General features: G+C 42.8%; 1 protein-coding gene and 1 pseudogene across 1 annotated transcript; both read left to right on the top strand.

Moving 5' to 3' along the window:
* Positions 1 to 51,647: 51,647 nt before the first annotated feature.
* On the top strand, positions 51,648 to 52,365 carry LOC146238093 (uncharacterized; annotated as a pseudogene).
* On the top strand, positions 52,336 to 56,481 carry LOC146238092 (uncharacterized). The gene is made up of 5 exons (XM_084685655.1): positions 52,336 to 53,379; positions 53,890 to 54,471; positions 54,568 to 54,711; positions 54,973 to 55,228; positions 55,512 to 56,481. The coding sequence occupies exons 1-5, from the start codon at positions 52,672 to 52,674 to the stop codon at positions 56,174 to 56,176; spliced, it is 2,355 nt and encodes a 784-aa protein (XP_084541781.1). The 5' UTR covers positions 52,336 to 52,671; the 3' UTR covers positions 56,177 to 56,481.
* Positions 56,482 to 72,089: the final 15,608 nt, after the last annotated feature.

Raw genomic sequence — 72,089 nt, 5'->3', positions numbered from 1 at the left:
CCATACACAGGCTACATTCACCCCTCAAACTCACTCCAGCCTGTTAGCTGATGCTAACCTCTTGATCCGGCTCACGGCACCAGTGTAACAGACGTGGTCTTCCGTCAGAGGTATACGGGCCACTGTCCGCTCATCACAACGTAAATGGTGCTTGCATGACGTCAGTTGTTGTTGGCTCGAGTCATTGGTCGGCTCCAGTCAATGCTCAAACATCATGGCAGCTGCAGCAGAGTCCGACTTGGTTCCGAAACCCGAGTCCCCAAATACCTGAAGGTATTGGAATATGGGAGTATGGGAATACTTTGACTTAATGCTATCACCAAACAATAAGGTGGTTTGTACTTTGTGCAAAGTTGCGCTATGAACGAGCACCTGAAAAGAAAACATAGAGGCACTGTACAGTATAGCTGCTATTTAGCTAACTTGTTAACCGTAACCATGACGCGTTGCTTGGACAACGGAGGCGTATGAAGTGATTTAAAGACGATAGCCCTACTGTACTCCGGCTCTAGTCTGTGGTAAATGTAGACTACCTGGTTCTTAGATAATTGGAGAGTATCGCTAGAATCATTACCAAACTGGCATAAGCACTAGCCCAGAACCAGCAACTTGGAATTTTTAGTTTAAAAGGGGTGTGTGTTCGTGTATGTTGGGATGTGTTATGTACCTTATCTAAATATTTTAATTAATTTTATTAACGTTGGAGTTGATAGTTTAAACCTACAGTTTAGCATTTTAATTTGTAAGCCTTTGTTTGTCAATGACATAGAAAGTCTTCAAAATAAAATGAACTGAAATGGTCAATTTTATTTTTTGGGGAGGAAAATTAATCGTTTCGATTAATCGACTAATCAATAAAATAGTCTACAGATTAATTGATAGAAAAATAGTAGTTAGTGGCAGCCCTACTGCGAAGTCAAACAGGGAGTGTTTGAGACACCACTGCAGTTCTGGAGATCTAGAGAAGCTGTGTATCCAAAACTTGGGCCGAATCCCAATACTCCCCCTTCCCCTTAGTTTTGCACGTTCCCGTGAGAGCTAGTGGTGTCCCAATACTCTTTTTGAGCTAGGGGAAGGGCTAACACCTAGGGTACACCCCCTAAAACCAAGTGAGGTCGGGAGCTTACTTGAAACCTAGGGCTATGTGAAAACTGCGCGACCGTCAACAATGGCTGCCAGATCATCCAGAGAGTCTGCTAAATATATTTTCGGCTTAATTAATTAATAAAAAAATTATGACAGTCTTGTTTTGTGTTATATACAGTCATGAACATACATTTGCAACCATTTTCCTAATTGAAACGTTTCTAAAAATCGCTAGTTTGGTACGCTAATATTACAGTGCTGAATTGCACAACAGTCCCACATTTCTTTGACTAGCATACCTACAGTTGAAAGTAAACTCCATTAGCAGCAAATTTTGTTTAATATCAGTGCATAACACTACTTGCTTTTGAGATATTGATACGTGCTAGATGACGTACTTGTAACCAAGTGGTGTCCCATTTCTTAGGGCTATGCAGCCCTTACCCCTTAGTTTCGAGGGCCAAGGGCTAGGGGGTAAATTAGGGGTAAGGGGGAGTATTGGGATTCGGCCTTGCCCCTGTGGCTTTGGATCTCTTTAGTGACCCTGCCTCACAAGCCTTTGTGGAGCGCATCTTTTCTTTGTGTGGACTGCTGTCACCTGGCCTGAGAAACAGAACCACCAAATCTCTGGAGCAACGAGTTTTCCTCAAGATAAAGAACTTGCTCGACTGAAGTACAGCCATCTCCCTCTTTCTCACCTGTTCATGTATGTCTTCTTTAGTCTGTTGACTATTTAGTTTTTTTCCTGGCACACGTCACTTACACATTTTGCACTTACGGCAGCATCTAGTGACTATTTACATATTTGTGCCTTTATGTACATAGTATGTACTTGTGTTGTTGAATACATATTTCTAAAATTGTATGATATTTTTGTTTAGTTGTTATTACACATTACTTTTTCTGACCTTGATAAATAACCCATATTACAAAGACAAACTAACACTAAAACAAAAAAAACTAAACTGAAAACTACACATTTTCAAAAGATAGAAACTAAACTGTCGTCTGTTGTATCCTTCAGCCTGTTGTCTCTTAAGCTCCTGGGGCCTCATGTATAAAGAACTGCCAGCAAAACTCAAAGTACCTACGCACAGAAATATTCACATGTATAAAACCGGTCGTACGCCAAGTCCGCAAGTCCTTGAGATTGACCGCACGTGAACGAGCCACTGACCCCGCCTTACCTCCTCCCATAAATGAATATGCAGATGGACTATAAATGCGCTTCTGAGGTCATTTCTTTGTCCGAATTACTGAATTATTCTCACTAATACCTGATGACAGGCCATTAAACAGGACTCATTTTCTCTTCTCCACCTCTGCTGTCAGAACCTTGATCTCGCAGTCACCGTATTTTTTCAAATAAACGCCGCCCTCGAATAAACACCGCACCAAAAATGAAGGTTAAACGCCCCAGCGTTTATTCAAAGAAATACGGTGACTGAGATCGAGTTTCTGACTACAGAGGTGGAGGCGAGAACATTTGTACTGTTTGGTGGCCTGTCATCAGGAATTAGCGACAAAAGAAAGTCGACAGAGTGGAAAACTGTCACTAGTTGCGCCCTTTCTTGTTTTTAACCTGTAGCACTTTGAGATTTAGCTAAATGTAAAGTGCATTACAAATAAAATTATTATTATTATAATAACCCATTATTATTATAACCCATCAATCCTGTGGGTTCAGAGAAACGGACCATGGCAGAAATTAAGAAGAAATGGTCCGATATAAAACTTTAAATGAAGAAACGAGTGGTGGCGCATCGTAACAGCATGGCAGCTATAGGGTTAGCGCGACATGCATTTCCTGAGTGATTTTGTTGTTCGTTTGACACCCTCAAGTTTAACAGAAGTTATTAAGTGGTGGCGGATTAAACAGAAGGCTATATGGCATTTCCCGTTTTGGGTTTTGGCATTTTGATGTGATCATCCACATTAATGATCAAACCTTTATTTTTAAACTTTTTGAATAGTCAACGTCATAAACGTAGTAGTGGAAACTTTATTTTGTAATGTTTGGTGAGTTTCGGCACCTTTCAGTTAGAATTCGCCATGTTACAGAGCCAGACAAGACTTTGCGGACAGTCCGCACATTCTCACGTCTGCTCAAAAGTTTCCGTGACGGCCCGCGCATTCTCACGTCAAGTAAATCTTTATACGTCACAAAGTGTGCATGAAAACCAGCGTACGCAAGCTTTTTGTGCATACGCAACGTTTATAAGAGGCCCCTGGTCTTTCAACTCAAAAGCTCTCAAGTCTGGTTTGAAAGTGCTTGGCCAGACCGGAAGGGGTGTTTGGATGTTGCAGCCCATCAGGAGCTGCGCTGGTGACACTCCATGGGCAAGAGGAGTTCTGTACGCCATAAGCGCTTTGTGAGTGTCTTTACTGCACGTTCAGCTACCCCATTGCTTTGCGGGTAACGGGGGCCACTGGTAACATGTTGAAAGTTCCTTATCAAAATCAGCAAATTCTGCGGCAGCAAACTGTGGTTCGTTATGTATCTGGCACCCCATGGTGGCTAAAGATGGCTTTTATTTTATTAATCACAGCTGTTGCTGAAGCGCTTATGAGATTGGCAACCTCAATGTAACGTACGTAGTAATCAATGGCTACTGATGATGATATGATACTTACAGGGTTGCCACTCTTCTGTAATGATACATTTCAAGCACTTTTCAAGCACTTTACAAAGATAAATTATTTCAAAATGAAGGGCCAATAATTCACATAGATGTTCACAAATACCAGTCTAACCCAGCAGAGTACTATCAAAAAGACTTAAATGGTTTACCTTAAATAGACGGCAATAGCACCACCCGGGAACAAGTAAAGGAAAACCTTTTATCCGATCAGGATGAAACCTTGCCAGATTGATATAGACCTAAATACTTTTTTATTTTTTTTATCATTAAATTATGCAAATTAGAAAATTTCTAATTAAATGTGCATCATCAACCTGCCTTGCTTTAGAGACTGGCATATATTTTTTGAGGAAAAAGATAACAAAAAAAAATCTAAATGTCAACTTTACTTAGTATTTTTTGAAAATGAGAATATCCCGCTTTCATGAATGTCAAGATCCCCTTCAGACATATTTTAAAGGTCACATGAAATGCTGTTTTTGGATGCTTTTATATAGGCTTTAGTGGTTCCCTAATACTGTATCTGAAGCATAGCTTTCCTCAAAACTCACTGTTTCTGTGTCTGTAGCTTTAAATGCTAATGAGGAGGAGAGGTGGGTAACATGTGCTAATGTTTACAACGGATGTATCGCACTGGCGCGTTGTAGTATAGCTCCCGTTGCTGCAAGATGCCTCGAATTTAGCCATTCTCATCTGATCACCCTGGTTTGCAGAGGTGCACACCTCACCTTACATTAGCAACAGTAACTCAGCTGTTAGCGGCAGAGCTAATGTTACAGCCACATTCTAAGGGTAGCAAGCTAGGTAACCATATACAGTAAAGCAACAAAATGATACAGCTTTCGCGGGGGTCAGATGGCTGAGTGGTTAGGGAGTCAGGCCAGTTTAATTCTCGGCTGTGCCAAATGACGTTGTGTCCTTGGGCAAGGCACTTCACCCTACTTGCCTCGGGGGTAATGTCCCTGTACTTACTGTAAGTCGCTCTGGATAAGAGCGTCTGCTAAATGACTAAATGTTGGTTAACTTACTTGTCCAAGGTTTGTAGCTTGACCAAGGAGATTTAGTAATGATCCAGAATTTAATTTCAGCAAGGCCAGCTTTGTGTTGGCTCAAGTTGAGGAAACAGTTGTTGCTGAAATGTTTGGCAAGTTGTGTCGGCGCATTTCCAGCGAAAATACATTTAAGATACTGGTTGTGCAGAGGCTCGGTGGAACAAACAAAAAAAAGATTTGTGCTTGCATTTGTACATCCAAGCACTGAGCAACTGTTATGCTTTGTTTGTTTGCTTGCCATGATGTCTCTCCAGGAAAAAATGACATTACACTCGCCCTTGCACGGTGGTAGCTCAGTTTCTAATGGGCAGGCCAGATGATCTGGGTGGGCAGAACAGAGAGAGGGGAGATAACCTTGCTCCCACCTATGTCACTAGGAGGAGATTTTCAAACAGAGCAATTGAGCCTTCATTTTGTCAAAGGCAGAGAAGAACACCCAGGGCTTGGTTTACACCTATCAAAATTCTAGCCACTGGGGGACCAAAGGCAGGCTAGGGGAACTCGTTAATGTTAAATAACCTCCTAAAATAAAGTTTTCATGTCATGTGACCTTTAACAAATTTGGGTTTACAGTAATCCCTCGTTTATCGCGGGGGTTACGTTCCGAAAATGACCCGCGATAAGTGAAATCCGCGAAATAGAAAACTTTTTTTTTAAACAATTAGCAACTATTACATGTATACAAATACAGTGACTCACGTGTAGGCCGTTTCGTCGACATTATGGGTTTAGGAGATGTTCGAAATTACAAGATAATTTGGCCAATTTAATGTAAATTTGCCAAGCTGTTTTATGTACGTACACATAACTGCACGAGACGACAAAAGGATAGCACAATTCGTAGCATGTTTTGATACAAGAAGCGGGAGTGAGTTTTTAGCGAATCAGAATGCAGAGCACAATGCACCCAAAAAATAAATAATGCATTATGAAAATCCGCGAAATAGCGAATCCGCGATAAGTGAACCGCGAAGTGGCGAGGGATCACTGTATAGGAGTCTTACAAGGAAAATTGTTATGTGACTTTGATACAATATTTGTTATAGATTTTTTAAGGGAAGCGCAGGCTTCTTAGAGAGGAAGAGATGCCATTTAGGAATTTATGACTGACAGAAAATGACTATTAGGGTTTTATGACTTGAGCAGTTTGACTTTATGGTAGGACTGTGAGAGTTTGATGTAATACTGCTGAGTTGAAAATGTTGAACTGTATTTAACCCAGAGTGAGAATTTTGTTTTTGTTTGAGTATATTTTGCAAGAATTACAGAATGCAGCAGACATATGGAGAAAGGGTCAGTGTACGTGAGTTTAATTCCTTATATCATTATAACGGGACACGCATGAATACGAAAAACATTCGTTTTTTTGCAAACAGAGAAAAGTACACCATGTGTGTGCTAGTTAGTTGTGCAACCACTCACTAACGGCAGCTAAGGTTGTGTGGAGTGAAACCTATACACAAAGGGAGCTCTCCTGCAACAGGATTGGTGACCACTAGTCTAAGGAATAAAAAGGTCAATATCCTTGAGTGACCCAGTGAGAGCCCCAACCTATATCCAATGAAAGATGTGTGGCATGTCTTGAAGATTGCTCTCCATCAAAACTACCCATGCAACTTGACACAGCTTTTGTATTATTAATAGTGCAACTTATTTTTGACACTTAAAAGTAACCATTCAATTAGTGGAGTATGGTGTGTAGATGACTGGGGGGAAATTTGAATGCATGAAACTGTGTCAGTGACAGACTACAGGGAGGTCAAGTTCAAGTCTTTTATTTGTCAGGTACACAGAACAACACAAGGTTAGACTGGGCACTGAAATTCTTAAGACAAGACAACGCAAGCACCTGGCATAACATAACATATAAGTAGTACACGTAACATCATTTACATCCATGCTGAGCTTAAATAAGTGAAACTTCCTAAATATACAGATACCAATAAATAATCAACTATATTTAACTAACCCTAATACTAAAACTTCCTAAATTACAGATTTACATTTAGTCATTTAGCAGACGCTCTTATCCAGAGTTATCCGACTTACAGTAAGTACAGGGACATTCCCCCCGAGGCAAGTAGGGTGAAGTGCCTTGCCCAAAGACACAACGTCATTTGGCATGGCCGGGAATCGATCTGGCAACCTTGTCCGTATCAGTGTCCATTCAGAAGCCTGATGGCCCTTGGGTAGACACTGTTGTCCAGTCTGCGTGTGTGCGTCCGGATGCTGCGGTAACGCCTGCCAGAAGGCAACAGGGTAAAGAGACTGAAGGATGGGTGGGAACAGTCTCTTAGAATCCTGCCGGCTTTCCTTAGGCAACGTTTGTGGTAGGTGTCCTGTAGGGCTGGGAGCTTCCTGCCGATGATGAACTCAGCAGAACGGACCACACTTTGTAGGGCCTTGCGGTCCCTGTCTGTGCGGCTCCCATACCACACTGTAATACAACCAGTCAGAATGCTCTCGATAGCGCATCTGTAAAAGTTAGTGAGGAGTCCATACCAAACTTCTATAGTCTCCTCAGGAAGAAGAGGCGCTTACGGGCCGCTTTGACCACCTTGTCCGTGTGAACAGACCAGGTGAGGTCGTTGCTGATATTCACCCTGAGGAACTTGAAGCAGCTGACCTTCTCCGTCTCCGTTTCCGGTCAAGTGCCTAGTGGCATGCATAAACTGTGTCTGAGCAGGGTACACAGGATCATCAGTGCATAAGAACCTCTCATGCTGCTATCCCTTAGCCTGACGTTGTCATACTCATAATTCTAGTCAGAATATGAGTCTGAGAACTCTCTGTAGGAGCCATCTGTACCTTTTGACTGAAGGTTAAGCCTATGACCCTGCTGGTAGAACTGTGTATTGACACCTGCAAGATTGATTGGTTTCACCTCACCTGTGTTAATCAGGAGGTGACTACTAGACAAAAGCATTGGTCATTGCGTTTGGTAGAGAGCCTGTCGTATGGAACGTTGGAACTAACTTTAGAGACGCTAGCAGGCATGTGGTTTTTCAATTGCGTTTGTTTGTTTTGTTTGCATCTACAGTAATCCCTCGTTTATCGCGGGGGTTACGTTCCGAAAATGACCCGCGATAAGTGAAATCCGCGAAATAGAAAACTTTTTTTTAAAAACAATTAGCAACTATTACATGTATACAAATACAGTGACTCACGTGTAGGCCGTTTCGTCGACATTATGGGTTTAGGAGATGTTCGAAATTACAAGATAATTTGGCCAATTTAATGTAAATTTGCCACGCTGTTTTATGTACGTACACATAACTGCACGAGACGACAAAATGATAGCACAATTCGTAGCATGTTTTGATACAAGAAGCGGGAGTGAGTTTTTAGCGAATCAGAATGCAGAGCACAATGCACAAAAAAAAAAAATGCATTATGAAAATCCGCGAAATAGCGAATCCGCGATAAGTGAACCGCGAAGTGGCGAGGGATCACTGTATCCGTTTTATTTAATCGCATCAAGTTGTACCATTTTATCATTTTATTTATAATTTGTGACAACACCTAAGTTTAATAAACAACTGAACTATTGGAAACTCCTACGGCGTCATATGGAAGTGACTTATTAGAGGACACTACACTCTCCGTTGGGCTTTGACTACGGGGCGTGCCTCAAACGAGCCTGGAAAACAAATGCCTCTTCGTTAAATTGGATAGACCTACAAACAATCAGAGCAACGTAATATGTTGTTTGTTCAAAACGAATTCAACTTAAGCGCTCTTTTGTGACGTGGGTGATTACGTTACTGTTGATCATCTGTCCATCATCGTATAAAGCCCGCCCTGGGCTTAATTTCATTGGTACGCCCAGATTCTGGATTAGGGTTAGGGTTTTCTGTAATTATTTCCCAATACGAGACCCTCCAGACCCAACTTCCCGACCAAATGTTTTCGTGGGCGTGGAGAAGTTGGGCCTGCAGCCAGGCTAGTTATCCCTGCATTTCAGTTGCACATTCCATTTTCCTCTGCACATTTAGAATTGCCATGATGTATATATTTTTACAGTTGTGTGAAAGAAGTTCAATGGAATGTTGAATCTATAAGCACTATCAGTTAGCTAACACTTTACAGCAACACCACCACACTAAGGGGCCAATAAAATTGATTGATGTGATCTTATAATATTAATAATACAACTATAAATGGAAAACCACAACAAAGCCTACAGCATTTTGACATTAGTTTATTTAGCCTGTAGATATCAGTAGGCCCTAAAAAATTAGATGCATTGAATGAAGTTGGTAGGGCGAACTCCCAAGTCAATAAAGATTAATTGGCAAGTTTATAAACATGAATACCCAAAAATGTAAAGGATAGATAACCCATATTAGGCTAATCGAGTTCGATGGGGGAAATTTTTACTTTGAAGGAACCGAGTGCTGACAACACATTCGGCCAATGACAGGCAGTACACGCTTACCTCCACCCACGTGAGAAAAATACAAATATAAAGTTGTTTTATGGTTTGTGTTTAAAAAACGAGAAAACAAAATAACGTCAAAATCCGTTTATGCAAAAAAAACGGACTTAAACGTTTTTCGTATTCATGTGTGTTCCGTTATAATGATATAAGGAATTAAACTCACGTACACGGACCAGAAAGGAATGATGGAATGGAGATTTGAATTTGAGCTAAACCACAAGAAAATGCGTTATGGAAAAAGGAAGGATATGAGAATGAAAACGGAGGTTGTATGGTCTGCATAAAACATTTATCTTGAGATTTTGCACAGTTATGTGAAAGAAAATTATAGCTGGACTGTGTAGATTTGAATAGTCGAAGATGGCGGTTTCAATAAAATTTATTTAGACTATACAATTACATATGATTAAACAAAGCTTTGCTGATCAGTCATTACGAAGGGTGCGCTAGTCACAAATCGTTCGCAAGAGTGATAGAGAACTATCACACGCGCACTGCCTTATATAAACTTTAGATCAAATGGCATTCTATAAGGTCAATCAATGTAGCAAACTCTGTGATTGGCTAACTCAACTTAGTGACAGTTTGAAACAATACATCTCCGTACCAATTGTCTCACAGTTCTTTGATGTGGCATCTCTCTCCAGGGCAGTAGATAATAAAACCATAGGGGTTGGCCAGCCAAATGGTCAACTGTCCTTGGTGTGGTCATCTTCAAACAATATTTTTAATTAACACAAACAATGAAAAAGGACACAGTCCTTCTAGCCAAAGTTCAGAGCAACTGCCTCTATAGCCTCTTACACTGACCAGAGGACAGAAGGCCATATAAGATGCTTCACCCATCCCCCAGGGCAAGCTGCCCACAGCGCCATCAGCACCTCACATTCCTTTGAACTCAAATAGATCATCTTCCCTTCCTGTCTCTTACCAATGAACATACAAGATTATAGATTTCATACACATGGTAAGATCATTGTCAAGTTGTCTGAGTTTTTTGGTTGTGCTATTCCCCAACTTGAAAAAGGGACTGAGCTGTCTACATGGACGTGTGGGTAACTGGATTCCACTCGAGTTGCTGAATGACTGAGTCCCAGGCAGTAGCTATGTTTACACTTTTCCTTTTTATTTCCATTAGTCACTCAGCCATTGGGCATTTAGCAGATAGGTAAAATACCTTCAAAAACAAACATAGAACACACAAGTTTTCAGCAAAATGCACAAAAGTACACAAACACCACCATGCGCAAAATACTGATTTCAACGACTAAAAACACAAACCAACAATGCAGGAGGAAGTAAGATTTAAAGTTCATTCTCTCACCGGCTGCCTCTCCAAACTTTGTAGACTCAGATCTCGCACAACACTCCACAAACAGCAGCACGGTTTGCTGCCGTTTCAATTACTCTCTCGTACCTGCTTGGAGCCCAATTAGGCACCTAATATCCTCCTCTGCGTCGCGCTGATGTGACCTTGATTGACTTCAGCTGGTTAATCTGCTGCTCCCGATTTAAAATGAAAGCGTCACCACCCTTTTTTCCCCAGTTTTTCCCCGTGTATACACAATTCTCTTAAAATGCCACAAGTTAAATTCTAAAACCACAGTTTGACTCGACAATCATGCCTCTTAAGTTTGTGTGATATCGAGTATGCATATTCATTTTGTCAGAGTCAAAGGTGGAACAAGTAATATGGGAAAAGGAATTTAAACACGTTAAACTTCATAGTTAAAGTTAGAGAAACCATTTGAGTATTAATAGAAGGATTTTTTAGAGTTACATTTTGGAGAAGTGCTACTGTTTTAATGATTGTTGAAGGCTGTCACATGGGAAGAAGTTTTAGACTTCTCAGGCAGATTTGGGCTCAGTGGTCAAGCTTTTGTGAATTTAGATTATTCTTTGATTAGATTTTTCTTTGACGATATATAATGATAATAGGTCACACTTTGTTAAGGAAGTTATTTTGCTGTTGATAGGAGTCAACATTGTGTTAATTACTTCAGTTGAATGAGAGAACGGGATCTTGAGGAGGAAGTCAGACAACAAGAAGTCAGTTACCTATAAACTGACCTCTGTGAGAATGTGCTTGTTTATCACTGTGCAACCTTTTGGAGTCTACTTAACCTAAATGACTAAATGTACTATGTGTGAGATTCACAGGCAGGTGAAGAAGGCTATTCCTGATTTGATAACTGGACCACTGCATAATTTGATCCCAGGGGACTGGATCGTGGTGAAGGACCTGAAACCCAAGTCCTGGGGCCATACCATTCTCCTTACGACTAATTCGGTGGTTAAGATCGAGGGGAGAGCAACGTGGATACACGCAAGCCATTGTAAGCGTGCGCCTTGCCTGGAGACTGAAGGAGAGGATACGCGTTCTGCGTAGTATCAAGGAAAACTCAGTCTGTGCGTATAGTGCAGTTCTTTGAAAATTGCTGTAAGCAATTTGATTGTCATTTGCAGTGGCGTTTTTATATGTAAAATATTGGTGGGGCACAAACCATTTCGAAATATAGGATACATACCATTAAAGCTACAAAACTCCCTCTTGCTACTAATGTGTTTATTTAACACATCAACAAACAGCGAGGATCATCCACAAAACACTTAACGACAGAGCGGCTTGCTTCTACCAGGTGTTGTAGCTTACACATAGGCCTACTGGAGAGACCTTCTTGTGTAATTGCTCTCCTTCTCTCACAAACACGTAAAATGACCATTGTCACGTTAACAAACTTAAATTAGGAATGCAACCAAGCTCAGAACCAATTTGCCTACAGGGCCGTACCCAAACAGCAATGAGCTCAACACCACTGACGGCCCCAACAAAGTGGAAATACTGTAACGACTGTTTCACTTAACACAATAGAATGAAACACACTGACACATGAGCTATATTTCAGAGGTAAAAAATAGTTTTTATGATATTTGTTTTCTCTATTACCTCGGTTTTATTTTTCTTAATTTGTGTTCTTTGTCACACAAATATGACAATACACAATTCAAGTAGAAAATCTAATCTAGAAACCCTCACTCTAACCTTATCAATTAGATAATTATACAAAACAGCACTTGCAATAACCAATTTTGTGATATATAACGTCCCAAAACAAAATCTGAAGCATTTGTTATTTGCAAAACAATAAATCTTCTCTCAATCAATTTACAACTACTGCATTTATTTTAAGGTTAGTAAATCATTATTTCTTCTTTCTTTCTTCTCAGTAGGCTGTAATCTTCTATTTCATCCGTTTGCTTCCGCATGTCCTGGACATTCTCCTTGAAACGGGTGAGCGCACTCCCAATCCCAGATGCATCGTTTTTGCAGAGTGTTGTATAAAACATCAACTTCTGGCATAAGGAAGGAAAAAAAGGCTCGGTCCCGGAAGTGTTTTGACTGGCCGTATGCCTCACTTATGGTGGCCTCATCCCATCCTGGTTGTGTGCGTATTTTCTCCATACACAGGAGCAGCGCAGCGCGGTTTTCCCAAACTGCATTGACTGTTCTGCTTTTAAAGTTCCATCGTACAGCTGGTGGCCTTGGGATGCGTCTCTGTGTTGCTTCAGCAAGTGCCGCAACACCTTTTGGTGCGCCAGAGAAAAAGGTGGCAAAAGCTGTTAAATCGGCAAAAAACACCTTCAGGATGCTCATCCTTGCTGCAAGTTGCTGCAAGGTCAGGTTCAGCTGGTGAGCATAGCAGTGAACAAACTGGGCATGTGGGTATGTCTCTCTCATTAGCGTCTGTACTCCTCGGACGTTTCCACTCATTACAGCCGCACCATCATAGGTCTGAGTGATCAGCTTTTCTCCCAGCTTCAGTGGTTCCAGCACACCCTTGATGCTATTAGAGAGGCCGAGTCCAGTTTTGTCCTTGACTTCCACAAACTCCAAAAACCTCTCTGTCACTGTAGTCAGGCAACATGTATCGCAACACAACCACCATTTGGGATTTACAGGAGACATCAGTTGTCTCATCTGCCTGTACTGCAACAAATGATGTCTCGTCCAATTGCTTGGCTATCTCCTCCTTTTACACTGCATACATGATGTCTAATAGTTCGTTTTGTACAGTGCTAGATGTCCCTTTGAAGATGGGCACAGCGTCATAGTGCCTCTGAAGTCTGGAATCACCCTCACACATAGTCTCGAATATACATTTGAAAATACCAGGATTCAGGGAGTCCGCCGACTCGTCGTGGCCCCGCAGTGCTGTTTCACATTTTCCACACAGTTGAATACAGGTTATGATCCGACTAAGAACGTACCTGTTCTCTTCAACCTGTTTGTTATGCTGCTCAATGGAGCGTCTGTATGCGCTGTCAACTTGGGCTGCGACATTTACCCTTCCAAGTAAGCCCAATTTTACAGCATTGTCCAGATGACTCCCACTGCTCTCGTATTTGGCAATTTGCTCTGATAGATGTTTTAAATCTTTGTACCCCGTCCTCAACCAAGTACCATCTCCACCAAATAGCAGACATGGAAAGCAGAAAAGTGCGGCATTCTTTTGAATGCTAACCGTTAGCCACTTTTTCTTTACAAACCACTCCACATGAAACCCACGGTTAACTTTACCAGCAGCTTGAGTAATTGCAATATCCCGTGGCTGATGGGCACCAAGTCGCTTGATTTCAAGCTTCTCCTCCAATTTGAGGGTTTCAAACCGGTGCTCAAGTAGGAAATCAACCCTTGCAGGAGTCAAGCTCAAGAGCATGCAAGTTCCCACATTATTTTACATTATTTATTTGCTGTTTTTATGTGTTAGACAGGGTCCGTCAAGCTTAGCCTTACGGCCCCGTAACGCATAATAGATAGGAAAAAAAATAAAAAATCCACTTGTAAAGTAAAGAAAATTATATTTTTGTCTGATTAGCGTAGTTGCTAGCTCAGCTAGTTGACCACATGGTGAGCTGCAGCCATTTTAAGGTGAAATTTACCACCCCGTAACATACCACCCCATAACATTTTATATTGTTATGGGGTGGTAAAGGGAGTGGTAGAGTGGTTCTTGTTGCCATTTAAATGTTAAAATTCATTGTTTATATAATTTATATCATATATATATATATTGTTATAGTATATTATAAAGAATAATGACATTCAATAATTTGCAGATTATCATGGCTCCATTAAGTAATGCAGAAAGACAAAGACGATTCCGTGCCCGCCGGGACGCAGACCAAGAGAGGAGGCAGATGTACCTAGAGAGTGAGCAGCAGAGATGGAGACGAGATGTAGAAGGAGGGGGGAAGAAGTTAATTAAAGACTTAAATGAATAGTCTTAAAATGGCCGCTACACACCTTTCGATTGACACCTTGTTTGACCCAATAGGAGCTTCCATGCCCCAATGACAGCCCTCTAAGGCCAACTCTGTGCGTCCTGCCCCCCCCCCCGTCCCCGTCCCCGTCCTGTGGAGCCTTCAAACTAAAAGTCTATTGTGCGATAATAGTCTATTGCGCAATATTCTTTGTGCGCCAATCCTGGGAATCAGATAAAGCACTACAATGTGTTCATGCTTCAGTTTTTGTGTTTCAGTCATACTAATGAGGGATTTAGCTATTATTTATGATAGTTCTAAGTACCACCTTTCATTAAAAATAACAATTATACCTTTTTATCCTAAGAATTTGACCTTGGTTACAAAGGGTAATTCTGGAGTCTCCAAAAGGCCCTTTTAGAAAACGCCTGGACGTACTCTTATAAAAACATGTCTCAAATATAAATATATTGTGGTATTATGTTTGACTTTTGATTTGAATTGGGTAAGGCTTCAACCTGTGGTCCAATTCTGTCTTTGCGTCAGCTTTCAAAAGAGACCATTTACATGCATGTACTCCAAATGGTTCAAGAACAGCTGTCAATTTACTTTGGGTATGCTGTTTAGGCGTTTTTAGACACATTTAACAGGATTCTTTAAGTCATTCCATGTTCACATGTATACTCAAAATTAATAATGTTTTGGTAAAAACACAATAAATGAAATAGGAATAGTCAAAGTCAACCACCCCGTAACATGACTTACCACCCTGTAACATGACTTACCACCCCATAACAAATGTCTTTTTTATTAAAAAAACATTGAAAGGCAATGAAATGCCTTATAAATTAATGTGGTATAATGATGTCCTTATGTGGATCAATTAATACATGCTATTTTATTTGACTATGGGAAGTAAAATAGCATATATTGTTCAAAAATTGGACCCATTGATAGGCGAAAATAATCTAAATCATGAAAAACTACAAGAAGACAACAAGCCTTTAACTTTCAGTATCAAATAAAGGACATTTTTCTGATAGGAATATATGAAATTGTTTCATGAATTATGTTTTAAATGGTGTGTATCTTGTCCGTTACGGGGTGGTAAAAAAACAACTGCCGGATCGTAATAAAATAGATTACATTTTTAGGGATTTAATACCTGAGGTGGGAAAACATGTTTTTTTGGAGGTCTACTATGTCTTTCATAATGTGAATGTCTTAAAAAACAGTTTTTCCTTGGAAAAATTTTTTGGATTTCAAAGTGGAAAAGGCACCCATCTCGTAGAATGACCCGCCAGACAGACAGATAGCCAATCAGGTCTGAAATACGAAATGACGCTGTGGTGGGGCAACCGGCTCTCAGCCCCACTTGGCATCAAATTTGTGTGATCCACATTACATTACATTCTGAGCATGCGTATTAATACTTTTCCCCGTCCAATGTACGTTGCATTGTGAGAGAGGGGCTAGCCCCACCAGAGCCCCACCTTTACGATTAGCCTATGCTAACTCGAATCGGCAGAACGCAGTCTGAAGCAGCAAGGCAGGGACCAATGAACATGAAATAAAATCCTAACACAAACGAATGAAACGAAACAATTTAGGAAGATGCTATATTCATAGATAATAAATGATTTGAAGTAAAAAAACATTAAAAAAAAGAGAAATATTTTTTTTTGTTGCAGTTCCTTCTTCTGATAACAGGTGGGGCACTGCCCCCTAATGACCAGTCGCCACTGGTCGTTTGCAATTGGTTCGACTAGACTACACTGCCTGAAAGAAGATTGCCTTTAGCCAACTGAAGATGGAAGAAGAGGTTAATGTGAATGATAGTATGGAATCAGATTTACAGATGAAGATATTAATGTGTTTGCTTCTGATGTTCTAAATATAAGGGTATGTTTAGATTGATGGGAATACATTTGCTTTGTGTATGTTTGTATTCGGTATGGATGCCTTTTACTGAGTTATTGTGTGCTTTTGTTGAGGCTTATTTTCCATAAATTGACTGTTTGGATTTATGTTGTTAAAAAAAAAATTTGAGGAATGTAATGGCATTTTTTGACATAGTTACTAAGAGTGTCTTTTTTAATAGACTGAGGTTGTGTTTAAACAGATGGTCAGCTGATCTAATCAACAGCCACCTGGAGCACTAAGTTGGGAAGAGTTGTCAGGCAAGTTAACCTCTGCCCTCTGAACCTTGGCCTCAGAAGATAAGGCCGGTGTCCTGTTTACATCAAACAACATGGGACACTGGCCTGGGGGTTTTCACTGACCAGTGCTGACCAATCATGGTGACCGCTGTATTGATTGATAATAAACATCTGTTCTCTGTTCATATAAGGAAGACCTTTCCTCATAGTCTTGTATCGCTCTTACGAACGATTTGTGTAGATGGCACCTCCTTCGTTAATGACTGATCAGCAAAGCTTTGTTTAATCTTATGTAATTGTATAATCTAAATAAATTGTATTGAAATCACATCCCTTGACTATTCAGATCTACACAGTGCCACTCAAATTCTTCCATAAAAGTACCCAAGGGGCGCTGACGCTGATTATCTAGCTATTCTCCGACTGTGATTTGAGTAATGGCTGTGGGACAAAGGTTAACCCTTGTGCTGCCTTCGGGTCACATGACCAAAAGGTTCATAACAAACCATTGTTGTGTTTACCCAATTTTACCCAAAACAAAAGCAGATAAAAATAATTTTCTTTTAACCTTCGCAATGTGGGGGGTCTGAGACAGCCCAACGGTTAAAAGAAAATGCTTCACTTTGTTTTAGTATGCGGTAAAGTTGTCGCAAACGAAGGTGGGTCACAATGACTGATGGGTCAGAATGACCCGAGGAGAACACAAGGGTTAAGAAACGGTTGACATTTCAAGGTGAAATTGCACATGGTATATCAGAATGATGTCTTCCTGTTTAACTAAACAGATCATAAAAATTATCACAGGCCAAAAGACTGCAGCTGAATTTGAACCTGTGACCATGCTCCTTGCAGTGCACTGTCTGAGCCTACTGAGCTATTCTCAGTGTTGAGAACCATTATGGTCAGTTACTGTATAGAAAAGTAAGCCATTTGACCTGTGGCAAGCATTATAAGATTTGGCTGAAGTTTAAACAGTTGTAATTCAGTGATCATTTGAGATATCAAGGCAGGGGCAGGCAGGGCAGCTGGATGAAGCTGTCTTGGGGGCAGGTCTGAAGAGAAGCTGTCCGGGTAGAGAGGGGTAGTCCAGCAAGGGGTCTGTGTTGCTCCAGCATCCTCTTTTGCATCCTCTGTTACACTCAGCATCCTCTCTTGTCACTTTCAGCATGGTCTTTTGCACTCTGTTGAGCAGGTCTCTGCATGACCTGTAAAAGTAAAGAAAGGGTCCATGTCAGTGGTGAAAAATGAAACTGTGAAATGCAGTGGCAATACTTGAACTTGAAACCAAATGTGTTCGAAACCCATGCAAAGTCACTAAAAACAGGCTGTAACAAGAGTATTTAGCTCTAAACTGGTCAATATATACACATCTGACAAAAGACCAGCTCGACCTTTGCCTGTAAACAGTGATCCTGACTGTCAGAGACCTTTAAATAGGCTGACCGAGTGAAACTAGCCTGGCTAACATAGGTCGCTTTATCAGGCAAGTGACGAATGAAATAGCCAGTATATAGGATCTGTCAGAACAAGTCTATCTTCAGCAGGCTCTTGTCTACAAAAAGCAGCCCTGCCTGACGTTTTAGGAGTAGAATTTAGTGAATTACGATATTGTTTACACACTGCCAGTGAGCGAGCCGAGTCTGTCTCTGAGGCTCAGTCAAAACAATGTACCCCCGGGACGCAGTCTCACTCCACTTGCAAGTTTTCCACAAATCTCAAAATTAATTGGAGCATCTGGCTAAAAGCACAATTCCAACATCTCCTAAAGGCTGCCCTCCTCTACATTTTTGGTGTCAACCGAACTGTAAAATGGTGAACTTGTGAACATGACGCGACCAAAACATCGCTGCCGCCAAAGCCTATGCAGTCTCCCTGGCGCATAGGCTTATTACAAAGACTTTCACGACCCAAATCTAAATTCTGAGCCAACAGGTCTGTGGGGAACTACTTGTTCTCCTAAAAGCTGCTTTCCTCTACCTTTTTGATGAATTTGCCGAGATGCTACATGATTCACGAATTACACAGAGGGAAAAAGCTAGCTACTTTTCAAGTTCGGTTTTCCGTCACTTCAAACTCACGATCTAAAGGTCTCAAAGTGCTCAAACCTTCACCATAATTCAAGAGTAGTGTACTTTCACGAACCCAATCATTGATTCTAGCTTAAAATGTGTAAAAATAGGACTTACCAAACGTGGCTGCCTCCAACACGTCTATCACGGGATTCAGGTGGCTGAGCGGTTAGGGAATCCGGCTAGTAATCTGAAGGTCGCCAGTTCAATTCCCGGCCACACTAAATGACGTTGTGTCCTTGGGTGAGGCACTTCACCCTACTTGCCTCGGGGGAATGTCCCTGTACTTACTGTAAGTCGCTCTGGATAAGAGCGTCTGCTAAATGTATATGTATCAGGCGATTCCAGTTGAAAACAACAATGGCCGCCGAAAAATAATTTATATTCGTAACGGCGAGCTGCGATTGGAAGTGAAATGAAATGAAACAGTCTGAGAATTTGGAGCGCGCTGTGGAGCAATTCAATTTAATTCAATCATATATTGACAAACCAAAGTTAAATTGTTTATGGTACTTCAGAGTGAGCGTCTTGAACCCTATTAGGTTTGAAAAACCATCAGTCAAAATTATATTTGATTTATTGTTTATTTATAATATATTTATAATATTTATATTTACACAAAGATATTGAGGCAATGTGGACATTTACATAAATACACCCCTTTCAGCCATTTAGTATTGCATTTCTTATTCAATTTGACCATTTAAAAAAACATGTATTCTACACATCTGTAACAAATTTCAAGTCGATTGGATCTATGGTTCATGAGGACAAGGGTTTGGAAGGTTGTACCAAATTTGGACAGTACAGCAAATGTATCATGCCAGATCTTATGGGTTCTTGAGGCTTTTTTGTGCCCCATGAGAAATAAGGCATGTACAGTGTATACCAATTTCCAGGCATTTTGGAGTAATGGGGCACTGGGGAAATCACAGACTTTGGGCGTGTTTTATAGCGCCACCTATGGGCGTACGTGGGCCACTAGCCGCCTGGGAGTAATGAGTTGAATGAGTTGAACCTGTTGAATCATTGGGCCAAATTGGAAAAAATCTGGTCCAGGACTACCGGAGGAACCTTAATAAGAATACTAACAAAAACAATAGGTTTCTTCCTACCGGAGGAACCTTAATAAGAATACTAACAAAAACAATAGGTTTCTTCCTACCGAAGGAACCCTAATAAGAAGAATACTAACAAAAACAAAAGGTTTCCTCCTACCAGTGAAACCCTAATAATAGGAATACTAACAAAAACGATAGGTTTCCTCCTACCGGAGAAACCCTAATAATAAGGAGAATACTAACAAAAACAATAGTTATTTCAATCTTGTCACATTACTGACTTTGTTGTGCAACTGCAAAAGCTACTCAAGCTCTGATTAAAATGTTGCTGCAAAAAAAGCTGAACTATTGTGGGTAGTAAATAAGATCATGCTACATCTAACCAGCGGATCATTTCTTGCAAGTGTGTCAAAGTGGTATTTTTACAGACTGTATTAACACTGTATGCGTGAATAATACATGCATTGTCAATCGTTAGCCGAAGAGAAGCTATACAGAGGATGCGATGGGAGATTTCCTACAGTAAGCTATATCTACTGCTTCAAATTGAAAACAGAGACAATCTTTTGATTAAAGACAAGTTCCTTAACCTCTGTTGTCAATATCGCCAATAAAAAGTAAATACTTCAATTCGGAAGCATTTGTTTGCAGCTAGGTAACGAACGATAGGTAAAGTCTTTCTGAAAGAACAATCTATGTGACCTGGGGCCCGTTCGTCGTAGGGGTTGAAGCTAAGTTAATCAATTGTCCCTTTAGCCCGTTAACATTAGCGAGCTAACTGAGAACCGCAAATGTCGGTTCGTCGACGGCTGATCCGCATCCAAATCATGTGGTTAATTTCAATCAGGCTAAACTTATCAGGGCAAGTGCACGAGCACGTCCTACTTCAAAAGGCAGGAAAGGTCGATCACCAAAACCGTGATTTTGTAACGGTATGATGGCGGAAAAGACGAAAAAGACAGCGGTGATATTCTCGCCATCTGAGCAAACTATTATAATGAGTCTACGAAGACAATAAGCATATTATTATGGCTAAATCAAACACCGCCACCGCTGCCAGAGCAAGCTTGGCAAAAAAATTGCCGATAAACTAATTGCGTATTTTGGTAAAATGTATATGCTCATCTTTAGTGGCTTATTACCCCGATCAATCAGATCACATTTCTTTAAATGTGCCTGCTGGCAGTAGGCTTAATGGAAATTAATCATCGAATGAGATCTTGCTAGCGAAAATTATGATATAAACTCTTTCCGAATAAGTATAAAAACAAGGCCAAAGAGTATCTAATTGAGACGAATTCATAGACACTTATGAGGATATAAGTAGGCCTACTGAAAGCGCATGTACTAGGGTGATATCAGGTAAAATGGGCCACTTAAATCGTTTGGGATAATAATAGGCTACAATACCATGCCTTTTCCATGTGTTTTTATGATTACTAATGACTGTTTTTGATAATCTTTTGTTGAAATGATGTAATAAAAAAAAGATTTTTAGGCCCTACAGTTCTTGAAACATCAGCTGTGCCAACTTTTTTTGCACAAGCAGTTTCAGGTAAAATGGGCCAGCTGTTCAGGTAAAATGGGCCAATGAAACTGCAAAGGGAAATAGTAATTTATCATCCATTTTAATTTTATACACAGTTGCTTATACAGCCACATAACATTTAAACTGCATTAAACAAACATGTTCATATGTGCCATAAGCCCAGACTCGTCACTGTTCCATATATATGTGACGGTGTGCCCTCAATACCCAGCTCGACCAAAAAGCTCTCATACTGGTTAAATCACTGGCTAACCACCTCTTTGTTGAGTCCAGCAGCCCATGCTGCAGACAGGACCTCTGGCTTGCGCATCCCAAGCTCTGGGTTGCGCTTTAGAAAATTCTTAAACCAGTAAAATCCGGCCCTCCCTGCTGTCTTGGAGAAACCAGATATGTTGTTCTTGGCTGCAAAATCAAAGGCCACTTGCTGGACATCAAATTTTGTGAAGGGAAACCCCCTATGCGCCAATGTGTTGAGGGTGGCAGCAAGCTCCCTTTCCGCCTCCTGTGGAAGGTTGGGCTTCCGCCCTGACACATGTTCACTGCCAGTCACCTTTCAACTGATGCGTCTTTGCAGTGTGGATTGCGGCACACCCCATGCTCTTGATAAGAGGTGCACACTCACTGTAATTCCTTTCTTCTCTCCCTCCACGTATTCATCTAAGGCCCCTTCATCCTCTCCTCTTTCCACAGATTGTAATTGTTTGGCCTTCCTTTCCATCCCTGTTTTATCTTTGTATCCTTTCCTCTCTGGTCCTTGCTCCTCCTCTCTTTTCTCTCCCTTTCCATCTCCCTCTCTCCTCTCGCTTCCTTCTCGTTCGCCATACTCACTATACATAAAATATCTACTACCATTATTACTGTTGGGGGGGGGTCATGGTGTGACACAAAAACACACCCTCACACACACACACTCACACTCCAACACATGTGTATGTGTGTTTGTGAGGGACACAGATGATGGCTCATTTTACCTCAGTGGGTTAAGGTAAATTGGGCCACCAAGAAAAACAACACTTTTGCAAAAAATATGTTAACATACCAAACTAACAACATTATTTTTGATTGATGCCATCAACACAAATATTAAGCATAGTTTTTTAAGTGCATGTTTTTTTTTAAATAGATTTTTCATCCTTATAATAATTAAGTTAGATTTGGTATGCCAGGCTACTTACCATGCAGCTTTCTGGTGCAGTCTTGTTTGAATTATTGGCCCGCCCACCATAGCAACCATAAAGCAATCAAATCCCCTATTACTTGTCAGGGCTGGGACCCCCAAACCTTAAATGGCCCATTTTACCTGATGGCCCATTTGACCTGATATCATATGTGTATATGCATGTAGGCCTATGTGTAAATCCCTCTTTGATTTCATTGACTGGGACATGGCCAGGGAATATGAATTGATTCCTCAGCTGTTTAAGCGCCAATAGCCTACACTTTTCTTACAGCAACGCATGCTGCGGCTTTGCCAATGTTTTCTGATCGCCTATACTGTAAAAAAATTTACCCTCAAGGCTATGCATAGAATCTGAAGCACAGTAAAAGTTTCAAGTAGCTTTATTGTCAATTTCTTCAAGTCAAGACAAAAAAGAATCGATATGACGTTTCCCACTCTCCCACAGTGAAACATAAAAAGGACAGGCACAACAGATAACACATTTCTTGAAACATAGCGTTACATATTCACATACAGCAGCATAAGCTCATGCATAGCTTGCTGCGGCGTGTGATATTTGCAATGTACGGCCCGAGAAGGTCTTGCAAATAAATGAGTCCTTGTCGGCTGAATCGATATCGCTCAAACAAGAACTCATCCGTGTGAAATAAAGGATCTTGGCGATCGCGAATAACTCTATTGGTATGGAAAGCTAATCGAACTATATATCTCCTTGGTCAGCTGGGTCTCGTAAAAAGGGAGCTGCCAATTATTTTCCGGGGGTGTGATCTTTAAAACAAAAGATCACATTTCGAATCTGTTTTCTACATTGTCCACATATTTTTATATATTTCATCAACTCTAACATGGCCTGTATCTTGTATTTAAAGTGCTAAAAAATTAGCTTGTCTAATGAAGTGAGGTGGACTGAGAAAACATATGTATTCGTCAAAGCGGAGCCAGTGGATGTCATGGGAGATTTTCTACTGTGTTAGATTTACTGCTTCAAATTGAAAACGGTTTCTTAACATCTGTGTTCAATATTATCAATTAAAAGTAAAAACTTTTCAGTTACGAAACTTTTGTTCGTAGTAACGCCAGCTGCAGTAAACCTTTTGTTACCCTGATTTGGCTGTTTGTGACGGTCGGCTATGACAGTATGGAGCTTCGATTTTTGCAGATTTCTGTGAAACTTTCTAAAAGAAAAATAATCTATCTCGATTATGTACCCTTTAAAAATCAATGTACATACCTTGTTTGGCCAATTTGGTCGATTGAGGAAAAAATAAGAACCTTTTTTAGTTATGGAAAGCCACCGTGCTAGCTTGGAATTGCGTTTCTACTAATCACTTCAGTGGTTATAACTTAACAAAATCGTATATCTTAAATATGCCTGCTGTTCTGAATTCACCAAATTACGCACATTTCATACACTCTAACATGTCCTCTATCTTGTATTGAAATTGGTTCAACATTAGGTTTTCTAAGAAAGTAATGCAGACAGAACATTTTTGTCGAAATTGCTCAGTGAAATCGTCTTGATAAAGGATGATTTGCCTTACATAATCTTACAAATATCATTATAAATTTATCATTAGAAAGCCCTACTTCTTGTCTTAAAAATGGCATAACAGTTCAGGTATTGAAATAGTATGCATATTCTGGTTGGACAGTGTTAAACAGTGTGAAAATGGACTTGGTGAATCAGTACTGTGTGACTTCACAATGGAATTTGACTTGAACATTTGTAACCATTCACCGTGGTTACATGGATTGAATTACTGGCTTATTTGGACTGAAATTTAATTATCCCTTTCTTGTAAACAACATTGTTTGTATAATTTTGGTCCGACTATGATCCGATCAACACCCCGAGATAACTCGATCCGAGTCGGTTGATAATTCGGACATTGCATGCTTGTTAACGGTTAATTGGACAATGAACTGGACTCTGCGTCTTTGCGCATGCTTGAGATCCCACCGCCCTCCCTCCCAGGTCGTGACCTGGAAGTGGAAAAAAACAATGAGACGTCGCTGCCGGGAGCCAGCCCGGCAGAAACAAACAAACAACGCGAGCCAATAGCGCCGTTTGCATTTGCAGTACTCCTATTGTCATCATGCACAAAATGTAGAGGGACGTAGCTTCACCTTGCTCTCCATTCGCCGTCTTTCTCTAAATGTTGATTTTGTTATTGATGGTAGTGGTGAAGAGGTCAAGCGGAAAGGGCTGCATCACCACTAGTTGTAATGAAAACTGTGCCACGTATCGTACTGGAATATGAGATGCTATCGGCCAATGATTCGGTTTATTCACTGCCATATATATTAGGATAATAGCAGTTGCCCCAAAAATTCGCATTATCCGAATAAAGCTGGATTCGAAATTGATACCATCATTGAAACATATTGATTTAAACCCATTCATTTTTTTAGCTCTTTAAACTTCAATGTCTTAAAAACTCTAAACGTCATCCGTGAAAAAAGTAAAAGCACACTAGAGCAGTTCAGACGATATCAAATAAAGTTTGAATGGTGTTTCTAGCTTAAAAGGTGTGAAACGAGCAGGCGAGCAAAAAACAAAATAACTGGAAAAGACTGTTCCTGTGAAACAGCAGTGAAAATGCTGAAAAGCTGAATGGGGATAGCTGACCATGCTAAAAAAAGCTGAAAATAGTGAACATTTTGTAGAACGTTATAAGCTGAAGTTTCAAAGCGTCCGAAAGGTATTTCTGAAAGGGGCTGGAGCTGGAAAAAGGCATAAAACTACAGAAAAGAGAAGAACAATGCAAAAAGAGAAATAATTCAGAAGTATTTGAAAATTTAGTAGAAAGTCACATGCTCAGGTTTCAAAAGGCCTGAAATGTATGTTAGAAAGGACCTGTAGTGAGATGAAGGCAGAAAAGTACAGAAAAGAGAAGACAAATGCAAAAGTACTGGCAGTTGGAAGGTACTGCTGTTTAAGGTATTTTTGAAAGGACCTGGACCAAGATGAAGGCAGAAAACAGCAATTCCGGTTTCCACTAATCACTAGAATGGTCATAACCTTTAATAAAAATAAGATATTTTCTAATCTGTCTTCTGCTCTACATTGCCCACAGATTTGTGGATATTTCATATACTCAAAGTTTTCATCCATGGTGTTTCCCACTCTTTCTTCAAAGGTCCCATGACTTGCTGTTTTTGGATGCTTTTATATAGGCCTTAGTGGTTCCCTATCTCTGTATCTGAAGTATGGATCCTGAAATTCAGCCTTGGTGCATTATTACAGCCACTACAAGCAGTCCCACAATGAGCTTTCCTCAAAATGCGCTGTTTCTGTGTGTGTAGCTTTAAATGCTAATTAGGAGGAGAGGGGCGACACTTGATGCCATTGACCTTTACATTAGAGACAGTAACTCAGCTGTTAGCTGCAGATCTAATGTTTCAGCCACATTCTAAGGGTAGCAAGCTAGGTAACCATATACAGTAAAGCAACAAAATGATATTGTGGTAGTTAACTTACTTGTCCAAGGTTTGTACCTTGATCAAGGAAAGTTGGCAATGATCCAGAATTTAATTTCAGCAAGACCAGCTTTGTATTGTCCAAAGTTGTGGAAACAGTTGTTGCTGAAATGTTTGGCGCAGACATGCAAATCTTTGGGAAGATATGTTGGCGCATTTCCAGCGCAAATGAAATTAAGATACTGGTTGTGCAGAGGCTCGGATGAAAGAACGAAAAAAATACTTTTGTTTTCATTTGTACATCCAAGCACTGAGCAACTGTTATGCTCCGTTCGTTTGCTCGCCATGATGTCTCTCCAGGGCACTCGCCCTTGCACGGTTGTTGCTCAGTTTCTCATGGGCGGGCCAGATTATCTGGGCGGGCAAAGCAGAGAGAGGGAAGGTAACCTTCCTCCTTGTGACGTCACAAGAAGATTTTCCAACAGAGCAATTGAGCCTTCATTTTCTCAAAGGCGATGAAGAACACCCAGGGCTTGATTTACACCTATTGAAAATTCTAGCAACTGGGGGACCGGGCTAGGGGAATTCATTTTAAAAACCTCTTAAAGTGAAGTTTTCACTTTTAAATTGCTAGCTACTGTAGCCAACAATCTATGATGCCTACCTCTCTGAGAGATCAAGCAGAAAAGAGACGAGGCCTTGCTACAACTGGTAGGACAAGGGCCTGATTTTCTTTGATTGATTTATATTTTTGTCTTCCCTGGAGTAGACCCCGAAGCCATTTATTTTGTGAATAATAGCTGTCTGATGAAGTTATTGGCTGGCTAGCCAGCTCAGCCAAAACCTAAATGGCTGCTGCAGCATATCTAAGATTATTTCATAGGAATTACCCTGATTAAGATAAAGAGTAGTGCAAGTCATGACTCGATTGTTAACACAAATGTTCCTTCTTTCCTTCCAACCAAAATGATCAAGTTTATGATGACAGAGTTACGTGGACCAGGATAGTTGTTTGGCTATTGATTTTTAGGTTTAACACGCAATTTATGCTTTCGCATAAGTAGCTTACTATTTGCTACATGCTTTGATACATGTTAATAAAGTATCAGACATACATGATATTAGGGCTGGGCGGTATGACGGTATATACTGTGCGACGGTAGAAATGTGTCTACCGGGAGACATTTGGCTATACCGTTTCAACCGCGGTATACTCTAATACTATATTTTTGTATTACACGTGTCAATTAAATGTCTGGTTGTTGTATTGTAATCGCAAGTTCTAGCCTTCACTTCAATTCTAAATATCGCAAGAATGCGATTTATATGATGGCTCGCCATGATGTCTCTCCAGGGCACTCGCCCTTGCACGGTTGTTGCTCAGTTTCTCATGGGCGGGCCAGATTATCTGGGCGGGCAAAGCAGAGAGAGGGAAGGTAACCTTCCTCCTTGTGACGTCACAAGAAGATTTTCCAACAGAGCAATTGAGCCTTCATTTTCTCAAAGGCGATGAAGAACACCCAGGGCTTGATTTACACCTATTGAAAATTCTAGCAACTGGGGGACCGGGCTAGGGGAATTCATTTTAAAAACCTCTTAAAGTGAAGTTTTCACTTTTAAATTGCTAGCTACTGTAGCCAACAATCTATGATGCCTACCTCTCTGAGAGATCAAGCAGAAAAGAGACGAGGCCTTGCTACAACTGGTAGGACAAGGGCCTGATTTTCTTTGATTGATTTATATTTTTGTCTTCCCTGGAGTAGACCCCGAAGCCATTTATTTTGTGAATAATAGCTGTCTGATGAAGTTATTGGCTGGCTAGCCAGCTCAGCCAAAACCTAAATGGCTGCTGCAGCATATCTAAGATTATTTCATAGGAATTACCCTGATTAAGATAAAGAGTAGTGCAAGTCATGACTCGATTGTTAACACAAATGTTCCTTCTTTCCTTCCAACCAAAATGATCAAGTTTATGATGACAGAGTTACGTGGACCAGGATAGTTGTTTGGCTATTGATTTTTAGGTTTAACACGCAATTTATGCTTTAGCATAAGTAGCTTACTATTTGCTACATGCTTTGATACATGTTAATAAAGTATCAGACATACATGATATTAGGGCTGGGCGGTATGACGGTATATACTGTGCGACGGTAGAAATGTGTCTACCGGGAGACATTTGGCTATACCGTTTCAACCGCGGTATACTCTAATACTATATTTTTGTATTACACGTGTCAATTAAATGTCTGGTTGTTGTATTGTAATCGCAAGTTCTAGCCTTCACTTCAATTCTAAATATCGCAAGAATGCGATATGATGGCTGAGCCATCATATAAATCGCATTCTTGCGATATTTAGAATTGTAGTCAAACTTTTATTTGATTTGCTATTTTCATTTGACCTTGAAGCACATTTGCGTTGGTCTGACGGAATTTTTGATGTGGAGTGTATTTTGTCTAAGCGGACCACATTCATGCCGATGCTAATTAATTATATATTTGAGGACCCATTCTGCAGGTAACCAATTCGATATGTTGTTCAAGTTATGTCTTGTGCAGTAAAATTATTGTTGTAAAATACACTGGTGGCGTTGCTAGCATTCTTGATCTAGGATGACTAGTGAAGGCGAACTACTCGCTAACTGAGAGTGAGGTCATGCCGGGATATATCAAACTGAGGCTTTAACGTATCGACCGAGCTTTAACGAGGTTGATACGCCGAAACCCAAGTTATATGGATAGTAAAACTCAGACTGATCGCTTTTGCTCATTTTTGCATTTTCCTCGGAGGGCATTACGGATTCGCATTGAGCTGTGAGTAGGTCACCACGCGGATGGCATGACTGGCATCAGCCAATCGTAACACTCGTACTCATACCGTAACTTTTTTGAGTCTTTTTTTTTTACTCAAGTGTTGTCTCATGTGAGGCAGTTGTTTTTGTTTGTAATAAATAATCAAGTGCTATGATGAAGTACGCTACGGTTATTTTGTACCATTTCTTAATTGAATTTACAGAACAATTACTATACCGTGATATGTACCGTAACATAAAATTACTCATACCGTGATAGAAGATTTTGGCCATATCGCCCACCCCTACACAATATAACACACCAGTTACCAATTGAAATTATATGTTATTAAAACAAAAATGTCGGTGAATCGAGATTATGCTGCTGTCTGTCCCGCCGAAAACCATTCAAACAGGTTGACAGCAGTGTTTTTTTTTTCTTTTTTTACTACAGCGAGTTACCGGAACCATGTGACAAAAAAGCTCTACCTTTTTTCCTGTGTTTCATTGGCAGTGAGTGTTCACAATGTTGTATTTCACTCCATTCTACACCAGAAACGTCAGGAAGGACTGCCTTTTGTAGATAAGAGTCTGCTGAAGATAGCTAGAATATCGGATTTCTTTAACCGAGCCTGTTTCATTCGACATTTGCCTGAGAAAGCGACTTCCATTGGCCAGCTTCATTGAAAACCATTCAAACCGGTTGACAGATAGGATACATGATAGGGCTGGGCGATATATTTTTTTATAGATTTATCGAAGTAATGACTTCCCTCAATAAAGATATCATTAAGATATCAATAATATTGATAATGTCGATAGAGAATAATTAGGAACAGCAGACCATTTAATGGCTTCAAAAAGGTTCTGGACCACCATCCGGCGACTCAGGAGGGGGAAGCAGTGCTCTGTCAACACTGTATACGGTGGGGACGGTTCGCTGCTCACTTCGACGGGGGACGTCCTGGATCGGTGGAAGGAATACTTCGAAGACCTCCTTAATTCCACCAACACGCTTTCCGACGTGGAGGCAGAGTCTGGGGACATCGGGGGGGGCCCTTCTATCTCTGGGGCCGAGGTCGCCGAGGTGGTTGAAAAGCTCCGCGGTGGCAGGGCCCCTGGGGTGGACGAGGTCCGCCCGGAGTTCCTTAAGGCTCTGGATGTTGTAGGGCTGTCTTGGTTGACACGACTCTGCAACATCGCATGGACATCGGGGACAGTGCCTCTGGACTGGCAGACCGGGGTGGTGGTTCCCCTCTTTAAAAAGGGGGACCGGAGGGTGTGCTCAAACTTTAGGGGGATCACACTCCTCAGCCTCCCTGGGAAAGACTATTCAGGGGTCCTGGAGAGGAGGGTCCGCCGGATTGTCGAACCTCTGATTCAGGAGGAGCAATGTGGTTTTCGTCCTGGCCGTGGAACAGTGGACCAGCTCTATACCCTCCGCGGAGTCCTGGAGGGTACATGGGAGTTACGTACGACGTTAAAGGTAACAATGTTTGACTGACAGTACTGGACCAGCGGAGGGTGTCAACGGTGTAGCCGGGCACAAACGATGCAGCGGGGTCATACGGATTATGTACATTTATTAATACAGCTGCAAAAAGGTATCGGCAAGCCGCAACAAGTGAACAAATAACAAGGATCAATAGACAAGGGACGTACCAGTACATAAAGTCACGGAGAAGGGACTATGAGCGATTCCCGATGAGACAAACAAAGTGCACTACGCTAAGGACCGAAACGGCCCTGTTGGAAAACCACTAACTAACCTAGTATTTCCTAACCTAACTACACTAAACTCTAAGTTACAAAAGGTGCAGGTGGAACCGCTCCTAAACTACTGTGCATAACATCGGTTATCTACGTGTTGAGGAGTATACCCATGGGTCTCTACACTAACTCCCTTCTCCTCTTACACATCTGGACAAATAAACAGCCGCTCAGCGCGACTCGCCCCTCTCCCCCATACGCCAACCAAAACACGCTTTATCGGTGACGACGGTGTCTAATTAGGCCCGATTTGGCACAGCCGCCTCAGGTCCGGATCTTGACGTCGGGGCGCGCACTCCGACGGCATCATCAGCACCGTCACAGGATCACCTACAGACAGGACACAAACAAAACACACACACCCTACAGGCAGGAGTGGGAGCCGTAACACCCCCACCCACAAAGCACAAACCCATAGGTTTGGGTTTACCAAAAGAAAACACAAAAAACAAAGCGTAATGACCGCACGGAGTAACATCACACACGTGACAAAGCGTCAGCAACCACGTTCTCTGACCCTTTCTTGTGGTGGATCACCAGATTGAAACCTTGGACCATCATTGACCAGCGCATAAGTCGATGGTTATTGTTGTACATGCGTTGTAAAAATACAAGGGGGTTATGGTCAGTAAACACCACAATAGGAAGCGTCGTGGAACCCAGGTACACCTCAAAAAACTGCAAGGCTAACAACATGGCCAGTGTCTCCTGCTCGATAGTGGAGTAACGGGACTGGCAACCGGTAAACTTACGGGAAAAATAGCAAACGGGATGATCAATTCCGTCAGTACCTTCCTGGAGCAACACGGCACCAGCACCCACTGCGCTCGCGTCCACCTCCAACTTGAAAGGAGTACCAAAATCAGGGGCAGACAAAACAGGAGAACTACACAACAAAGATTTAATTGAATTAAACGCATCCTGACAAACATCGGACCACACAAACCCTACAGACAGACTAAGTAAAGCCGTCAAAGGGGCAGACACAGAAGAGAAGTTCCGGCAGAAACCACGATAGTATCCAGCCATCCCCAAGAATCTGCGCAACTAGTCTAGTGACAGGAGGAGGAAACGCGGCAATAGCAGAGACCTTAGCAGCTACGGGACGTACTTCTCCCCGGCCAACCTGTTTGCCGAGATACGTGACCGTTGCCTTCCCAAACTCGCACTTAGCCAAATTCAGGGTCAGATTGGCACTTGCTAAACGTTCAAACACCCTGGTAAGCGACTTCACATGTTCACACCACGTCGCCGAAAACACCACCAGATCATCTAGATATGCCGAGCAATTCGGAACGCCCGTTAGGACGGTGTTAACCAGTCTCTGAAACGTTGCAGGGGCATTGCACATACCGAAGGCCATTACCGTATACTGCAGGAAATCATCCGGAGTTACAAAAGCTGAGATCTCCGAAGCACGAGAGGTAAGGGGTACTTGCCAGTATCCCTTTAACAAATCAAGCTTGGTTACAAACACAGCAGAACCAAGTGTCTACGCAGTCATCTAGCCGGGGCAAAGGATATGAGTCAGGGAGAGTGACTGCGTTTACTTTCCGGTAATCCGTACAGAAGCGATGGGTACCGTCAGGCTTAGGGACGAGCAAGCAAGGGGAGCTCCATGGACTTGAGCTGGGCACCGCAAGGCCAGTTCTCTTCAAGTAGTCCACCTCAGTCCTCATGACTGATCGCTTAAACAGGTTCATGCGGTACGCATGCTGTTTGATAGGGGTTTTACCCTGCACATTAATGTCATGAGTCAACACAGAGGTGCGAGTTGGAACGTCGCTAAACAAACAGGGATAGGCACCAACTAACCTTAGGACGTAGTTTCTATAAACATCCTCCAAATGCACCAACAGACTCGGCAGTGCCTTTAACTGCTGAGAATTGTCCAACCGAACACATTGTTGTGGGGCGTTGTGTAGGATCAAACCATCCTCGTCAACGTCGGTGCTAAGGACAGGAGTTAGCAACACTGCCCTAGGAGCCACCAAAACAGCGGGTCCTGTTGGTGGGATAGCGCTGGATGTAGGGGACACTTCTCTTTCCTGATAGAGCTTAAGCATGTTTACATGGCAAACACGAGACTTTCGTCGACGTTCCGGTGTGCCAACAACATAACTAGTAGTACTGAGTTGCTTCTGTACCAAGTACGGACCAGAAAACTTTGCGGATAGCGAAGAACCGAGCAGGGGCAGCAAAACCATTACTTGATCACCCGCTTGAATATGTCTTGCTACTGCCTTCTCGTCGTAACGTTTTTTCATGCCCGTTTGGGCAGAAGAAAGTGCCACCCGAGCCAACTCACAGGCTTCTGACAAACGTTCCCTCATTTGTGTAACATGATCCGGAACACTTCTTGAGACCGGCGCGGGGGATAGGATGTGGTCTTTTAACACCTTCAGGGGACCACGCACCGTGTGCCCAAACACCAGATCTGCCGGACTAAATCCCAAAGATTCCTGTACCGTTTCACGTATAGCAAATAAAACCAACGGAACACCTTCATCCCACTCTTTCTCGGTTCCCAGGCAATATTTCTTTAACATAGATTTTAATGTTTGATGCCACCTTTCTAGCGCACCCTGACTCTCAGGGTGATAGGCACTCGATACTATGTGGGATATCGAGAGCGTGCCCATGATCTGGCTAAACATTTTGGAACGAAAATTTGAGCCTTGATCGGTCTGCACGATCTTCGGCAGCCCGAACGTTGGAAATAACTTTGTCAGAGCTCTCAGGATCACTTTAGTGGTGATAGATCGAAGAGGAATAGCCTCCGGATAACGTGTAGCTGAACACATCATCGTAAGTAAGTACTTATTACCAGTCTTAGTCCGTGGTAAGGGACCAACACAATCAACAATCACTCTTTCGAAGGGTTCCCCCATGACTGGGATTGGACACAGTGGAGCTGGTCTAATAGTCTGGTTGGGTTTACCAGTAACTTGGCATAGGTGACAGGTACGGCAAAAATTAGACACATCAGTCTTCAGAGCAGGCCAAAAGAAATGCCTGAGCACACGGTCGTAGGTTTTTGTTATGCCCAGATGACCAGCCCACGGAATGTCATGAGCAAGGGACAGGATGGTATGTCGGAACGCCATGGGCATTACGATTTGGTACACGGTACTCCAATCCCTATCAGAGCCAGTACGGAAAGTCCACTTACGCATCAACAGACTATCGTCCAGAAAGTATGCTGCTCTTTTAGCGTCTGCCTCTTCCCTGGAGACAACAGCTGAAAAACACCTGACCAAGGTCTTATCCTCCTTCTGTGCTACGAGTAATTGTGCGCGTGTAACCGGCAGTTCAAAACAATCTCCAGGGCTACCGGCTACTTCGCTACCTTCCTCAGGAGGGACTCGCTCAGCACACGGAGGTTCTGCGATAACGACGCCAACAACATCCTTATCCCCGTCTGTAAGGCTGTTCGCAACCACTGTGTCATGTAAGTCACTGGGGTCTTCATCTAGACGCGACTGGGCACGCGTCATTACACAAGGGAAAAACACCGGGAAACTGCGTATGCATAGCATCAGGGCCTGACCTCACCTCGGGCACATCCAACACTTCGATAACAGGCATCACTCGACCACCCGCAATATCATTTCCCAGAATCAAGGAGACCCCTTTTACTGGAAGGGAATCTTGTACACCTACTTTAAACCGTCCGTTTACCAACGTGGACGATATGTACACAGTATGCAGGGGCACAGCTGAGTACTCCATCCCGATACCTTGCAACAGCACCTTGGATCCACAGGAGGAGTCTACCGACCAAGGCAAGACTTCTGAGAGGATTATCGACTGGGCTGCACCAGTGTCTCTCAAAATGTGTATGGTCTGCTCGTCTTTTGACTCTCCCGTTAGTGACACGGATCCCGTTAAAATAAAGGGTAGATAACTGGGGTCAGGACCAGGCTGCTGAGACACTACCTGAGGCGATGAGCAAAGCAAACCCATGCTTTCGCAGGTGCTTTTGGTGATGAGGGAGACTGGCGGTTTTTTAATGCCCGACAGTCTGCTAGGACATGGCCTCTACGATGGCAATAATAACATTCCCATTCCTCTCTGGGGCGCTGGTAATTGTTCCTTGTACGTTCCTCTCTTTGTTTAGCGGGAGGAGCAAAGGAACGTCTTTCATCTGAGTCACGAGCTGGCTCACGTTGAGGAGCCGTGAACACAGTCTTGTGCGTGAGCACAAACTCGTCCGCCAATACTGCTGCTTGTGCTAACGATACTAGCTTTTGTTCGTTCAGATGCAACACCAAGCGTTCAGCCAGGCCGTTCTTGAACTCCTCCAAAAGAACAAGGTCTCTGAGGGTATCGAAATCAGTGGCCTTGCTGGCGGTGCACCACCTGTCAAAGAGAGTCTCTTTCTCTCTGGCAAAGTCCACATACGATTTCGTAGGGGCTTTACGGTAATTCCTATACCTCTGCCGGTAAGCCTCCGGCACTAACTCGTACGCACGAAGCACTGCGGACTTTACACAATCATACCGCAAGCTCTCCTCCAGAGATAAAGCGGACACCACATCTTGGGCTTTACCGGAAAGTTTGCATTGCAACAACAAGGGCCACACATCCGTAGGCCAGCGCATAGATGCCGCTATGCGTTCAAACACACTGAAATAGGAATCCACCTCGGATTCTCTAAATGGTGGTACAAGGGCAATGTTTTTACCCACGTCAAACCTGTCGGTATGATGTGGTTGGGAACTAGGATGGTGAATAAAACCAGAAACAGCAGGGTTCGGTGGCATCACGTTCTGTGCCCCTAACTCCAGCTGATGCATCCTGTACGCACCGTCAATCTCCAGCCTTCGCATCTCGAGTTCTATCTATCTGCAGGCGTGTAAGGCGCACCCTTAAGCGAGCCTGTTCGGGTGAACCAGGGGTGGAACCCGGTCGTGGCGACAATGAAGGAGTCCTCTCATCCTGAATACCCGAAGCAGCGTCGGCTTCCTTTGGTCGTTCCGTGGACTTTAACACCTGTATGCCCACCAAACCACGTAATAATACCTCAGTCAGCTTGGGTTTGAGGAGCTGTTTCGACACTGGTATCTGATAGTGACTAGCCAAGGCACATAGATCCTCCTTGCGACACTGACGCAGTAACTCCTCTTCAGGAGTATCAATAAAAGCTTGGACAGCCGCCATTGCAACGTGCATGAAACACAAACGATACTCCGTTAACACACCACTAGGAAAGTAACAATATCAAACATATAGGATCATAGATATCCCGGACGAGCCCCCATTCTGTTACGTACGATGTTAAAGGTAACAATGTTTGACTGACAGTACTGGACCAGCGGAGGGTGTCAACGGTGTAGCCGGGCACAAACGATGCAGCGGGGTCATACGGATTATGTAAATTTATTAATACAGCTGCAAAAAGGTATCGGCAAGCCGCAACAAGTGAACAAATAACAAGGATCAATAGACAAGGGACGTACCAGTACATAAAGTCACGGAGAAGGGACTATGAGCGATTCCCGATGAGACAAACAAAGTGCACTACGCTAAGGACTGAAACGGCCCTGTTGGAAAACCACTAACTAACCTAGTATTTCCTAACCTAACTACACTAAACTCTAAGTTACAAAAGGTGCAGGTGGAACCGCTCCTAAACTACTGTGCATAACATCGGTTATCTACGTGTTGAGGAGTATACCCATGGGTCTCTACACTAACTCCCTTCTCCTCTTACACATCTGGACAAATAAACAGCCGCTCAGCGCGACTCGCCCCTCTCCCCCATACGCCAACCAAAACACGCTTTATCGGTGACGACAGTGTCTAATTAGGCCCGATTTGGCACAGCCGCCTCAGGTCCGGATCTTGACGTTGGGGCGCGCACTTGGACGGCATCATCAGCACCGTCACAGGATCACCTACAGACAGGACACAAACAAAACACACACACCCTACAGGCAGGAGTGGGAGCCGTAACACCCAACCAGTCTACACATGTTTTGTGGATTTGGAAAAGACGTTCGACCGTGTCCCTAGGGGGCTCATGTGGGGGGTGCTTTGAGAGTACGGGGTACCGGATTCCCTGATCGGGGCTGTCCGGTCCCTGTACGACCGGTGCCAGAGTTTGGTCCGCATTGCCGGTAGTAAGTCGAACTTGTTTCCGGTGAGGGTTGGACTCCGCCAGGGCTGCCCTATGTCACCTATTCTGTTCATTACCTATATGGACAGGATTTCTAGGCGCAGCCAGGGTGTTGAGGGGGTCCGGTTTGGTGACCTCAGGATTGGGTCGCTGCTTTTTGCAGATGATGTGGTCCTGTTCGCTACATCGGGCCGTGACCTTCAGCTCTCACTGGAGTGGTTTGCAACCGAATGTGAAGCGGCTGGGATGCGAATCAGCACCTCCAAATCTGAGGCCATGGTTATCAACCGGAAAAGGGTGGAGTGCCATCTCCGGGTCGGGGAGGAGATCCTGAACCAAGTGGAGGAGTTCAAGTATCTCGGGGTCTTGTTCACGAGTGAGGGAAGAATGGAGCGCGAGGTCGACAGGCGGATCGGTGCGGCATCCGCAGTGATGCGGGCTCTGCATCGGTCCGTCGTGGTGAAGAAGGAGCTGAGTCGAAAGGCGAAGCTCTCTATTTACCAGTCGATCTACGTTCCTACCCTCACCTATGGTCACGAACTATGGGTAGTGACCGAAAGAACGAGATCGCGAATACAAGCGGCCGAAATGAGCTTTCTCCGAAGGGTGTCCGGGCTCTCCCTTAGAGATAGGGTGAGAAGCTCGGTCATCCGGGAGAGGCTCAGAGTAGAACCGCTGCTCCTCCGCGTCGAGAGGATCCAGCTGAGGTGGCTCGGGCATCTGATTAGGATGCCTCCTGGACGGGGAGAGGGAAGCCTGGGCCTCCCTGCTTAGGTCGTTGCCTCCGCGACCCAATCCCCGGACAAGCGGCAGATGACGACGAGACCATTTAATTTATGTGATGCAGCAGGAAGTTGCGGAGAAATGGTAGCCTACGTAAGCTCACTAAAATATACTGACTGAGCACCTCAAGTGGAGTAGCTAATGTTAACTGCGGAAAATGAGTCTTATTGCCAAAAACAGTGGCAGCGATACCCATGGCGAGGGAGCAACTTCTAATGAAGAAATTATTGATAAAAAGGGTTTGTCTTCTTCAGTTATTTGGAAGTGGTTTGGCTTTTGGAAATCCGACAAAGAGCAGAGCAATGTTCGGTACAAATTGTGTAATAAACAAACAGGTCGCTACCAAGTCTGGTAATACGACAAACCTTTTTTACCACCTGATGCAAAATCACTGGTTGGAACATGCAGAAAGTGTGAGTTTGCGCCAAGGTATTGATAAAAAACAAGTTTAAAAAAAGCTTTAGTTACTTGACCCCAGGTACGTGCTCCCTGGCCACAAAACATTTCTCTCCGCACTCTGTTCAACACACTGTTCAACATGGATTAAAAGGTTGAAACCTGAATGAACGAGTACTTATGACTTTCGATTTCTTACAGGGTGAGTCGTTGTTGCCCATAACACGCTAGCTTTTTTCTAATGAATGCTGATTGGTTAGTGAAGGATTGACTACGACCAGAGATCCCTCTTGATGGCATTAGCAACAACATTCTTTCTAGCATGTGTATTGACAGGGAGAGCCTAACCTGTCAGCTGTGTTGTTGATGCCTCGAAAGAAAAAAAGAAGTAACCAGAGCTTGCCGTAAAGCAGTATCTCTGGTTGTACGATGTGTATGACGTCATTGACATTTTAAAAGGCTTTTTAGAACAGAAAGGCAGCTTTTAAAAATCTAACACCCAGCAGTGTGTATTTTTTTTGCCTCCCCTTTCGAATTCAGAATTCAAATTACTAGACAAAAAATTATATCCTGAGAAAAGTGGATTTTGAGGGGTATAGCTCCATAGACCTTCATTCATTCTGCACTCGCTCGTTAGTGCCCTCATATGGAACCAGAGTGAAACTGCAACCAGTTCAGAACCCAGAAGTTTCCCGAGTGACAGTTCTCCCTATATTAGACATTCTCTGGTAAACAAAATAACCAATGAATTGAGTAGTCGTCACTAATACAAGGTGCAAACTAGGTCCTTTTCAAATGCTAACCAAGAAGTGCTGAAATTGCCTGTAAATTCATCATAATCAACTTCTGGAATGTTGAAACATAAAAAAAAACTCACACGCATAAATAACTTACTCTGGTGTACCAGTCAAGAAATTGACAGAAAGGGTTAACTCCTCACTAATTACTCAAGCGTTAACTTACATTGTCATCCCGCAGGAAGTACTAGTGATCTGGACCATAATTTCAAAGTGAAAAACGCCTCTATAACATGTCACCCCGCAAGAACTATATACAACAACTGCAGTGATCGGGTCAAACAATTTAAATTATACGCACTGGAAGATTTCCATGAAATCGTAAAAGAAAATCCTACGTAATGCAAAAATGCATATGGGCTTCCAAGAATAAAGCACTGTGTAAAATATGTCTGAATTAAACATTCTTTGTTTGGCACAATGATGAAACCTAGCATTTTAACAAAAATAATGTATTTTGGAATGAAACATTCAACAAACTGTTATGAGAAACTGAGTCAAACATAATGACTATATAAGTAATAAGTAAGTAAATGGCTAACCAAAACCAATGTATTTGCATGATAAATCTGCTTCTTGGTTGGATTTGTACCCCATGCAGTCACACCCCCAGACATTTATTGGGGTGGCACACCAAAATCAGAACACATAACATTAATTTTGAAAAGCGTCTGCTTCAAACGCCCAGACAAAAAGTGCATATGGAATTTAACAGAGCTGTACTGACGTATCATAGCAAACAATGAGGTTTTAAGTGCAATGTTTTAAAAATGTGCGAGTTAGTAATAGGCAACTCTCTCCAGACTGAAGTAACCTTTCGTTTGTCTAAACTAGCTAGCAAGGTAAGACAGTCAGCCCTCCCAAAATACCATATTTAACTAGCACTAGCTAATTAGACTAACTACTGTAGCTAACCCACGTAAGCTAGGTTGACTACTGTAAATAGGCCATTTAAAATTCACAACAGTTTATTGAATGTTTGTACTTAACCTACTTTTTTCTTTAACTTGGTATCTGCACTTAGCAGTGTCCAAATGGGCAAGCTGCTCCAGCACACCTGATTCAAATAAATGGTCATTACCCGGCTTCCACAGAGCTTGATAACCACCCCTTCATTTGAATCAGGTGTGCTGGAGCAAGGAAACATCTAAAACATACAGGACAGCGGCTCTCTAGGACCAGGGTTGCCTACCCCTGTGTTAAGCTGATGTCACAAAACATTTAACAATACTGCTATCTAGTGGTCAATGATATTTGCAAAAGATTCAGGTCGTCGTTCTACTCTTCATTCTGGGGGGTATTCCAGGTAGAGGGTTCAACAAACTCTGGTCCTAACCCTGAACTCTGCGTTGACTTGAGTTACTTTGAAATGAGAATTTCTGAAAACTCTGTTCCAGAACAGCTGATGATTTAGTTAATTCAACTTGGAGTACGGAAACTCTGAGTTTAGCGCGTGCATGAATACTACCAAAAGCCAACATCTATGGAGCTCCGATACTGGGATTCACCATGGCAACCAACGACAAAAAACGTTATTCTAATTCACCACACTTTAGATATAAATTGTTTTTCGTGTTTATGGTCAATCTGAGCACATATTCCAGAAAAAGCAACACGGCTGTAGCAGCGTAGCCTATACAATTGGCGTGGGAGACAATTGCTGCTGAGTCAATGCATATAAATGCAATAGCCAGTCCTACATTGAACATTTAATCCCCACTGTCCGTTAATATTACAGGAGAAAAAGTGGTGGACTTAAAAAAATAGCATGTTCAATGTTATATTACATATAAAAACATACTACGAACAGGTAATGCATATTTTGCTTAAACGCTTGAAGGGCTGCCAACTTTTCCAAAAACCTTGGCGTGAGATTTGGTAGCACGTCAATGTTGCTTCACTCGGTTTACCTGCGCGTCGTCCGTTAGACTACTGTTTACAACGTTTGGTTGGCTACTTGTTTGGCGTTGCCTTTTCGGCATGAGATATACGAGGTGTGGCGTGAGAGCTTGAGAAATGGTTGAAATGCGTGTCACACGGCGAAACCGTCAGAGTTGTCAGAGTTGGCAGCTCTGCGCTTGTGATTGTAGCCTTGACTGACAACAGGGCATGGATGCTGTATACAGTGAGATGTTCATTTAATGGTAGGTGAATTCTACATGTGGAACTGTGAAATGTAATGTAATCTCATGTATTCCCAGTTACAAGTAAATGAGTTGTACAAACTGCATCTCATGAAAAAGGTGTCAAAAACTGACCAAGAGAATGTGTAGGCCTATTTAGGGTAGAAGAATAAAGGCTAATCTTGAAAAAGATTTACTGGAACACCAGTTACAGGAGGATGCATGGTCACAGGTGATGTTAATAGTAGGACCAATAACATATATGAATATTAATTGTTGAATTTTCTGAATTTCTATTTTGACCAAGAGATGGTATACTTGAAGAAAGGCTGATCTTGTAAGGTTATCAACCTGCCCCCACCTCTCATATGGTAAAATGTGGAGTTACTGGATGGAGTCTCAACTTGATGGCTCTCACACATCATTGTGTAACTTACTGTAGCATACTAGTCATGTTGATAAGTAAGGATCAAGATTGTGGTGTGATTGTAGTTGTTCTTGGGTATAAAAAGAATTGTGAAGCATTGTTCTGTGGATTCTTGATCTCCTGAGACCTTCTCCTCAGCTCTTGCTTGTCCTGCTCCTTCTTCCTCACCTCTTGCTTTTTTTAATCTCTGGTTTACAATAATCATGGTAGAGTAGGTAAGAGTTAACCTTGATTGATTTCATTCATTTGCAATATGATTATATTATTTAACCTATTTTGATCTTTCTTGCTCTGATTGAACCCATAGAGTCAAATAACTGTGATTCCATTGGTATTGGTATTATTTGGTTAATGTAATATACTGTTCAGTTTCCCATCTTCCTTCAAACCATAGGGGAATTAGTTTTGGTTGTTTGGCCAATAGTGACCCCCTACAATCTTGAAATAGATTTGCTTAAACACCCGTCACAGGACAGCACATGGTGAATCATCGTCATAATATTGTCTCTCAGCGTATAACTAAGCAAATAACATTTTGTTTGAGATTGCTCGGCTGAACTAGGAAAGGATATCCCGTGTCTCCCAAAGCTAGCAGAATCAGAAAGTGGGAATGGATAGGTAGAAACGCAGCGTTTGGCATGGAAAACCTGCTAGTGAGCAGGTTAGTTTTACGGAGTAAGTTACGGAGTAAGTTAACCAAAAGGTTTCATTACCTCTCTTTCTGGAACGGAATCCTTGGGGTAAGCCTCTTTTCAGGGTTAACCCTGTAAGACCCCTTGTTGCAATATTACGCCACTTTTATCGCTCCAAAAACACATTTTCAAAAACGTGTTGGGGGAAAACACGTCCTATTGTATTGCCTTGCAATGTCATTGGATTGTAAATGTGTATATAGGTCTGGCCAGAAGACCATGAACTCACTCTACCTGACAACTTTCCTGTAAGTGCATCTCCTTGTTTCATTCAACTGTATATCTCAACATTGAAGTAAGTACATTTCATGAAATATTTTTTTGGGGTGATTGTTATAATATGTAGTTCATGTAAATATTAAGTTATTTTGAAATTCATGCATTTCATTAGATTTTTACCGTGTTATGTCATTGTTGTAGTTTTACAACGTTGGGTAAAAGAATAGCTAAAATACCATGTGCACCTTGCACACTACAGGCACCTTGCACACAACATTTCACTTCTCAAATGTTCAGATATAGGATAAATGCTTACAGAAATATAATGTATTTGATGATTCACACTTTATAAATGGGTTATTTGTTATAATTTTAAGTTTAGACCAGATTTTAATAATTCTAAATGGGTTAGGGTTAGCTAACCCTAATGTTATTTCTATGTTAGCAGTGAAATATACGTTTTTATATCTGGACTTTGTTTGCCCAAATATCTCCTTGTTACACAAGCTAGATAATGTTTGTGGAATGCTTTGGAGGATGGTTGTTCAGGGACAAGTGTAAATGTTTTGGAATGTGAGGGTTGCATGTATGGTGCATTGTTTAGGGACGTGTGGATGTTCTGGAATGTGGGGATGTAAGAGTTCTGGGGGGTTGTATTTTCCTTTTGTAAGTAGCACATTAGGCTATCCAGACAGTATTGTGTGCCTTCAGTGGAATGTATTGCCTGAATAGGATTAATTTGCATTGAAATTAGTTATAATTGAACATTCTCTATTATTTCCATTTCAGAATGACATCAGCAAGGTGGCTGATGCGGTTAGGGAATCGAGGTAGTAATCAGAAGGTCGCTGGTTCGATTCCCGGCCATGCAAAATGACGTTGTGTCCTTGGGCAAGGCACTTCACCCTACTTACCTCAGGGGGAATGTCCCTGTACTTACTGTATGTCGCTCTGGATAAGAGCGTCTGCTAAATGACTACATGTAAATGTAAAGAGAGTTTCTTCAGTGCCCATGATGTCATTGAGGCTCTCCAAAATGGAGAGAGCGATGTTGACATGGAGTCAGACACCAGTGATGAGGATGATGATGACAATGAGCGAACAAACACAAGCCAACCAACTAAACTGACTATGCCCCGGGACCGGTATTGCTGGCTGCAAAATGATTTAATCAGTCCCAATACTGATTTCTCTGGTCCAGACTTGACCGAACTTGGAATTTCAGTTGACGTTGTGATGAAGCTCGCCTCCACGCTTCCAGGAGGTCAGAACTACAAGGTCTATGCAGACAACTTCTTCACGTGTTCCATTAGTAGTTCGGCTCCTTGATCGTGATATTCATTTGTGGGAACAGCCAGGCAAGTGCGCTTACCAAACTGTAACCTTGAAGATGAAAAGATCTTGAAGAAAAAGGGCAGAGGTAGCTTTGACAACAGAGTGGAGGCAAACCACAACATATGCACTGTCAAATGGTATGACAACAGGTCGGTAACACTTGTCATCCTTTGCTGGAACTGATCCGGTACAAAAGATTCAGAGAAGACCATCCCTAGGAAATGGGAGTCCACCAAATAGGGGCCCAGACAAGAGGGTATGTGAACCACCAACCGATGTGCGCAGGGACATGGTCGCACATCTCCCGGTGAAGACAACAAGAGGACGCTGCAGGCCCTGCGTGAAAGGATATTCCAGTATGTTTTGCAGAAAGTGCAATCAAACCTGTAAACTCCTCAGAGTAAAAAAGGTGACAGTGGGGGGTGGGGGGGGCGTGCCCCCGGCTCGATTGTTTTGTGATTTTAATATGCAAATTATACATTTCTGAGCGTGAGTTAAAGGCCATATTGCAGGTTAAACATCACTGTTGACAAATTGGTACATGAAGCGTTTTTGGTGTTAACATTATCATATTAGCGCAATATGGTGATGATGTCACGTTGGGGAGACGTGGAGGAGACTAGGCATAGATATCCATAGACATAATATAGTTATCTATGGAGACTAGCCTCAGATTAGTACTAGAACTATGGCAAATGACTGCAACTCACCAGGGCGCTTCACCAACTCCACGCATTCTCTTCGGACCATCCAACTACGTTAAACATTTACACTTTCTGGTACGCGATTGCAGCTTCGTCCCAAGATCTCTACAGACCATTTAGCTAATTTAATACTCAACACTTGGCTTATTACTTGAAAGAGGAACTAGATATGGTACCATTTCTGGGGGAAATTGTAACCCTTACAAAAAAGAAGTATACTTCAAGTTTATTTTATAAGTATACTTAGTATAAAAAGTATACTTTTATCATGTTACTTAAAGTACACTAGCAGTGTACTTATTTATATACTTTTTTTGTGCTGAGTAAACTTAATTGGCCCACTTTTTAGGTCATTTAGTACACTTTAAAGTACACTTATAGTGTATATTTCAAGGATTACTTTTGAATACTGCAAAGTAGCCTGTGTAGTGCACTTTCAGTTCATCAAGTATACTTCCTCAAGTACTTCAAAGTATACTTTGGAATACTTTCAAGTGCACTTTGATTTAATGTAAGTACTTCAAGAAGTAAACTTCTAAATTTAATTTTACTATTACTTACTAATGTATCAAAATGTTTAGGGGCCTCTCAAACGCCTCAGATCTTAAGTCTCATGGAAAAACGGGGCCTTTGGAACATTTCACTGCAGATTCTAAGCTGAAAGAAGCTATACACTGCCTTTGCATTACTGTTGCAAGAATCCAGCTCTTCTAATGAAATGTAACAGTCATTTAACTCATGGTTACAATGGTAAACCAGCACAACAATGACAAATACCACGCAACAAAACAATACATTTTAAGCAGACACATTTGAAAAACGAAATTCATGAAGTTACATTTGTATTTCGAACAAATGCAAACTTATCAGCAAATTTTTACACTATTTACTGCCTTGCATCATGGGAATTGACTAGCCAATGAGCCACACTATCTTCATTATTTCATGTTATTTTGTTCTTCAGTCAGTTTGACAGTATAATCTTCAAATGCATAATGCAACCCTTCTGTGTGCTTCTTTCTCAATTAGCTTTTTTGTTTTTTTTCCATTAATACTCCAATTGATAATTATTAGTATAAGATTATAGGGATTCAGAATGTTTTGGTAGTAATTAAGGTAACAGCTTCAATACCAAAAAAGATTCAATGTACAATGCATAATAGATTTTCATAGACATTACTAATTAGAATGAGATGGATCTAAAAAATGTAACCTGTAATGTACTTAAATTATTTGGACAGTTTTTGCTGTATAATAATAGAAAACGTAAAAGAGTCTAGTCTTCATCCTCACTTTCGATGACAAATCGAATCATCTGGATAGTAAAACTCAGCAGCTGACTCGTCGCTCATTTTGAAGATTACGTCAGAGGGCAATATGGAGCCGTATTGACCGCTGAGGAGGGCAATAAGCGTCTGGCATGACTACCCATTAGCCAATCAGAAAGCTTGTACCGTCGTTGCCATATAATTATGTGAAGTAATACTTAGATCGTCGCTGCATGATATAGAAACGTGGGCACAGTGCCGCCGCTCCCATAACGCGCACTACGCGCTGTGCGTAGGGCACCAAGCCCTGAGGGGGCACCAAAAAATTGCCAACTGAAAAATCATCATAGTTATTATAATTATAATGCCGATATTATTTCAGTAGGCCTATATAAATATTACGCACCTTTTAGGCATGTAAATCACAAAACGGGCAAAACAAGAGATATATGAACATGCTCAAAAAAATTTACGACGGTGCCCCCCCCCCACCCCCCAAAAAAACAAATACACATTCAACTTTCCAAGCTTGCCGTGGGTGCCCTTTCCTACCTCAGTGGCCTGACGAATTTTGACAGTAGGCTAGGTAAACTTTTCAAAAATGGAAAACAGGAGTCAGGGGCAGAAAAAGAAATAAACTGCGAGATGATGCCCGTGCATCACTTTCAGGTAAGTCCCTGTTGAATTATTGTTAAATACGGGAAATGTGCTGCTAACTTATAGTTAGCCTATGCATACACCTCGAACTAGCTGACGTTATTGCTAATTTTAGCACACTCAAATATGTTATCTATGCATTTGAAATAACTGACGCCAGCTAGATGTTACTTTACTGTACATTCTATGATGCTTTTATATTCTCGTCTCGTCTCGTCATCTTCCGCTTGTCCGGGGATCGGGTCGCGGGGGCAACGACCTAAGCAGGGAGGCCCAGGCTTCCCTCTCCCCGGCCACTTCCACCACCTCTTCCTGGGGGACCCCGAGGCGTTCCCAGGCCAGCCGAGTGACATAGTCCCTCCAGCGTGTCCTGGGTCTTCCCCGGGGCCTCTTCCCAGTGGGACGTGCCCGGAACACCTCACCAGGGAGGCGTCCAGGAGGCATCCTAATCAGATGCCCGAGCCACCTCAGCTGGCTCCTCTCGACGCGGAGGAGCAGCGGTTCTACTCTGAGCCCCTCCCGGATGACCGAGCTTCTCACCCTATCTCTAAGGGAGAGCCCGGACACCCTGCGGAGGAAGCTCATTTCGGCCGCTTGTATTCGCGATCTCGTTCTTTCGGTCACTACCCATAGTTCGTGACCATAGGTGAGGGTAGGAACGTAGATCGACTGGTAAATAGAGAGCTTCGCCTTTCGACTCAGCTCCTTCTTCACCACGACGGACCGATGCAGAGCCCGCATCACTGCGGACGCCGCACCGATCCGCCTGTCGACCTCGCGCTCCATTCTTCCCTCACTCGTGAACAAGACCCCGAGATACTTGAACTCCTCCACTTGGTTCAGGATCTCCTCCCCGACCCGGAGATGGCACTCCACCCTTTTCCGGTCGATAACCATGGCCTCAGATTTGGAGGTGCTGATTCGCATCCCAGCCGCTTCACATTCGGTTGCGAACCGCTCCAGTGAGAGCTGAAGGTCACGGCCCGATGAAGCCAACAGGACCACATCATCTGCAAAAAGCAGCGACCCGATCCTGAGGTCACCAAACCGGACCCCCTCAACACCCTGGCTGCGCCTAGAAATCCTGTCCATATAGGTAATGAACAGAATCGGTGACATAGGGCAGCCCTGGCGGAGTCCAACCCTCACCGGAAACAAGTTCGACTTACTACCGGCAATGCGGACCGAACTCTGGCACCGGTCGTACAGGGACCGGACAGCCCCGATCAGGGAATCCGGTACCCCGTACTCTCGGAGCACCCCCCACATGAGCCCCCGAGGGACACGGTCGAACGCCTTTTCCAAATCCACAAAACATGTGTAGACTGGTTGGGCGAACTCCCACGTACCCTCCAGGACTCCGCGGAGGGTATAGAGCTGGTCCACTGTTCCACGGCCAGGACGAAAACCACATTGCTCCTCCTGAATCCGAGGTTCGACAATCCGGCGGACCCTCCTCTCCAGGACCCCTGAATAGACCTTCCCAGGGAGGCTGAGGAGTGTGATCCCCCTAAAGTTGGAGCACACCCTCCGGTCCCCCTTTTTAAAGAGGGGAACCACCACCCCGGTCTGCCAGTCCAGAGGCACTGTCCCCGATGTCCACGCGATGTTGCAGAGCGTGTCAACCAAGACAGCCCTACAACATCCAGAGCCTTAAGGAACTCCGGGCGGACCTCGTCCACCCCAGGGGCCCTGCCACCGCGGAGCTTTTCAACCACCTCGGCGACCTCGGCCCCAGAGATAGAAGGGCCCCCCCCGATGTCCCCAGACTCTGCCTCCACGTCGGAAAGCGTGTTGGTGGAATTAAGGAGGTCTTCAAAGTATTCCTTCCACCGATCCAGGACGTCCCCCGTCGAAGTCAGCAGCGCACCGTCCCTACCGTATACAGTGTTGACAGAGCACTGCTTCCCCCTCCTGAGTCGCCGGATGGTGGTCCAGAACCTTTTTGAAGCCGTTCGGAAGTCATTCTCCATGGCCTCGCCGAACTCCTCCCATGCCCGGGTTTTTGCCTCCGCGGCCGCCAGAGCCGCGTTCCGCTTGGCCTGCCGGTACACATCAGCTGCCTCAGGAGTCCTACCAGCCAATAAAGCCCGATAGGCCTCCTTCTTCAGCTTGACGGCATCCCTCACCTCCGGAGTCCACCACCGGGTCCGAGGGTTACCGCCGCGACATGCACCGACCACCTTGCGGCCGCAGCTCCGGTCAGCCGCTTCAACAATGGAGGCCCGGAACATGGCCCATTCGGACTCAATGTCCCCGGCCCCCCCCGAGACATGATCGAAGCTCTCCCGGAGGTGGGAGTTGAAGCTCCTTCTGACAGAGGGTTCCGCCAGCCGTTCCCAGCAGACCCTCACATTACGTTTGGGCCTGCCAGGCCTGACCGGCGTCCTCCCCCACCATCGGAGCCAACTCACCACCAGGTGGTGATCAGTTGACAGCTCCGCCCCTCTCCTCACCCGAGTGTCCAAGACATGCGGCCTCAAGTCCGACGACACGACTACGAAGTCGATCATCGAACTGAGACCTCGGGTGTCCTGGTGCCAGGTGCACATATGGACACCCTTATGCTTGAACATGGTGTTCGTTATGGACAAGCCGTGTTTAGCACAGAAGTCCAACAACAGAACACCACTCGGGTTCAGATCGGGGGGGCCGTTCCTCCCAATCACGCCCCTCCAGGTCTCACTGTCATTGCCCACATGAGCATTGAAGTCCCCCAGGAGGACGAGGGAATCCCCGGGAGGAGCGCTTTCCAGCACCCCCTCCAGAGACTCCAAAAAGGGTGGGTACTCTGAGCTGCCGTTTGGTGCATAAGCACAAACGACAGTGAGGACCCGTCCCCCCACCCGAAGGCGGAGGGAGGCTACCCTCTCATCCACCGGGGTGAACCCCAATGTACAGGCACCGAACCGAGGGGAAACAAGTATTCCCACCCCAGCTCGACGCCTCTCACCAAGGGCAACTCCAGAGTGGAAGAGAGTCCAGCCCCTCTCAAGGAGACTGGTTCCGGAGCCCGTGCTGTGCGTCGAGGCGAGGCCGACTATATCTAGCCGGAAACTCTCTACCTCGCGCACCAGCTCAGGCTCCTTTCCCGCCAGCGAGGTGACGTTCCACGTCCCTAAAGCTAGCTTCTGCAGCCGAGGATCGGACCGCCAAGGCCCCCGCCTTCGGCCGCCGCCCGTCTCACACTGCACCCGACCCCCATGACCCCTCCTGCGGATGGTGAGCCCACTGGAAGAGGGTCCCACGTTGTCTCTTCGGGCTGTGCCCGACCGGGCCCCATGGGAAAAGGCCCGGCCACCAGGCGCTCGCCATCGAGCCCCACCCCCGGGCCTGGCTCCAGGGGGGGGCCCCGGTGACCCGCTTCCGGGCAGGGGCAACTGGGAACCATTGTTGTGTTTCTTCATGGTTGGTTTTTTGAGCCACGCTTTGTCTGGTCTTTCACCTGGAACCTGTTTGCCTTGGGAGACCCTACCAGGGGCATAAAGCCCCCGACAACCTAGCTTCCAGGATCACTAGGACACGCAAACCCCTCCACCGCGGTAAGGTGGTGACTCACGGAGGGGCTTTTATATTCGATTGATCAAATGGTTTTTAAATGAGTAATAAAGGTGGAGAGCTCCTTGGCTGCATGCTTTCAGTTTTAAATGTTTATAATTAATTTGGAAAACCATGCTAAGAAACGTAAGGGTGGGGCTGAAAAATTAAGAGACAAAAATACATCACCTTCACTAGACAAGGTTTTACCAATTGAAAAACGGCTGTTTATTTTACATATTTTGTTTATGCTCCAAAAACTATTAAGCACTCAAATAAAGGCCCCAAAATTTCGCTCGCGCGCATTGCACGCTCGCATGAACTCCTTAACTAGCATCATATCAATGACAGAATGTAGATGCATTGACAGGGCAGCTGTGGTGGTGGGGGGGGCATCATAAAGGAATTATGCGTAGGGCACCAAAATGGCTAGCGGCGGCACAGCGTGGGTCCGTGATATCGTGGTTAATATGGCTATTGCCTAGAGACAACTGCAAAAACGTGATGAGTAGCCTACATTCGGGTAGTGTCTACGGTAACTAGTTGATTCAGAAGAACCAAAACAACATGTTACCTGAAGGCCAACGTAGTTAACAAATACGTAACCATTTAGCTAACCTTTCAGAGCTGGTATAGCTTGCGGTGTAAATCAACAAACTTTTGTATGCACGTCTTTTTGCTCTAGTGCGATCGAATCCCACTTCATGCGAGCCTGCAAATGTTTTATTTTTTCTCCATTTATTTTGTCGCGAATGGTAGTATAATGTAGTGCGCACGTAGCCCATAGGCCTACTTTCATATTTGACGCAGCAAATATGAGATCCGACTTGAAAATCGCCAGTAATATGTTTGTGAATTTGTGACGAATCTGGTGATGGAGGCAGACTGATAGGTGCACACACAGCTGGGAAAGCAGTTAAATTGGGAACCAGTTGGGACGTAACACCGGAAATGAAAAACGTGTCTTTTGACATAACCAAGTTTAGCCTGTGGCATTGAAGTCAGCGATGCACCACACAAGCTTGAGTTTAAATACATTATTTAAGGTAACAATACTTACTGCACATGCAAGTCTTGAATTGCTTAAATGTATGATGCTGCCAGTACACCATGGCACGATAGATAGTACTTAAACTACTAGTAGGCTACTGTGCAACAGTCTATCCCACATAGTGCTAGTTCTATCTAGCCTAGCACATATATGCACGTCATATCTGCTGCGTCATCTCAGTTAAACTATCAGGGCTTGGAAATACTGCGATTTGCTAAACACACAGCTGCAAGAGCCAGTGAAATGTTATATACAGCTAGCAAACTAACGTTAGCTAGCATCGCTAACGACATTTGGCTAGCTCAACTTTGGTAGGCAAGCTGGCCAGTGCAAGTAACAGTTGACGCTGTGTGCTTAAAGATTCTGACGCAAGTGCTAATATTCAGATTGGCCCAGAGAAATGTCAATTATTAAGGTCTTTGCGCACTGGACGCGTTTTTTTCGTGCGATTCATTCGCAAATTATTAATACGTTTCAAACCTGTAAAGCTTGCACACTAGAGACGTTATTTCTCTGAGCGATTTTGCAGCATTTATTTTTTCGAACCAAGGTCGATTTTTTGCGAAGTTTTGCATCGACATGTTCACATCTGACCAATCAAAACACATATTGTTGATCACGTCACACAGTCAAAACATTCATCATGGCGGACCGGATGATTGTGTTTGTTTCTCAGCACCCGGTACTATATGATAAATGAGAAAAGAACTACAAGGACAACGATTTTAAAGACAACATATGGAGAGGAATAGCACAGGAGATTCAGTGTGACGATGGTGTGTGTATATCAAGCTTCAAATGTATTTTGAAGCAAACGTAATTGTGTAAACTTCCAACTACGCTGGCTACCGTTATAGCTAGCTCGAGCTAACTATAACCATGTTTTTCTTCATTCCAAAAAAGGACGTTGGAAATTTTTAGATTCTGACAAGAAATGATCTTGCTTGATAACGTTTCCAAACAAACTAGCTATTATACAATGAGCTGTATTGTGCTCTTTAATCCGTATTATTTGACAGTGTAGTCAGGTTGGTGTTGTTTACTGTGTTTAACCATTACAGCATAACTACTACAGTACTGTACTTTACTACTTTATAGTTGAAGAACTAAAGAAGTTGTGGAAAAATTTGAGGGACACTTATGTGAGAAAGAAGAGGGAGATGTAAAGAGTGGCCAGGCAGGTAACAGACAGAAGAAGAGATGGAAGTATATGGAAGCAATGTCTTTCCAAGACAAGTCCACTTCATTTAGGAGGTAGGCTCAATTTGAAAACAAATTATCAACACAGGGCCTGAATATTATATTTAAGAATGACTCCTATACACTTGTCATTATCTGAATAGTACACAGAGCATTCTAGATGCTGAGGAAGAGCTGGAGAATGCAGGGCTAGCAGAGCAGGTGTGTGAGCAAGAGGAAAGTAAGCAAGAGGGTAGTGCTGTAGCTCCCAGGCCAGCCAAGGCAAAGAGGAAGAGTAGTGACAACATGGAGGATTACCTGAAGAAGAAGGAAGTCAGAGAAGCTGAGAGAGAAAGAGAGAGAGCACTAGAGAGAGATGGGGTCACTCAGTTTCTTTTAAGCTTAGCCCCTGCAATGAGACGTCTGTCCCCAGAAAGGCAATCTTGGGTTTGGTACAAGATGCAGGAGATGTGTCATGAGGCAGAGATTGGAGCTGTTTATACACAAATTTTACTTCCTTGTCATGGTGCTGCTATATGTTTCATATTTATACAGGGTGTCCGCGGGGTTTTAAAAAGTATTAAAAGGTGATAAATCAAAATTGCCAAATTTAATGCCATTAAAAGTGTTAAATTTGGTTTTAGTGGTATTTTTTTTTTTTTATATAGGTATTATTTTTTTCAGACTATCAAGTGTCCTATTCTGATTGAAATTATTTCTGCTAAAGTTCGCTTTAGTTCTTTTTTCGCGGGTTTTAGCTGAACTAATGTTTGATGGTGACGTCATAATCAGTGGTCGTTCGACATCTCAAACGCTTTGCTTAAACATAACTCGCTTGCATGGCTAACATGGCTCGCTTACGATTTTGACTTAAAAATCTTCAACGTCTAGACAACTATGGGGAAATGCAAATTTTCTGACAGCTGGGTGCAAGACCCAGAGTTTAAGGAATGGCTCAGGCCGGTAGTAGGTAATGACCGGCAGGCTTATTGTTCGGTTTGCAAAAAATCCATCAATGTGAACTGGATGGGAGCGAATGCACTTCGGTCGCATATGGAGTCCACGAAGCATAAAAATGGAATGCGCAGTCGGCGGCAGCAGTTAACTCTACCACTCTTAACTGTCTGTGGTGCTGCACCTCCGAAAACTAGTGCTACGGTACACACCAACGCAACGGCTACAGCAACTACTTCTGACCTCCGGGTGACTTTGGGCTCCACACCAACACTTCGTGCGGAGACTCTGTGGTGTTTAAACACTGCAGTTAAGCACCACTCCTTCAATTCCAACGAAGGCATTTCGGAGCTTTTTAGAGATATGTTTCCCGACTCTGACATCGCCAAATCATTTACGTGTGGGAAAGATAAAACCGGCTACATAATCAGATTTGGGCTAGCCCCATACTTCAAAAAACAGCTTGTTGATGGCATCAACAAGGCTGGGCCATTCGTATTAATGTTCGATGAGAGCCTCAATCAGGCTTCAAAGAAAAAACAGCTTGACATCCATGTTCGATACTGGGAGGATGGCCGTGTCCAATCCAGATACTTTGGATCTCAGTTCTTGGGACATGGAAGGGCCGAGGATTTGTTGCATCACATCAAGGTAAGTTAATATATATTAATATATATATATATATATTTTGCTATATAGGCCTACTTAGGCGGCATCCTGTGGTCATTCATTTGAAGAGTTATTTATTCACAAAGATTTTATGTATTATAGAAAAATGTTGGCAAATGTATTGTTGGCTACACAAAAGGATTAAAATGGCCAAAGGCCTGCAGTTATTTGAATGGAAGCTGAGTAGGCCTACCTGCATTAATAAACCTGTGGGGTATAGCTCCAAGGTACAAGAAAATCAAACATGTTTTTAGTATTTTGTTAAGTTCAGTAACCTATCACAGTTATAGAAATTTAATATTTGGCTCAAGTTTTGCTGGTGAAAAAAATAAAATAAAATCATTGCTAAAATACCAACTAATAATTGATATCAAATGTGTGTGCAGTATGCTTCTCCTTACCCCCAAGTGCCAAGCCTTGTGAATGTTGAGATCTATTTGACTGTATCTGATTGATAACTTTTAACAAATTGTCTCCTGTGTCAATTCACAGGAATGTGTTACACAACTGAGTATGAGGGAACTACTATCAGTTGGCATGGATGGCCCCAATGTGAATTTTAAGTTAGTGGATCTTCTCCAGAAAGAGCATGCAGAGCTCTACGGAGGTGCTCAGGTTGTCACTGTTGGAAGCTGTGGACTTCACACCGTCCACAATGCTTTAAAGGCAGGCTTCACTATGTGGCAGTTGGAAAAACTTCTGCGAGCCATGCACTTCCTCTTTCATAATGTTCCTGCCAGGAGAGAAGACTTCACTAGTCTGACAGGGTCCTCCTGCTTTCCCTTACCATTTTGTGGCCATAGATGGGTCGAAAACGTTCCTGTGGCAGAGAGAGCAGTTGAAGTTTGGCCAGTGCTTAAGATGTATGTGGATGCTGCAGAGAAAAAGAGGGTTCCAGTCCCCTGCACAGCCTCATATGACACCATAGTAGCAGCACAAAAGGATCCATTAATTATTGCAAAACTCCAGTTCTTTCTCGCAATTGCAAGGACATTCAACCCCTTCTTGACCAAGTTCCAAACTGATGAGCCAGTGTTGCCCTTCTTGGCCAAAGATTTGACTGAGCTGCTGATGGTAATGATCACTGTAAATGTTTTATATCATTGATTGCATTTGATGAATCTGTATGTAAATAGCTTGATTTCTGACTGCTTGTTTTGCCATTTTAAGAGTTTACTGAGGCGGTTTGTTCAACGAGAGCTCCTCCAGGACCTCAGACCCGAGCAGCTGATCAAAATAGATCTAACAGATGAAAGGGACTTGGTCTCTCCTAAGAGTGTAGACATAGGCCTGGGAGCTGAATCTGCTATCAAGGTAATTTTGATATATCCTACTACTATACTATTTTTTTTCAGAGATGCACATGTGTTTTGGGTTGCCTGCACAATGAACCAGGATGTATGTTGTAAAATTAACTTTTGACACTTAGAAGTACTGCTACTACTATGTTATGGCTGCTACTACAACTACTACTAAAAATAATAAGAAGAAAAAGAAATACAGATTAAAAGAGTAAAACTGATTCTTTTCCAAAGCATTTGCAGTGAACATTCATTAATGTTCCTCATTTGTTAGGAACTACAGGGCAAACCAGGATGCAAGTTGGGTGAGCTTTCTGTGCTCACCTTCAGGCGAGAATGTTTGCAGGGCCTGGTTAAGGTGGTTGTGAAGCTACAGGTGAAAAGCCCCTTGAAATTTCCAATGGTCAGACAGATTGCATGCTTGGACCCTACAAAGATGCACAGAGATCCTGATTGGTGCATCAGACAGATGAAGGGCATAGTGCAAACATTCCTTCAGGGCAAGCAGCTGGCAGGTGGCATCCCAGCTGGTAAGAAAATATTGGATAGGGACAGTTAAAGTACTTAGGTTATTCAGATTGATTAAAGCTGTGTAAGAAGTCTCATTAGCAAGATGGTTTTCTGCATTCTCCTCCCAACAGTGAGGAAGTGTCAATGCTTTATCAAATTAATAAGTTCTGAAAAAGTCTTACACATTCCTAGCTCAGTGTAGAATGTTATAACATGATGTTGTGATATATGTATTGTCAAATGGGTGACTAATTAATTTTGAATGACCTATTAAGTACCTTAATTCCTGTGTCAATGTTGCAGGTGATGTGATCATCCAGCAGTTCACGTCATTGCTGTCCCTTGAGGGCAGAGATGAACGCTTCCGCTCTTTTCAACCTTTTAAGCAGCGTGTGGATGTGTTTCTACACTCAACGCTCAGCACATCATACACTGACCTTTTAAGGTTCTGCCAGAGCCTTTTACTTCTGTCGCATGGACAAGCCACAGTGGAGAGGGGCTTCTCCATAAACAAAGAGGTGGAAACGTGTAACCTTCTAGGTGAATCCTTGGAGGCACTGAGGTTAATCTGTGACAATGTCAGTAGCTGTGGTGGTGTCTTCAAGGTGCCTTTAACCAAGGACCTGCTGGCCTCTGTGGCCTCAGCAAGGTCCCAGTACAGGCTATACCTTGAGCAAGAACGCAAAAAGAGGGAGAGTGCTGCTCAGACACTGAAGAGGAAGGCTGCAGTGGAAGAACTAGTGGAGCTCAGACAGCAACGCAGAGTCCTGGATGATGTCTGTACCATCCTTGAAAATGATGCCAATAAATTGGCTGAGGAGGCAGAGGGGAAGGCTGGGTCAAAAATGGCCCAGCTAATCACTAAATCCAACACACTGAGAAGGAGGTACAAAGAGAAAAAAGAGGAACAGGTCAAACTGGACAAAACTATTGAGGAAAAGGCCATTCAATTAAGACAGTTGCCATAAGAATATTTTCTGACTGCTTGTTTTGTTATTTAAAGAGTTTACTGAGGCGGTTTGTTCAATCTTTTGCTCATGGGTTCATATGAGTCCTGTAGCACAGGTTTATGTAAATAAGAGCAGTTCACCAGTTCACGTAGTGGATGTCAGTTTGTAATGATCACTGTAAATGTTTTAATAATTGATAGCATTTGATGAATCTGTATGTAAATAGCTTGATTACTGACTGCTTGTTTTGCCATTTGAAGAGTTTACTGAGGCGGTTCTATTCACGAAATGAAATAAATGTGTGCAATATGTGGTCAACATCAGCGAGTCTCTAAATCTATTCTGTTGTGTATAGTGTTATATATGTAAAAATCTGCGTAAACGTGAAAAAGGTCGCCAATTAACACTTGCAAACTCAGTGTCGTGATGGTATTAAAAAAAATTCAGATGGTAGTAAAAAGGTTATTAAAAGGTATTAAATTTAACTTAAGGATTGCTGTATATACCCTGTTATATAAGTTATATTATTGTCATTGTTGAATTTGTTCAATAAAATCTTATTGTAAAAACAAATTGGTTTGCATTACCTGACAAACATGTGGTAAGGCAAGTTCAAGAAACATGGGTTGTACAAAAAGCAGTTTACATTTGAAAGTCTACATAGGCTATTTACCAGAGAAATGTTTAAAATAAGGGTTTTGATTTGTATGCTCTAAAAAAACTTTTAAGGAACTGATCGGGACAGGTATATACATTTTCTTTAGGCAGCAGAACCACGGTGTACATGGGCATATTGCCAAGGCACTTGTCCGGCTGATGTGTAATGCGAAAGGATAACACAAAAATGTCATTGCTAAATTATATTTATTATTACAATATTTTCAGAACATTTAGGTCCCATAAACAAATGCTTATAAAATCAAGTAAATATGTATTTTTTAATACTGTTCCCTTTGAACAAAAAAATAACATAAATAAATGACAATTCCTGCTGCTTTTAAAATGCAAATACATTTACATAATAGAATGTGTATGTATGTGTGACAGAGAGAGAAACCTAGATGGATGGGTTGCAGTTTGTGGAGGACACATCATGGACATACAGTAGACAGCAGAGTGTTTAAGAGTGTTTTGTGGTGTGTGGGAATAAGTGTGTGTGTGTGTGTGTGTGAACATGTCTCAATATGCAATATGTGAGTATACTTTCAATGGAGGCTCGGTAAAAGAACACCAGCAGTCTTTGTGTGATGTTACTCCTCAATTCCTAAGTATTCTCAGGAAAGACAGTCTCTGCTGGGCCTTTTTCAGCAGCTCAGAGGTGTCCACACTCCAGGATAGCCTGTCCTGTATGTGGACCCCCAGGAAGCAAAAGTCTGCCACCCTCTCCACACTGATCCGGCTGATGGTCAATATTGTGATCTCGGTCTTCTTTCTCCTGTAGTCTATTAATAGTTATTTTGTCTTCGCAGTGTTAAGGAGAAGGTTGTTGGCCGTGCTCCAATTCGACAGCCGCTCCACTTCTTCTCTGTAGGCGGGCTCATCCCCCCCAGAGATAAACCCCGCCACTGTGGTGTCATCTACAAACTTAACAATGGTGTTACTGTGATGGACAGGGGTGCAGTCGTGTGTGTAGAGGAAGTAGAGCAGGGGACTGAGCACACCGCCCCGGGGGGAGCCAGTGCTGAGGCTAAGGGCTGTGGATGTGTGATGGCCCACACTGACTGTCTGCGGCCAGAGAGGAAGCCGCTGATCCACCTGCATGTGGTATAAGGGAGCCCGAGGTCCCCCAGCTTAATCACTAGCTTGTGTGGGAGGATGGTGCTGAATGCAGAGCTGTAATCCACAAAAAGCATTCGCACATAGCTCCCCTGCTGCTCCAGGTGTGACAGAGCGGCATGGTGTGCTGCCGCCACTGTGTCTCCTGTGGGTCTGTTCGCTCTGTAGGCAAACTGGTGGGGGTGAAGGCTGCGGGGCATCCTCTGTTGCACTCCGTGTTTTTTGTTGAGCAGGCCTCTGCATGACCCTCCAGACATGTAAAAGTGAAGTAAGGATCCATGTCAGTTGTGAAAAATGAACCTTTTTACATCTACACTTGACATAAACTACAGTTTTGACTGAAATGCAATGGCATTACTTGAACTTGAATCCAAATGTGTTATACTGATGGAGACCCATGCAAAGTCACTCCAGACATTTGGATCGATTCCAGGCTCGAGCAAGAGTATTTACCTCTGAACTGGTCAATATACACATTTGACCAAAGATCAGCTCGACCTTTGCCTGTAAGCAGTGATTCTGTCTGTCAGAGACCTATAGGCTGACCGAGTCAAACTAGCCTGGCTAATGTAGTTTGCTTTCTCAGGAAAATGACAAATGAAATAGGCTTGTTTTGAAGGATCCTATATACTGGCTATCTTCAGTAGACACTTGTTTACAAAAAGCAGCCCTCCCTGACATTTTAGGACGAGAATTTAGTGAATTACGATATCGTTTACACACTGCCAGTGAGTGAGCGGGCCGAGTCTGTCATTGAGGCTAAGTCAAAACAATGTACCCCCGGGACGCAGTCTCACTCCACTTGCAAGTTTTCCACAAATCACAAAATCAATCGGAGCATGTGGCTAAAAGCACAATTCCCACAACTCCTAAAAGCCTGCCCTCCTCGACATTTTTGGTCAAATCAAATCAAATTTATTTGTATAGCCCTTTTTACACGCAAGCATGTCACAGAGGGCTTCACATACGCCCATAGAACTGCCCCTCAACCAACCTAAACCCTCAAGGAAGACAAGGAAAAACTCCCAGAAAAACTCCCAACGGGAGAAAAAATGGAAGAAACCTTGGGAGGAGCAATTCAGAGAGGGATCCCCTCCTCCAGAGACGGTTGGCAAGAGAGAGGAGCAGAACACAAGCTAAACATAGTCATACAGTGTCAATGGGTTTTGAAACACCAAAAATCCATTGTTCGGCTTTATAGACGTTGGATGGGACCTGGAAACTCGCTGTTGGCCGTCATGGAGGCTGGTTTCCGGTTGACGACCTGGTCCAGCGTTGGTAGACCGACGACCAGGCAGGTCCTGACAGCTCAGACCCCCCACACCACAAGGGATGTGTGGGGGGGACAGAGAGGAGAACAGGGATTAGAGAATGCCAGGAGCAGCTAACAGTTTCAGTCGTAATAGAATGAGATCCCCACCGGTCAAGTGTGGACTAGTGCAGCAATTTAACAAAGCTAAGAGGGTATTTGATGCAGCCCCACACACCAAGACAGCGACAGCCCCCCTTGGTTGGAACATGAAATCTGTTCCAGGGGAAACAACTCTAAAATAAGTTATATTTATACGAATAAGGATGAAAACAACCAGCCCCCCGTTGTCTCCAACTAGTAAACTATAACAATTAAAATATACAGCAACGGAACTATTACAGTAACAATATACAATAACAGGTTTACTTTATTTGTAACATTTAAATGGGCAGTGTGAACATAAGCTAAAATTACAATTTAAAAGTTACATGTGATACACACATAGGCAAACGCACACCCCAGGTTTACATAGAAAGTACACACATTTAACAATCATAGGATTGACTAAACAGGAACGTTTTTAATCTAGTTTTAAATGTCGAAACAGTATCAGCCTCCCTAATTGAGACAGGTAATTTGTTCCAGAGAAGAGGTGCTCTATATGAGAACGCCCTACCTCCAGCAGTTTTTTTCTTAATTTTGGGTATTACCAGATAGCCGGCATCTTGAGATCTTAGAGTCCTTGCGGGGCAATAGGGTGCAAGGAGACCGGAGAGGTACAGTGGTGCCAATCCATGTAGAGATTTGTAAGTTATTAGTAAAACTTTGAAATCATCTCTGGCTTGGATAGGGAGCCAGTGTAAAGAGATAAGAGTAGATGTTATATGATCAAACTTTCTTGTTTTTGTCAATAGTCTAGCAGCAGCATTTTGTACCCGCTGTAAATTTTTCAAGTAGGTAATTGGGAGGCCAGAGAAAAACACATTGCAGTAGTCCAATCGGGACGTAACAAAAGCATGTATTAGTTTTTCAGCATCATCCTTTGAGAGGAATTTTCGTATTTTGGCAATATTACGTAGATGGAAAAATGCAGTTCTGGTGATTTGTTTAATATGGTACTCAAACGAAAGGTCTGGGTCCAATGTGACTCCTAAATTTTTACCAACTGGCTTTGAGATACTTTGACACCATCTAAGTTTAAGGTCAGATTGGATAAATTATTTCTGTATTTTTTAGGGCCGAAAATTCGGTTTTATCCGAATTAAGAAGAAGGAAATTTGCTGTCATCCAAGTTCTCAACCCGGAAACACATTTTTCCATAGCATGTGGAAATTCTCCAGGCTTTAAGGACATGTATAGTTGAGTATCATCTGCATAACAGTGAAAATGTATCCCAGAGCTTCTAATTATGTTTCCTAGAGGGCCTAGAACTGAACCCTGTGGTACTCCGTATTTTACAGTAGTGCTCCTGGATGAGCAACCATCATAGTGGACATATTGTGATCTATCAGATAGATACGATCTAAACCACTGAAGTGAAGTACCAGAGATCCCAACATAGTTCTCCATACGCTCCAGGAGAGTCTCATGATCCACAGTGTCAAATGCTGCACTAAGGTCTAGAAGAACCAGAACAGAGATAGAGCCCGCGTCAGAGGCTAATAATAGATCATTGACTACCTTAGCTAATGCAGTTTCAGTGCTGTGGTGAAGACGAAATCCAGACTGGAGAGGTTCATAAAGCTGATTTGAGGAGAGGTGCTCAGTTAGCTGTTGTGCCACAGCTTTTTCTAAAATTTTGGAGAGAAATGGCAAATTTGAAATTGGCCTATAGTTGCTAATACAACCTGGATCCAGGTTTGGTTTTTTAAGAAGGGGCTTAATAATAGCTTGTTTGAAATTGTCAGGGACTTGTCCAGTTACAATAGATTCATTAATAATACTAAGCATGGAAGGTCCAATAATAGGGAGAAGTTCCCTACAAAGTTTGGCAGGGAGGGGATCAAGAAGGCAGCTGATGGGTTTCGAGGAATCTATCAGCTCGATGAACGCTTCCATAGAAATAGGGTTAAAGTGGGTAAGAGCCTCAACATGCAGCATGCTGGGTATAGAGTCAAATTCTGTGTTGATGGCCACTCCTCCAGGCCTAGTCTGTAGTTTGTCCCTTATTGCATAGATTTTTTGGTCAAAGAAATCTAAGAAATCATTGGGAGAGAGATCTGAACTAACACAGAGTGTACTTTTCTTAGTGAGTTTTGCAACAGTATCAAATAGGAACTTTGTGTTGTGTTTTTTCTTACTAATCAATTTCGAGAAATATTCTGATCTGGACCTGATGAGGACTTGCTTGTACTCAATTTGGCTGTCCTTCCAGGCCAGGCGGAAAACCTCCAATTTAGTGGTACGCCACTTATGCTTTAATTTTCGAGTGGACCTCTTGAGAGTGCGGCTTTCCTCTGAATACCATGGAGCCATTTTCTTGTCTTTTCTTTTCCTTGGTTTGAGTGGGGCAACAGAATCTAGGGATAACTGAAGAACCAAATTCAGATCCCTTGTTTTAGCATTTAATGATTTATTTGGGACGTCCAGTGCTTCTAGTGCAGCAGGTAGAATATTAGCCAGTTCCATAGCTGTGTTTGGGGTTATGCAGCGGCTAGTAGAAATATTCTGGGTGCCTCCAAGGCTCTGGCAGAGATCCATTTTAAAGGTAACCAGGCAGTGGTCTGATAATATAGGATTGTGGGGGTGGACAATTATGTCACTAATCTTGATTCCCCGTGTGAGAACTAAATCCAATGTATGCGAGTGAAGATGGGTAGGTTTAGAAACCACCTGAGTGAGACCTGTGGAATCCAATAGAGCAGTCGGACATTTTTGGTGTCGATCGAACTGTGAAATGGTGAACTTGTGAACATGACGCGACCAAAACATGGCTGCCGCCTGAGCCTATGCGGTCTCCCTGGCACTTAGGCTTATTACAAAGACTTTCTTGACCCAAATAAAAATTCTGAGCCGATAGGTCTGTGGGGAATCGCTTGTTCTCCTAAAAGCTGCCCTCCTCTACCTTTTGGATGAAATCGCCAAGATGCTACATGATTCAGTAATTACACAGAGGGAAAAAGCTACTTTTGGAGTTCGATTTTCCGTCACATCAAACTGTTTCTTCTGTGTTAAGCGTTGTTAGATTCAGCCAAAGTTTAAACTACTCAAATTCAATCATATTTTGACATGCCAACGTGAAATTGTTGATGGTACTTCAGAGTGATGTCATCTTGAACCCAATAAGGTTTGAAAACCATCAGTCAAATTCGGGATTCGAACCTACAACCTTATATTTTGCAGGTCACCGTTCCAGCTCGTTGAGCTATTCTCAGTGTTGAGTAATGGCATGTTCAGTTACTGTACAAAAAAAAGCTGTTTCTCCACTGGTGAGCATTGTCAGATTTGGTCCAAGTTCAAACAGCTGTAATTCTGTCATATTTTGACATATCAAGGTGAAATTATTATGGTACTTCAGGGGCGAAAAAATGCCTTAAAGTCTATTAGGTTTGAAAACCAATCATTCAACATGACATTTGATTTAGTGACACAAACATATTGAGGTAATGTGTACATTTACATAAATACACCCATTTCAGCCATTTTGTAGCCGTTTCTCCCATGGCGAGCGTTGTCAGATTTGACCCAAGTATAAACAGCTGTATTTCAGTCATATGTTGACGTATCAAGGTGATTGTGGGAGGAAGATGAGCTTCAGGGATCGACATGAAACTTGGTACCCAATGATACCTCACTTAAGAAAGTTCAAAAGTTATGGGCGTAAACACACTTCCGAAATTGACCCCTTGGTGGCACTATAGTGCTTCAGTGGTCGACATGAAACTTGGTGAGGATAATCAGGAGACCGTTCCCAATCAGCGTGCCAAAATTCAAAACTTTTCACCAATCGGTTCTATGGGCTGCCTTAGACTCCTAGTCCTAAGTATAAAACTATAAATGTCCTGAGAATGAAACGTTATCATTTGTATTTGTATTGTAATTGTTGGTATTCTTCTTTACCTAGGTTCCTCCGGTAGGAGGGAACCTAGTGTCATTGTTGGTATTCTCATTAGGTTCCTCCGGTAGGAGGGAACCTAGTGTTATTGTTGGTATTCTTATTATTAGGGTTCCTCCGTCAGGAGGACCCTATTGTGTTTGTTGGTGTTGGTATTATTTGGTGGCCAAGCCGTGAAGCGGCGAAGCCACATAAGTGATTCTACCTTTTCTTCTTATTATTATTATTATTACACTTCTTCTGTCATTGGAGTCTATGGCAGCCCCTAGAACCGTATGGTAAAAAGTTGTGAAATTTGGCACACTTATTAAGCACAGTCCCCTCTTTATATTCACCAAGTTTCATGTCAATGAAACTATAACGTCAATTTCCGGTTATATAGATTTTCCACCATTTTGAATTTTAAGGAAACACGTTTTTTCGCTTCAACTACTTTCATTTTTTTTAAATCTTTCCCAGAATTGGCACACATTATCATCAGACCAACCCTCACAGAAGTTATCAAAGGATATTCGATTTTCAAAACCGTTTGTCCGGTACAGCCAATCAAAATCGTCAACAAAGCAACCAAACAGGAAGTTGGGTCATATCTCAGCTAATCTTTGAGAAATCAACAACAAACTTAATATGATGACTCGGAACCCTCTTCTGAGGCTGTCCAATTAATTTGGTGTCATGTGATCACTGGGCGTGGACGCAGGAAGCAAAAATGTGTTTTGGCCAATAACTGTTGATTTGTTTGCTTTTATTAAGTGATTCCTTTGTCTCATGATATGTTGGGACATCCCCTATGTGATACATGATAACTTGTGATAATAGCCGAATTGATCCGGCCGCCATTTTGAATTAATTGAAAAACGTTTTTTCTTTACTCCTCCTACACATGTTGTCCAATCTTCGCCAAATTTGGCAGAGAGTATCTTCAGACCAAGCCTCACAAAGGGTTTTCACATGATTTTTTGATTTTCAGAACCGTTTGCCCGGTACAGGGAGTCAAAATGTGCAATTAAGCCAGCAAACAGGAAGTTGGGTCGTATCTCAGCAAATCTTTGATGGATTCACACCAAACTTGCTGCATGCACTCGGAACCCTGTTCTGAAGATTTCGAAAGTGTTTTATGGGTCATTTGACTGCTTGGCCACCACATTGCTGCTTGCAGCTATATTTATTATTATTATTATTCTAGTAATTTATCTCATGAACACAATGGTAAAAAGTTTTGAAATTTGGCATATTGATACAACATGCCACAACTATGGCCCAAACACAGACTGGCCCACATCAGATCATAGGGGGCGCCACAGGCGACACCCAAATGTCCGATTTTCTAAGTGATAGCATTTCCACCCCATTGCTCAAATTCTTCTGAAACTTGGTGTGCATGCCTTATTTATCATGGCGAACAAAAAAGCCTCAAGGAGCCATAAGGTCCGCCTGATCGATTTTCCTGTACAGTGATAATTTGGGAACACCTTCAAAATTCCTCTTCTCTTGAACCAAAGGTCTAATTAACTTGAGATTTTGTACAGATATGTATCATTGACGTATTTAAAAACGTTACTTATAGCAATTGAATAAAATACTAAATAGCTGAAAGGGGTGTATTTATGTACATTTCCACATTGCCTCAATATGTTTGTGTCATTAAATCAAAGTTCATTTTGAATGATGGGTTTTCAAACCTAATAGGCTTTAAGGTGACACGCCCATGAAGTACCATAAACAATTTCACCAAATTCTCAGCCTTGCGGGTAGCTCAATGGGTTGAAGCGTTGTACTGTAAAGCATAATGCCACAGGTTCGAATCCATGCACGTCTTTTGGCCTGTCATAATTTTGATTACTTGTTTAGTTAAACAGGCAGACATCATTCTGAAATACCATGCACAATTTCATGCAATTTAACTTTGAAATGGCAAACTTTTCTTAACCTTTGTCCCAAAGCTGACAAAAAACTAATACTCATATCACGCAGTCGGAGCACAGCCAGATAATCAGCGTCAGCACCCTTGGGTACCCAGCATGCAGTGCGGCATGTCCAAAATTGCAAAGACTTGTGGAAAATAGTTTGGTTACAACAGCCTTGCGAGGGATTTCACTTGTTGTGTTTGTTCATTTAGATGTTTGTAATGTTTTTGTTGGTTAGTTAATATAATCTTGTTGGTCACCCTGATTGTGTATGTTGTATAGTTGAATCGGACTAGAGAGTCGGCTGCTACATCGCTGCAGGCTTTCCTTGCAAGAAGCTAATTATGCATGCTGTCTTGCCCAGTTTACCACATGATTTCAGTGAGTTGTGCATTGACTGAGAACCTGGAATCAATGGTGGTCAAACATGAAGTCATTCAGCTCTCTTGTTGTCAAAAGTCTCGATCTTCTGTAGTGTATGTGTTTATAATATTTTGCGATTTTGTGGAGGAACCCGCATCGCTGCTTGCAGCTATATTTATTATTAGGTTCCTCCGGTAGGAGGGAACCTATTGTTATTGTTGGTATTCTTATTATTTTTCTTCTCCTTGGGCCCCAATATCTCAAAGTCTCTGGTCATAAATTTTCTAATTTGGCACATTGATACTACATCCAAGTGGGTACCCCCACACCAAATATGGGCCACATCAGACCATAGGGGGCGCCACAGGCCACAAGTCCGATTTTCAAAGTGATGGCATTTCCACCCCATTGCTCCAATTCTTCTGAAACTTGGTGTGCATGCCTCATTTTTCATGAGGAACAAAAAAGCCTCAAGGACCCATAAGGTCCGCCAAGATGGATTTTCCTGTACTGTGATAATTTGGGAAAACCTTCAAAATTCCTCTTCTCTTGAACCAAAGGTGAAATTGACTTGAAATTTGGTACAGATATGTATCATTGACGTATTTAAAAACGTTACTTAAGGCAATTGAATCAAGTACAAAATGGCTGAAGTGGGTGTATTTATGTAAATGTCCACATTGCCTCAATATGTTTCTGTCACTAAATCAAATGTATTTTTGAACGATGGTTCAAACCTAATAAGCTTCAAGGTGACATGCCTCTGAAGTACCATGCAAAGTTTCACCTTGATATGTCAAAATATGACTGAATTACAGCTGTTTGAACTTGGACCAAATCTGACAATGCTCGCCACTGGAGAAACAGCTTTTTTTAATTATCCAGTTATTGAACTTTGTGTATTCCATGCCTGGGAATGGCTCAATTGGCTGAGATGTTGTGCTGGTAATCAAGGTTCAATACCAGTCAGAGGCATAGTTTTTAACTTTTTATTCTGACAAAACAGTTTCTAGTCGTCCGATAAATCCTCCGGTTGTAAAACATAGCACTACGTGTTTATTTGAGCCCATCACAACACTCCAATCATCTGTTTAGCGAGACTGTGTGAACCACTGCAAAACAAGCCAGGTTCACCACAGTAGCTAGCTACTTGTAGTCTACGCATGGAGATAACGCTAATGGTTATCTCTAATGAAGTAAATCGATTTTTCAGGTGGATCCCTTGTCTGTTGCACAAATTCATTTCAGTAACCTAAGCCAGGACACATCCCCACTGAAGATAGGCATGATTTGAAATTCCCTTCTATGAAGTTATGGCACTCCAAACAACCTTTAAAAAAAACTATTAATAAATTATTCTTTGCAGCAGCAACCCAGTCATCCCGTTGTCCCATTTTCATAGGAAATGTACAAGCAGTTTCAACTTTGGCTGAATCTAACAATGCTTACCACAGGAGAAACAGCTTACTTTTTAATACAGTTACTGAACATGACACTATTCAACACTGACAATAGCTCAATGGGCTGGGATGGTGACCTGTAAAGTATAAGGTAGTAGATTGGAATCCAGACATTATCTTTTGGCCTGTCATAATTTTGATTACTTGTTTAGTCAAACAGGCAGACATCCTTCTGAAATACCATGTGCAATTTCATGCAATTTCACCTGAAAATGTCAACTGTTTCTTAACCTTTGTCCCAAAGCTGACCAAAAACGAATTCTTATATCACGCCGTCGGAGCACAGCTAGATAATCAGCGTCAGCACCCTTGGGTACCCAGCATGCAGTGCGGCATGTCAAAAAACGCAAAGACTTGTGGAAAATAGTTTGGTTACAAAAGCTGTGCGATGGATTTCAGTTGTTGTGTTCATTCAGTTAGATGTTTGTAATTTTATTGTTGGTTAGTTAATATAATCTTGTTGGTCACCCTGATTGTGTATGTTGTGTAGTTTAATCGGACCAGACAGTCGGCTGCTATACCCTCACAGGCTATTCTTGCAAGGAACTGAATATGAGCTCTGCCCTAGCCCAGTTGCCCACATGACTATCATTATTTGTGCATTGACTGAGAGTCTGGAAAGAAATCAATTTAAGAAGAGTTTCAATATCCTATGAAAATTTAATACTCAGCCCTTATTAATTATAATATCTCTGCAGTTGGTGTGTAGCAGAGAGGCTAGAGAGACTGACTTGTAACCTTATGCTCTAGGTTCAAATCCCCATTCAGCCTGTTGTTGGCCAAACATGAAGTCGTTTTGCTCTTTTGTTGTCCAACTCTCGATCTTTTACAGTGTACATGTTATAATATTTTGCGGAGGAACCCGCATCGCTGCTTGCAGCTATATTTAGGTTCCTCCGGTAGGAGGGAACCTAGTGTTATTGTTGGTATTCTTCTTATTATTATTTTTCTTCTCCTTGCGCCCCAATATCTCAAAAAGTCCCTGGTCATAAATTTTTTGGCACATTTGATACTACATCCAAGTGGGTACCCCCACACCAAATATGGGCCACATCCGACCATAGGGGGCGACACAGGCCGCGCCCAAAAGTCCGATTTTCAAAGTGATGGCATTTCCACCCCATTGCTCAAATTCTTCTGAAACTTGGTGTGCATGCCTCATTTTTCATGAGGAACAAAAAAGCCTCAAGGACCCATAAGGTCCGCCATGATAGATTTTCCTGTAATGTGATAATTTGGGAAAACCTTCAAAATTCCTCTTCTCTTGAACCAAAGGTGAAATTGACTTGAAATTTGGTACAGATATGTATCATTGACGTATTTAAAAACGGTACTTAAGGCAATTGAATCAAGTACAAAATGGCTGAAATGGGTGTATTTATGTAAATGTCCACATTGCCTCAATATGTTTCTGTCACTAAATCAAATGTATTTTTGAAGGATGGTTCAAACCTAATAAGCTTTAAGGTGACAAGCCTCTGAAGTACCATGCAAAGTTTCACCTTGATATGTCAAAATATGACTGAATTACAGCTGTTTGAACTTGGACCAAATCTGACGATGCTCACCATTGGAGAAACAGCAACAATTTTGACTGATGGTTTTTCAAACCTAATTGGGTTCAAGATTACATCTCTCTGAAGTACCATAAACAATATCACCTTGGTATGTTAATATGATTTATATGAGAGCTGTTTCAACCTTGGCTGAATCTAAAAACGCTTACCACAGGAGAAACAGCTTACTTTTTTGTACAGTAACTGAACATACCAATACTCAACACTGAGAATAGCTCAACGAGCTGGAAAAGTGACCTGCAAGTATAAGGTCGTAGGTTCGAATCCAGCCACACTGAGTCTGTCTTAAATTTGAATATATGTGTAGTTAAACAGGATGACATTGTTCTGAAGTACCATGCGCAAATTTCACCTTGATATGTCAAAAGATCATTGAATTACAGCTGTTCAAGCTTTGGCCGAATCGAACAAGCCATGCTACAGAAGATACGGCTTCTTTTTTTTTTTTTTACAGAAACTGACCAGACTTTATCAGCCTTGCGGGTAGCTCAATGGGTTGAAATGTTGTCCTGCAAAGTGTAAGGTCACTGGTTCGAATCCAGGCAGTCTTTTGGCCTGTCATAATTTTGATTACTTGTTTAGTTAAACAGACAGACATCATTCGGAAATACCATGCGCAATTTCATGCAATTTAACCTTGAAATGTCAACCTTTTCTCAACCTTTGTCCAAAACCTGACAAAAAACTAATACTCATATCACTCAGTCGGAGCACAGCTAGATAATCAGCATCAACACCCTTGGGTACCCAGCATGCAGTGCGGCATGTCCAAAAACGCAAAGACTTGTGGAAAATAGTTTGGTTACAATAGCCTTGCGAGGGATTTCAGTTGTTGTGTTCGTTCAATTAGATGTTTGTAATGTTATTGTTGGTTAGTTAATATAATCTTGTTGGTCACCCTGATTGTGTATGTTGTGGAGTTTAATAGGACCAGAGAGTCGGCTGCTAAACCTTCACAGGCTATTCTTGCAAGGAGCTGAACATGAACGCTGCCCTAGCCCAGTTGCCCACTTTAGTTAGTTGTGCATTGACTGAGAATCTGGAATTGTTTTTGGCCAAACATGAAGTCGTTTTGCTTTGTTGTTGTCCAAGTCTCGATCATGTGCAGTGTACATGTTTATAAAATGTTGCCATTTTGCGGAGAAACCCGCATCGCTGCTTGCAGCTATGTTTACTATTATGATTATACTGCTAGACAGCTACTGTGGCATACCTGGCTTTGCTAAACAGATGATCCGGTGTCACAAAATGCTTGATGTCTGTGGCTGGAATCGATTCTACGACCTTGTGTTTCAAAGGAGCACGTCTAATTCCAATGAGCTATTCTGGTATTCCTACTGGAGAAACCCTAATAAGAATGCCAACAATAACAATAGGTTCCCTCCTACCAGAGGAACCCTAATAATAAGAATACTAACGAAAACAATAGGTGTCCTCCTCTCGGAGGAACCCTAATAATAAGAATACTAACAAAAACAATAGGTTTCCTCCTACCGGAAGAACCCTAATAACAGTGATTCAAAGAGTCTAGTCTTCATCCTCACTTTTGATGACAAATCTTCGCTTCTTCTGAGAGCCGTGGCATATTTTAACTGGACCATTAAAGATTTGAAAGTTACAGCCAGTAATACTGCTGATGTTTCCCCCGGCGAATACGGTGTGTTTTCCCCTAGCAATGCCGACGGAAGGGGAGGCCTACTTGCTGTGTTCATCATCATTTGCGTTGGCATGTTTGCAGAGGCATTGGTATAAGGACGTTGCGAGGGGGCTGGTATGTTCTGGTTTGGAGGTCGTTTTTGGCTCAGGATACTGGACATGTCCTGCTGCTGTTCGCTGGCCGATTTATAAGATTGAAGGCTTTGGGTGTTCTTGTGTCCACTCAATTGTGCCACAAAGTTTTCTGGTGTGTTGGCATCCAATAGCCTGCTGATGCTTGTTTTGCGGGCAGAGTGGTTGCTTACTTTTCCACCGATTCGCTGAGCTATACCAGAGCGTTCAGCAGCTTTCTGTATAAACTTGCCGATTTCATTTTTGCCAAGGAGGGCGTTCTTGTACCAGATGTTTCTGTCCTGGCTACTTTGTGACAAAGCAAGAAAGAAGGGCGAATCTTCAGAATTTATCTCAACTGGCCTATGGCTTTTAAAGATCTTATAAAGAGTGTATAGCGTCCTACTGGAGTGAACACAGAGAGCGCTGCATTGACAGCGAGTGATCAAGGCTGTAGTATATTATTGGGTTTAGCTAAAACTTAGTCTTTTGGGTAGAGCTAAAGGGTCAGCAGTTAGATAACCAGTTCAAACTGGTCAAGGAGTAGCTAGCCAGTGAGTCATTTTCGGTTTCAGGGTACTCAGAGTATTCTTTTGTCTGACAGTAATTGGGGGCGTTGTAGAATTTGGTTTAAAAGCCATAGCCGCCTGGAATCAGCTGAGAGCGTATAGCGTCCTCCTGGAATGAACACCGAGAGCGCTGCATTGACTGCGAGTGATCAAGGCTGTAGTATATTATTGGGTTTAGCTAAAACTTAGTCTTTTGGGTAGAGCTAAAGGGTCAGCAGTTAGATAACCAGTTCAAACTGGTCAAGGAGTAGCTAGCCAGTGAGTCATTTTCGGTTTCAGGGTACTCAGAGTATTCTTTTGTCTGACAGTAATTGGGGGCGTCGCATCTGTGCATTAGCATATTTAAAGCGGTTAGCACTACAGAGGCAGCCTCGCCTGGCAGCCTCGGTGCACGAAGACCCAGTCGAACAAAGACAAAGGAGTCTACCTGCGGAGTCCACCGAGGAAGGCCGACAAGGAGGATCACCTCTTCTGATAAGTATCAACCTACTCATATTCATAATTAAATTATATTCTACCAAGAACTTATTTATAGCTAGCATGTGTTTCCTGTGTCACGTCTGCCAGAGCGGCTTCAAGGTCATCCGTCATCATTCTGATGGACCTTTCTGCAGCGTTTGATACGGTTAACCACCAGATCCTGCTCTCCAGACTTTCTGAGATGGGCATCACTGGCACTGCACTCCAGTGGATCTCATCCTACCTGTCGGGAAGATCCTACCAGGTCTCCTGGGGAGGCAAACTGTCAGACCCTCGCCAGCTCTCCACTGGTGTCCCACAGGGCTCCGTCCTTGGACCCCTCCTCTTCTCTCTGTACACCACCTCACTTGGACCAATCATCACCTCCCATGGCTTCTCCTACTACTGCTACGCTGACGACACGCAGGTGTACCCGTCGTTCCCCCGACCGATCCGGGGATCTCAGCTCGGATTGAGGCCTGCCTTGCAGACATCTCCGCCTGGATGACCGAGCACCACCTCCAGCTGAACCTCGCCAAAACAGAACTTCTCATCATCCCGGCCAAACCCTCCATCTCCCACGACCTCTCAATCACCCTGGGATCGGCGACGGTGACCCCCTCATCCTCTGCCAGGAACCTTGGGGTTACCATGGATGACGAGCTCTCCCTCACGGCCCACATTGCTGCGGTCTCCCGGTCGTGTAGATTCACCCTCTACAACATCCGGAAGATCAGGAAATATCTG

This window comes from Hypomesus nipponensis, chromosome 21 (genome assembly GCF_054491055.1).
Source record: "Hypomesus nipponensis isolate SF chromosome 21, ASM5449105v1, whole genome shotgun sequence".
Lineage (NCBI taxonomy): Eukaryota > Metazoa > Chordata > Actinopteri > Osmeriformes > Osmeridae > Hypomesus > Hypomesus nipponensis.
The sequence above is the reverse complement of the archived record's forward strand: the minus strand, read 5'-3'. Positions and strand labels throughout refer to the sequence as shown.

Bases quoted from the DNA above. Each gene is read 5' to 3' on its own strand.
- LOC146238092 (XM_084685655.1), top strand. From the start codon at position 52,672: ATGGGGAAATGCAAATTTTCTGACAGCTGGGTGCAAGACCCAGAGTTT. The intron at 54,472-54,567 runs GTAATGATCACT...TGCCATTTTAAG, and splicing joins ATTTGACTGAGCTGCTGATG to AGTTTACTGAGGCGGTTTGT. The intron at 55,229-55,511 runs GTAAGAAAATAT...TCAATGTTGCAG, and splicing joins GGCAGGTGGCATCCCAGCTG to GTGATGTGATCATCCAGCAG.